General features: G+C 51.0%; 1 protein-coding gene across 2 annotated transcripts; it reads right to left on the minus strand.

Moving 5' to 3' along the window:
• Window positions 1-15,568: 15,568 nt before the first annotated feature.
• COLEC11 (collectin subfamily member 11) lies at window positions 15,569-45,815 on the minus strand. 2 transcript variants are annotated; one of them, XM_058551864.1, is made up of 6 exons: window positions 45,307-45,815; window positions 35,399-35,470; window positions 22,686-22,757; window positions 19,989-20,042; window positions 16,595-16,690; window positions 15,569-16,394 (listed from the first exon to the last, which is right to left on the minus strand). In XM_058551864.1, exons 1-6 carry the CDS (start codon window positions 45,587-45,589, stop codon window positions 16,003-16,005), a joined length of 969 nt encoding a protein of 322 aa, XP_058407847.1. In that variant the 5' UTR covers window positions 45,590-45,815; the 3' UTR covers window positions 15,569-16,002. The 2 variants fall into 2 exon arrangements, with proteins under 2 accessions (XP_058407847.1, XP_058407848.1); XM_058551865.1 differs by lacking the exon at window positions 45,307-45,815 and adding an exon at window positions 36,612-36,790.
• Window positions 45,816-51,239: the final 5,424 nt, after the last annotated feature.

Genomic DNA, 51,239 nt, shown 5'->3' on the forward strand with positions numbered 1-51,239 from the left:
ACTGTCCTGTATCCGCACACAACCACACAGTGCCAGGCCAGTCTGGACACTCAACAAAGGCTTGCTGAGTATGTAAGGTGCTTAAATAACTACAAAACATTTGATTTACCCAGTCATTCATTTTTTTCCAGTCAGTTGCAGCGAACCTGATATGCACCGGGACCGAGTGTTTGAACATTTTGCCTACGTCAATAATTCAAGGCTCCTCTCTCAGCTGCCCCAACTTGACTGAGAAAGTGAGGTGTCATGTTAACATGGGGCACGGCCCACCCTGGGGCTTATCATTGTGCCCCCCTGCTGGCCAGAGAGCAGGAGGAAGGTGGACGATGCTCTTCTTCATCCTTGCTGTCTTTATCTTTTTCTTTGATATGCCTCAGACGACCTGCACCAAGCAGTCCGTGTTACATGCGTGAACCAGAGGCTGCGAATTCAAGGGAGAAAGAGATCTCGGGGCAGGTAGGTGGGTGGGGGGGACGACATTTTACACTTGTTCTCAAGGTATCCATCTCAACACTTCAGGTTTTTATTCTCCCACTCCCCAAAAACTGACACTCAATTTAGACAATAAAAAAAGAATGCTCTCTTCTGGAAATGAATGTTTCCATTTGGAAAACACATAAATTAAAGCTCCTCTTCAGCAGACATTCCTTAGTGTAGCAGTGCCCTCTGTGGCTAACGCAGCAAAGCAGACAGACCCTTCCCGGCATTCGCCTCCAAGTTACAGCAGCATCCAGGGCCAACACCAGGCTGATTTAACAGAGCCGGTTACTCACACTGGGTGAACACGCTTTCCTCAAGCCGGTGAAATACATACATAGTCCTGAAGAGCACCTCAAAAACAGGTGTTTCCAGGCTAATGTTTGCTTTTCCAAACGAAATCTAGCATTTGGACACATCTGCTTTAATTGGCAGAAATTCAGTTTGGGGCAGAAATATCTCTGTAGGCTCCTCCCTCAGCCCTCCCACGAGTCCACGTCCGCTGGCTTCCCCCTGGCCTGCGAGCTTCACTGGCGACGGGAGTTACAACAGGAACTTTACAGCTGCCTCCAAGAAATAGTCGCGTAAGTGCTTTCTCATTCTCTTGGCAAAGCTCCATTTGCAATTAAGACCTGCTACTCAAGTGCATTTAAAATGTGTCACGTTGAGATAAAAGAAAACCAAACAAACCTGTGCAAAATACTGCAGAGGAGGCTTCCTAGAGAAAAATCTCAAAGGATTATTAAGCCTTTGATACAATGTAATAGAAAAGCAGTGGCTGAGGGGGGCAGGGGTAAAATTCAGCCGCTGTCTTCTCCTGGCCACTCACTCCCTTTTCTGCTACCCTGTCTTTCTTTATTTTTTGTGTGTGAGGAAGATCAACCTTGAGCTAACATCTAATGCCAATCCTCCTCTTTTAGCTGAGGAAGATTGGCCCTGAGCTAACATCTGTGCCCATCTTCCTCTACTTTGTATGGGACGCCGCCACAGCATGGCTTGACAAGCAATGTGTTGGTGCGCGCCCAGGATCAGAACCTGCAAACCCCGGGCCGCCGAAGCTAAGTGCGTGCACTTAATTGCTGCACCACCGGGCCGGGCCCTCTGCTACTCTGTCTTTAGACAAAGAAATCAGACCTGTAAACAGAGAGACACAGTACCAGGTATTGAGCGTGCACACAAGTGTTGACGTTTGCCGTGGGTGTGCAAGTGTTCTATGGCTGCGCTGAGATGGTAACCATTTGCCACATGTGGTAGTTAAGTCTAAATCCAATGGAATTGAAAATTCCATTTCTTAGTTGTACCAGCCACATTTTACATGTCCAGAAGCCAGGTGTGGCTGGTAGCTACTGTACTGAACAGTACAGAAGAGACATTTCCATCGCTGCAGAACATTCTAGTCAGTGGTGCAGGTGTATGGTTTACAAAGCATTTTCATGCTCATTATTGGAGATCATCCTTTGCTTTAACATCCCTTTTTACTGATGACCTTAGACGTAATATCAGTTTTCAGTGATGATCTCAGAAGTCTGTAATATCCTCTTGTCAATGCAGGAAAGCCTCAACAACACTGCAAAGCCATCTATTTGGCTTCCTACTACTGAAGACCTACTATGCACCAGGCATGTTCTGAGTGCCTGACACAGGCTCTCTCTAACTCCCTGACCTCCATACAGGTGTCCTTATGTTCCCACGGAAACCGGAGCTCAGGGTGGTTATGTGACGCTCATCCAGCACCGCTCGGTCCAAAACAGGAAAGTGAGCTCAGATCTTCCCCTGCTGCCCCCAAAGCGAGCGCTCTTCCAGCGCTGGGGGTTGTCAGACTTTCCTGTTAGGGGACAGGTCGGAAACACACAGGCCGTACAGCCTCTCACACAGAAGCAGCCGCAGACAATATGTAAGCAAACCAGTGTGGCCATGTTCCAACGAAACTTATTTATGGACGCTGAAATTTGGATCTCATGTCATTTTTGTGTGTCACAAAATATTCTCCTTCTTTTGATTTTTTTCAGCCACTTCAGTGTAAAAACCATTCTTAGCTGGTGAACCATATAAAAACAGGGGACAGGCTGGATTTGGCCTCGGGCTATGGTGTAGACCCCAGTCTACAACAGTCAAAAACTTTAAAAATCATCAGTAAGATGTCAGCTGGTGCCGGCCTCTCCCCACCTTCCACCTGCTGTGTATTTGTCACCCACCTTCTGCTTCCTGAGAACCCTGCTAGGTGCCAAGGACCAATGGTAGACAAGACCCAGTCCTCACCCTTCAAGAGCCCCATGGAAAGACGTGCAACAAATAAGACAAGACAAGGTCAGTGGCAGAGCGATGCAGGATAGTACAGGAGCCGAGGGAGGACACTGGGGTCACGGACGTCCTCGACCAGGTGAACTGAGTCTTAAAGGGTAACCAGGACTCAGAACCCGGGTGAGGGGCATCCCTGGAGGGGCACGGAGGGAAGACTGCTTGTGCAAGGAGCTTGCAGCTCAGCGTTACCATGTCCCAGGGTAGAGTGGTGAGCGGTGGCAGGGAAGGTAGGCGGCACCAATGAAGGAAGGTCTCCTATATCTTCCTACGGAGCCCCGGCAGTGTTTTATGGGATGAATTTGGGGCCGGGGGAATGGTCAGATTTTCACTGTAGACAGTTCTCTGAGCCACAGTGTGGAGGGTGGCTTAGGCAGAGACCAAGTTAGGAGCAGGAGAACATTGTGGAGAGTTCATAGGAATCCGAGCAAGAAATCGTGGGAGCCAGAGAGGAGCACATTCAAAAATACTTGGAAGTGTCTAGAGAGGAAGGCGGGGGAGATTGATGGGGCTGATAAGGGCAGTGACCAAAACCAGGAGAGAGGTGAGATGGTCCGAGGAGAAGGAGGACTGAGAGGCCACTGGGGCTCAAGTGCGAGACCTGGGAGCACCACACTTAGACTGTCAAGGGGGACACAGGTGGGTGTAGTGGGTCAGCCTTTAGAGCCATCTCTGCAGAGACAGCCCAGGTCTCCACCCTGCCCCACTGGCCCAGCTGTGAGGCCTGGGGTGGGCTAATCTCCTTTAACTGTGCCACGGGGTTTCTTGTGAGGACGCCAAGAAAGATGCATTTCAGTAGATGTTCAGAGAAGGTGGTGACAGGCATCTTGGGTGGCCTGCGGCCAGGTCTGCAGCACAGCACCTGGCCCCCCGCAGGGACGCAGTGAGGTTGGTGGGTGAGAATGAACCAACTCCTGAGCCTCTACGACCCTGACAACTAAGTGCCCCCAAGAACACGGGTACTTGGTAGATGAACGAGTTACCAGCTCCCGAGAGAGAAGTCGCTGACAATGCAGCCCACTCTTCACAGCTCAATGCGGTCGTCTTCACAGCTTCTCGTCCTGGCCTCAGCCTCGCTTTCCCTGTAAACACGCCCTCCCATCGTCTGCTCAGACGCCTTTCTCCTCAAGGCACTGGGTTGTTCTGAATTCTCTCCTGCAGCACAATTACCCCATGTCACCATCTCTTGGGTGCTGCTGATGAGACCCCCTTTTCACTGAGTCCTCAGCCACAATCTAAACGCCTGGACACCAAACACACACCCTTGGTTCATTCCAAATTCTGGAAAGCCAGCCCCTTGGACCTCACGCCTGTGGTCCTGCCTAACTCCGGTCAGCCACTTTCCCCTTCACGGATGCACAAGAGGCTTCTCCCGCCCTGCTTCCTGAGATGGCAGTCAGCATCTAGCCCGACCTCCTCGCCTGGGAAGGTGACTCCACCTCTCCCACCTTTTCCCGGGCTAGGAAGCAGGTGCTGCCTGTAGAGGGTGCGAGAAGACGTTGCTGAAGGGCTTTGTCAGTGCTTTCCAACCGCGGGTGTTATGATGATCCCGTGTCCCGTTTCCGTGCACTGGGCTGTGACCTGGCTCTGGGACGTTCCGAGATACCAGCCCCGGAAGTTTCTCTGCATGGAAAAGAGGCTGGAGAAACTCAGGTGCTTGAGCTAAGCCCGGACCACTCTGCTGCATAGACAACCCCAAAAGTGGGAGGTGCTGTTTGGGAAGAAAGGAGCTTACAGGGCAAAAAGGGCCAATTAAACCCAAGATGTGGACAGGCAGGGCCTAGAGAGCAAGTGCTAGAGACACTGGGTCTGGACGCCCCTCAGCCATGGCCTGGACACCCCATGTTTCCATGTGACAATGAGCCTGGCTTCTTCAGCTCCTGAGACCTCTCCAGGAGGTGGGAGTAACATGACAGCTGTGGACCAGGCCTCCAGCCTTCTTGGTTGCACATCGCTCTTAGTAAGACAGCCTGCACCCCCAAGATAAAAATACTTACTTATAATTATATGTGTGATTAGTCTCCTTCTTATTTATTATTTAAAAAAATTAAAATAGGGCTGGCCTGGTGGGGTAGCAGTTAAGTTGGCGCACTCCGCTTTGGCGGCCCAGGGTTCGCAGGTTCGGATCCCGGGCGTGAAGCTATGCACCGCTTATCGAGCAATGCTGTAGCGGCATCCCACATATAGAGGACGATGGGCACAGATGTTAGCCCAGGGCCAATCTTCCTCAGCAAAAAAGAGGAGAATTGGCAACAGATGTTGGCTCAGGGCTGATCTTCCTCAAAATAAATATAAATAAGTAAATAAATAAATAAAAATCCACGGCTGGGTTCTTTTCTTCCCCTACTCCGCAGATCCCCTTGCACACCCACTTCAGAGACCATCAGCGTGTTTCTGCTGCAGTCTGTCTGCAGCCCCCAGGAGGCCTGCTGTAAGGACCCCATGCTGGCCGGTGGGGCGGGGACGTGGTGTCATCCAATGTGGTTGTTCTCCACTTGGTGATTGTAGGCCCGATCACCTCCTAGGCCTTTAAAGCCTCAGGTCCAGGGCACCACCCCAGACAAATGAATCAGAAGAATTAGAATCTACACGGTGGGGCCAGGGCTGAGAATCCCTAACTTGCTCAACACCCTCATTTTACAGGTGAGAAGATGGAGGTGCCAGGTGCACACTTCTGCAGAGCCAGGCGCAGGGTGCTCTTCATACTGTCTTGCAGCTGGGAACTCAGGCTCCTGGCAGAAGGAAGGCTGTGGAAATTTCTACCAGCAGCTCTGGAGGCAGAAGGCATTGCTATCTGAGAAGCGTTTGCCAAGGAGCCTAAGATTGGGCACAGCCCTCACCCTTGGCACACCAGGGGTCAGCCGCCAAGCGTCTTCAGAGCAGTCACTCCATGCCCACCACCTCCCTCCGTGGACCCGAGCTCAGCCTGAGCCGGAAAGCCGGAGGCAATGCCCCAGGAACTGTAAAGAATATGCTTTCTTTTAATCGTGCATTTGTTTGTTGTGCTTTTTAAGAGTCACACATTTACACAATACTAGAGAAGAAACTGCACCACCTGCTCATGAGCACCCCCAGACACAATCAGGACAGAGTCACCTCCCACAGGAATCTCATCAGCCCTCGTACCCACATCCACAGGGTCTTCTTCAGGTGGTGCCTCGTCATCAGTCTCTATAACTTATTGGTCATCAATTCCCAAAGTACCTACTGATGTCTAGCTCTGTGCAGGACCATGTCTGGGCACAGAGGACGATGCAGAACTCTATTAAACCCACCTGCCTTCAAAGACTGCATGCAGGGCAAAGAGTGGTGGGACGTGGCGGGAGGGGTTGGCGTGTGGGGAGGAGCAGAGGGGACCCGGTGTGGTGGCTGTCGTGTGGGCAGTGAGGAGGGTGCAAAGGTGAGCTCAGCTGGGATTCACCAGAAACAGACAGTGGTGCTGCGTTGTCTCTGGAGATGCAGACGTAGGGGCTGGGGACTGTGTCCTTGTGTCCAATCAGACTTTGTCCCACATACATATTCTCTAGGCCATTGGGTCTGAGTTCAACGAATGGGACCCTAAACACACTTCCCAACTTCAAGGACTTGAGTGCAGGAGAGAGAAGCCAGGCACCCACTGATGATCCTAATGACAAAGGACATGCACGTAGGGCCTTGGCATTGGCACAGTACCTCCACCTCTGGTGGGCAGAAGGGCCCACACAACAAAGTCCGCTCCCTCATCCCTGAAACCTGTGACATGTTACCTCACATGGCAAGGGGAATTTGCAGATGTGATTAAGTTCACGGACCCTGAGATAAGGAGGAAATTCTGGATAATCCCAGCGGGTCCAGTCTAATCACACATGACCTTAAAAGCAGAGAACTTTCTCTGGCGGGAGGCACAGGAACTACACAGCAGAAGGGAAAGTCAGAAAGCCTCAAAGCATGACGTTGAATCACACTTCAAAGGAGAGGACCCTGCATGCCTACTGGCTCTGAGACTGGGGCCCACATGCAAGGCCCAGAAAGAGGCCTCTAGGAGCTAAGGGTGGCCTCCCTGACAGCCAGCAAGAAACTGGGAACTTCAGTCCTACAACCACCGCAACTCCGTTCTGCCACCCCACATCAGTGAGCCCAAAGAGGATCCCCCAGAGCCTCCTGATGAGGCCCAGCCGTCGATAATTTGATTTCAGCCTCATGAGACCCAGAGCAGAGAAATCAGCTGAGCCCCTCTGGACTTCTGACCTACAGAACATGAGATAATGAATTTGTGTTGCTTGAGACACTAAGAATGTGTGACAGCAACAGAAAACTAACACACACCCATATTTCTTCACTCAAACTTCCCAACAAATGAGACGAGCTATCATCACCACAGCAAAGGGCAGCACCAAACTCTCAGCTCATGGTCCCCCATCGTCAATTATTCCCTACAGTTTCTATTGACCAAGTAGCCAAGATCTATTAGGGAAAGGAGAGGGAGCTGCCAGACTCGACCTTCTCTTTTCCCGACAGGCCACCCACTGCTCAGACCACCAGTGGCATCTACTTCTAAATCTGTCACTGGAAACCCCTGTTTAAATTAGCTTTTAAATACATTTTATGCAAATGAGCAAGATCTCCTTTAAGAGAAGCAAACTGTGACTGAGGCCAGGCTCTGATGTTAATTGAATATACTAACGATTTTAATGCAAATTGTGACTTATTCATCAGAAATGAGGAACATTATAATGGGTTATTCCAATGAGGTGAGGCAATTATTCTCATTTGATGGAAAAAGAATAATCTTGAAATTTCACACAGTCAAGCACTGTTCACTTTTTTTTTTTTTCTTTTGGGATTTGCCTTAAAATAAGAAAAGACGAAACAGGGTGCATCTAGTAAATGCAAGAGAGGCCCTTCCTTTGACAAGCCGGCAAGTCAAAGACGGGCTCCAAGGACTTCTGTCGTCACTGTCGACAAGTCCTTAAAAAGCCTTTAGCCAAAAGTCTGAGATTTACAGTGAGATAAAAGAAGTTTATTCAAGTTTGGGACAAAATCAGAGTGAGCTTACGCAGGGAATGGAGGAGCCCAAAATCAGCGTGTGAGATCAGGCTAAACTTACGCGTTGGTATAAATTCAAATTTTGCTCGAACGTGTGGCTCTTTTTTTGGACGTAGGTTTATTTCCCCAATGAGCTTAGTTCTTTCGGTGTTTTTGTAAAGGCCAGAGTCACGTGACTTAAACCCGAGCAGCGTGGGGACCAGAGCCCAGAGCCTTACTCCTCCCCGGGGGTGTTCCCCGCACTGGAAACACTGTTCCTGGTGCTGGGCCACCTGGATACCACACAGTCAACAGCACCCAGGCAGTGTCTGCCGTGACCTGCCCCACCCTCACCTTTCAGAGGAGTCAAATGCTCATTGCGCTATTAAACTCGTCTCTGCTGTCCCCCCCCCCCCCCCGTTCTTTTGGCAATGACGACTTAAAAATAGCAAGTTATTTATAAACTGCACTCCGACCTCACCCAGGAGTCCGAAGTTCAGGGTTTAGGCTTGATTTCTTGCTCCCTGCAAGCCAGCCAAGGTCCCATGGTGCTCGGAGGTCAGCCAGGAGAGAATGTATACTGGGGGTCCTGAGCTAGGAAGACAGAGCCTCCAGAGATTGGCTGCACCTGTGTGATGTCACAAGGGCTGTGGGCGATGGGGATCCGAGGGGGAGCAGCCCACCCCACCCCCCGGAGGAGCCTAGGGAGTCCCCATAGGACCCTTGTGCGAGGCTCACAGCCAGACCTGGTCCTTCCGCTGCTGGCCTGGGCCTGAAGTCCCCCCTCCCCATCCAGCTGTTACTCTGAGTCAGTCTTGTCTCTAGAAGGCTCCTGTTAACACATTTATCTGGCACAGCCAGCAACGGTTCCCAGCAATGTTTTCAGAGAAGACAGCCTGTGGGGGATCTGACAGAGGGGAAGGGCCCTTAGCCCCAGGAAACTGCAGATGCACCCCGAATTTTCATGTGATTGACGGGAGTTCACGGACCTGAGAAAGCACACCTTGCCGAGTGTGGGCTGCCCTGCAGCAAAGACACCTGTCCCCACCCTCGGAGCCCCGGTCTAGGAGACGGGAACTGAGCACCCACCTGACACACATGAGTCATTGTCACACCCCCCCTGCAGGGCAATGTTGGTCCAGTTCACAGATGGAGAAACCCCGGCTCAGCGGGTAGGAGATTTATCCAAGGTCACCTGATTCATGAGTGGCTGGACCGGAGCGGGAACTCAGGACACCCAAGAGGGCTCCGAGCATGTGCCCCCCCAAGGCCAGGGAGAGGTGCCGCCCTCGGCGTGGAGGAGTCTGTCAGGACACCTCCCACTTTCCTTCCTTGGTTCTCTTTCCTGGGGCATGGCACGCCCTCCTCCCCTCCTGCACCCTCACCCTTCCCTCATGAAACCAAAACCCCTGGAAATGCTGGCTCCCATGCCACCTCCAGGGGCCACACCAGCTGTAGGAGCACCAGCTCCCCTCTGACCCCAGGTCCGTGTGGACACGTCCGTCTCCCCTGCCAGATGAAATTCTTAAGAACACAAACTACATCCTGTGCTTCTTTACATAGCAGGTTCTGTTTTAATGAATTAACAGATGTGATTCAATCCTGCTGTGTCCTGTCCCCCGTGATTTCTCCCCATGTTGGCAGCCACAGCGCTCCCTGCTTGCTGCCTCTGAGAAACAATGCAGAGGGCCCGTTTTTATCCCTCAGCTTCACTAATTCTAGGCCCCAGCATAGGGAACAGCCATAGAAGGATGCTCAGGGGCCAGTGAAGGCTGCCCTGACCCTCACGTCCATGCCTGGAACCCGGCTCCTGAAGGCTACTGTGCATCCGAATCGCTGGGGAGCCTGTTAAAGTGTGGATTCCGTGGACCAGAGAGGGCGCCTGAGAGTCTAGATCCTATAAGCTCCAGGGCGGTGCTGGAGGGCTGGTCGTGGACCACAAGTGGAGAACCAGGTTCTCCCAGCCACACTGCCCAATATGGCAGCCACTAACTACTTAAAAGTACGTCTATAATTTAATTAATTTAATTAAAGCTAAATGAAACTAATGATTTAGATCTCTATCTCACTAGCTGAATTTCTCGTGCTCTGTGGCCTCACACAGCAGCACAGACACAGAGCCTTGCCATCGCTGCAGAACATTCTCCTGGACGGCTCTCGGGGGCGAGGAATAGACGAGCCAGCAGTGATGGTCCTGGAGCAGTGGCCGGAGCCCGAGATGAGGCCATTCCTGGAGCTCCATAAGGGGCTGAAATGCCCCCATCACAGACCTGCCGGATACGGAGGGTTTCTCGTGAGGAGGCCGGGGCACACGGTGCAGCTACAGAATATGTTTAGTGCCGCCGTGCACGTGTCCCCTGGTGTCCCAGGAGGCGCAAGAGAGGAGACGCAGCCTGCATTCACGGGAGGTGTTGGCTACACTGGGTGGGCTCGTCTGGAGAGCCATACTGCCCCTAGCTGGAGAAGGCGCCCCTTCCCTAGGCGGGGGACCTGATGTTGGGAAATGGCCGGCTCCTCAGGGACAACCTTCTGCCTGCTCTTCCCCCTGCAGGTGGGAACTCTGCGGCTTGGCGGGCAGCAGGCCACCAGCTGATCCCCCACCAGAGTGGGCTGCGGGCTTCGTGTGCACCAACGAAGGCACAGCATCCCATGCACAGGGGGTGACATCCGTCTCTTTTCCTCTGTTTCCAGCTGTGAGGGGTCAGTGCTTTCTGGGACCCTGTTCCTTTGATCAGGCCACTGCTGGATGTTACCTTGATGTTCTTGTAAGTTTCAAATTTTTGCGTGGTACCTACCCTCACACAACACTCTTCTGGGATGCACGTACCAAACACAAGGTAGGCAGACTCTAAGAGACCCCAATGACCTTGTGTAACCCCTTCTCCTTGTGTGTGAGTAGAACCTAGTGCCCCTTCTAATGAAGAGAGTACAGCAAAAGTGATGGGCTGTCACTTCCAAGATTCAGAACTACAGACGGCCTCTGACCAACAGCCCAGGAGGAACCAAATCCTGCCGAAGACCGTGGGAGTGAGCGTGATGGCAGATCCTTTACCCAGAGACTTGAGTTGAGAGCCACCCAATGGAAGCTTGACTGTGGCCTATGAGGGGCCCTGGGCCAGAACGACCCACCTAAACTGCTCCCAAATTCCTGAGTTACAGAAACTACGTAAGATAATATACGGGAGTTGTTTTGAGCTGCTGAATTGTGGGATAGTTTGTTACACAGCAGTGGACAGCTGATAAGGGCAGAGAAGTCTGATGGGGGATGAGGGATGAGGAAAGTTTAGAACTGGACTGACGACTGTGGCCCAGAGCTCTCGAGAGTGGGGAAAGGAGAACTAGGACATACTGAAAATAGGCTTGACCTCATCAGAGTGCTACCTCAGCACCATCATCACCAGTGGAATGAAAGGAAGTGAGGTGTCCCTCGGGGTCACCAAGGCCAGGCACAGCCCCACAAGCATGGCTTAATGGCAGAGGTGTGCCAGGGCAGGGCTGAGCCTCGTCACCAGGAGCACCCCATCCTACCTGAGCCCAAGGGCAATGCTAGAAACTTTTGTCTTCGATACTCACCCTGTGCCTCAACCTCCTCCCAGGCCCTGATGAGATTTTTGAGCAAAAGGACCCATCCCAGCTCAAAGTGCTGGCCGTACCTGCAGGGAAAGAGGCAAGGAATGGATTCAGCTGCCAGCACACCGGTCCACTCAGGCACTCTCCCTTCTGCTTACACCTGCCGAGTCCCACACTGACCACCCGGAGTGCCCTTCCCTCCTCTCCCACAATCCTGCCGTGATGGACATCTGTCCTTATTTTTGGCCACATGTGAACTTCCTTCCCGAGTGTGGCAGATGGCAAATGTGTCCACACGTTTTACAATGCCACTCTGCGGCTTCTCCCGCAGAGGTGGGTTTATTCCCCAACCCTTTAAATCCGGGCTCGCCTTCTGGCTGACTTGTCCACAGAAGGTGACAGAGCCATGTTGTTCCAGCTCTGAGCTGAGCCTTCAGGAGGCCTTGTGTGCTCACTCTTGCTTCTTGGAACTTGCTGCCACCTTGGGAACATGCTCAGGCTGGTCACCTGAGGATGAGAACGACAGTTGTAGAACAAGACTTCCAGCCAAGGTGTCCTAGACCAGCCACCCCAGCCTCTACAGCAACTGCCCGGGGCCCTGTGTGAGCCCAGCCACAACCAGAAGAACCCCTCAGCTGGTCTCAGCCTAATTGCTGACGCCTAGAATCACGGTTAATAGGTAAATATGTGGTTATTGTTTAAAGTCACTAAGTTTTGGCATGGTTTGTTACACAGCAAAAGCTAACTGATGCCCTATGTTTGGAATATCGCCATCCTTGGGAAGCAGAGTTTTCCTCCACCATGGACACTGAAAACTGTGTGCTTCCCCAGCCTCCTTTATATCCAGGACACAGACACACACAAAGCCACCATGTGCGGTATGTTCTATGTGTGGTGCTTCTGGATTTGTGCGGTGCACAACCTGTGCAGACACATAAAACGGCCCTGGAAACATAGGTACCCAAACAGACTCGCCCCTCAGTCTCTGACCCGGGAGCTGGTAAGCTGAGAGACAGCAGCTACAGACACCTTCCACGGAGGTGGCGGCGGCAGCAGCAACAGCAGCAGCAGCCGCCAGCAGCAGAGGGACCCACAGGCCCATCTGAATCAGGATTTATGGGCTTTGTTCCCTTCCACATAGTACCAAGAGGGTTCTCCAGTCTTTCCAAAATCCCTGTGAACTCCTGAAAAGCATTCAACAAATTCCCTTTCTGCTTAAATTGTCCAGACTCAGATTTTCTTGCCTACAGCTAAGAAACACCTCCATCCTCGCTTCAGATCTGCTGAATTGAACCAGTTACACCTGGTGATCGCCCCTCGGCCCTCACCTGCCACCCACCCCCCTCAAGGAAGCAAGATGGGCCCACTGTCCAAACCAGGCCCCAGAGGTGGCCGTGCCACCTGGGCAGGCGATGAGAGCCATTGTTCAGGTCTGGGTGAGGCAGGTGGTCCAGACGATGGTTGCCCCAGGAACAAGAGTGATGGAGAGTCATGTGACATCTTTCAGGTGCTCAGCTGCCCCTGAAGAAACACCCTCCTGTCATCTTCCCTGCACCTCAGTCTCCACCGAGCCCCGTGACCAGTGCTGCAGGGACGCTGGGCGAGGTAAATAACTGCATCCCCTCCGAGAGCTCATCTTTCAGCCAACACTCAGAACGATCGATTCTCTTCCTGACTAGTCTTTTGTTTGTGGCTCTAGACGGCCGCTGCCACCCTGGGGACACACTAAGACTGAGGGTGAGAAATCACATGGAGCGTGCATGAGTGTTTTTGAAGGATGTGGCACCACTGGGTCTGGGGGCCAGAGTCGCTGGTCCCCTCCCTGCCTGCCCTTTGTTCTTTCCACATGACTCCGCCCCCTGGGTCTCTAACTGACCTCTCCCCTCCCCTCCCTTCATCTCTCTCTCTCTGTCTCTCTCTCAAACACGCACATGCACACCATCCCAAAGAATTCCCTGGAGCATCTGTGTAGCTGGCAGCTTAGCTGGTCTCAGAATCCACAGCGCTGCAAACTCCATGTGGTTTTGTTGGGGGGGGGGCTCTGTCCCCTCCGACCGCTGGATGGCAGTGTGGACATACAGATCTGCAGTCACCTGTCGCGCGGCCCTGGGCTGTGTCTTCATGCTCATCCATCGCAGCCCACGCTTCACGGAGGGCTCTGGAAAAATACGGACACCAGCTCTTTGGCCAGGGCTCCTTGCTGCTCCTAATAAACCCCAGCTCTCTCCTCAACCAGCCCGCCTCCCTCCTACTCTGCAAAGCAGCTCCTACAGTCCACACAACGGTCCCTTCCCGAAAAGCTAGGGGAGTTAAATTAGGGGCAACGGTTCTGACTTCAGGCCCACTTGTTTATATCCGATTGAGTTTACCTTAAAACGCTCATAATCTGACAGAGGCGTACGACCCAGGTACGGGCAAAGGCCTGGGTGCCTTTACCATGTTAAATGTTAGCAGAGTCCTCCGAGCAAAGCCTAGTGGTGGAAGCGACAGGAGTGGACGTGGATCAGCTGATGTCCCTCCCATTTCACGTGGATTTGGAGGCAATACCAGAGCGCAGAGGTGTTTCCATCAGACCTCCTCACCTACAGGGGAGGAAGCAAGACCAGAGAGGCTCACGGTAGGCACATGAGCCAGGTGAACTCACTTCTGGCCCACCCAGAATAAAGCAGCGGGAGCTCTGTTCCCGGTGACTGAGAGCAGTCACATGCACAGAGGCGACGTCCATGAGGCTGTTGGAGCTGAGCCTTCGGGACCGTGCCGCCTAGGCTCCTCCCAGGCCCCCTGCCTAAACACGGTCACCATGCTGCCTCAGTTTTCTTGCACAGGCCCCCACGTGCCATAAGCCTTGGGGCCCCCATGGACTGGATCTGCCCCTGGGCACAAGGGAGGCGTCTGTCCTGTGAGAGGTGGGGCACCTGGGCCAGCTCAGGGCCAGTTGGCCAGTAGGCTGTGGATGGGGAATGCCAGGAGGCCCAGAGGCCTGTCGATGCCAGTCCTCCTGCTCCCGTGGGTGGCTGCGGGGCCTCTGCTGCTTTGACCCCTCTGGTACCTACAGTAATCGCGGTAGCCAGGGTGGGCATTCTGCCGGGTCCTGAGCTCCCGTCCCTGCAGGGTGCACGGAGAGGACCAGATAACACCCACACGTGCAGGGGTCAGTTACAGCAGAGGCCACTGAGCTTAGGGAACCCGAGCCTTTCCCAGTGACAGGAAGCATGCGGCCCTTCCCTCTGGAGGGAGACAGCGTCTTCAACATGCTGGACAGTCCCTGCGCCTGCCCGTCGCCCTAGAAGCTCTCAGCAGACCTGCCCTTTTCTCCAGCTGGGGCCGGGGGAGGAGCCACCGTCTTGTCCTCCCAGGAAGTCCATGATACAAACATCCTTGGAAGATGGTCTGGAACAGCAGGCAGTCAAGGTCTCACTCGAAAGACTCGCACGAACAAGGGAAGCCTCTGGAGAATCATCTTCCCACAGTCCCTACTAGTTTTCCTTTGTATGTGCATGTTTGTGTTTTCTTTGAAAAATGAAGATGTCTATTATTTTTTACTGGGGATTCTGATGTACAAAAAGGAAAAGAATTATGGTCACCGTGGTAGGCAGCTCCTGGATGTCCCCAGGGATCTCACCTCCTGGTGCCAGCCTCCTTGTGAAGTCCCCTCCCAAGCCTGCAGGCTGGACCTGGGGACTGGCTCCTAACGAAGAGAATGCAGTGACAGTGAGTGACGGACGTCACTTCCCAGATGCGGTTACAACAGACCGTGACTGTCTCACTTGCTCTCTGGCTCCCCTTTGCTGCTCTGACGCAGCCAGGGGTGGTATGGGGAGCTGCCCATGGAGAGGTCCACGTGGCTAGGAACTGAGGCCGTCAGTCCAGCAGCCCAGGAGGGCTGACTCCTGCCCACACCACACGGCTGATTGTAGCTCGTGAAGCAGAGGCCCAGCTAAGCCCTGAGGAAAGTCCAGAGCCACAGGAACTCTGAGATCACTAATACTTTTGTTGTAAGCCACTAAGTTTGGGGGTAATTTATGATACAGCAATAGACAACCACTACAGCTATTGAAGAAATTAAGAGAACCAAACAAAAGCACACATTCAGTTGTCGAGTTTGGAGAATTTATTTTTCTTTTTCCTGAAATCTGAGTTTGCAGCAAAGCAAAATTGTTTCTACTTGGATAATAGTGAAAAGGAACATATATTTTAATATAATTTATAGAAACCTTGGTCAAAATTGAGTGAGTTCTTTTCCATACAGAAATTAAAGGAAGATGGTAATTTAAGACCCCACTACCATTGTTTGTACTTAACTATTGTAATGTTCAAAGATTTTATTTTATAGTTTGGACAAAGGCAAGAGCAATTCTGAGTAATAATTACAAAATGAACATTTATGTAATTTTGGCTACAATACAAGTAATAAACTTTACTTCCTCAGAAATCACACCACTTTTTTTCTCCTAAGCATACACCACTCTCTAAGGTTCAGAAAAAACAGCTCTTTACTCAAGGAACCCCTGCACTTCTGGACAGGACGATGCCATTGGGAAGAACTCTGCTGCCTACAGTCGGGCAGCCGCCAGCCGCCGTCACCGTCACCGTCGTGGAGGAGCCCTGCCAACAAAGCCATGAAAAGCAAGGGTTCAGAGGCTGGCCTCCCGCTCACACGTGCTCCTTGTCAAACTCGCACATGAAGTGCATGGTGATGTGGCAGGCCACGTCGTTCCAGCCCCCGGAGGCCACCATCTCCACGCAGTCCTCCTCATCGTAGGCGTTGTTGGGCTCACCACTGCGCCACTTGTTGAAGGTCTGCATGGGGGAGCGGTCTGAGTAGACGAAGGTGCCCTCTCTCTCCAGGTCGTTGATCCCGATGAAGACGCGGGCGAGGCCCGCCTGCGCGATGTAGGCGGCCATCAGGCCGTTGGCGGTCTCGTCCTTGGGCATGCTCAGCGTGCCTCCACGCCCCTGGCAGGACAGCTGGGCATCCACGTACCTCTTCTCCTCCTTCACCAGCAGGTAGATCTTATTCTCTGTCTCGCGCACGCCGGCAACAGCTGCGGGGGAGGGCAGTGCTGAAAAGTGAGCACTTGCATTTCTGTAAACAAACTCAGTACACTCCACACACACAAGACAGACACAGACAGCAGGCGGCGGGACGTGGAAACGGTAACGCGGAGCCACTCCATCTCTGGGACCAGGAGGCGGGGGTGGGGGTGGGAGGCAGGGGAGCGGGGAAGCACTGAGAAGAACATACCATTTTTTATGAATTTTAACTCAGTTGTCAGCTGGGTGACCTGGTTGTCCATCTCCCCAATGGCCTTCCTTAGCTGGCTGCACTCGCACGGGATGCCTGCAGAGACCAGGTCGGTTACATGTTGAAGAACAGTCAAGGGGTTGGGCTCAGAAAAGAAGTACCCCTCCCCCAAATATAAATGTTATTCCACAAACAGACCATGCTGGCCTCCAAGGCTGGGACGGAGATTTCAGACTTTATCCTAAAGGCAAGGAGCAGCGGGGGAAGGACTTTAACGGGGGGGGGGGGGGGGGGGGGGGGCGGCAAGACCCGATTTGTTTTACTACATCGCTCTCGTTGCCGTTGCCGTGGGAAGGAGGAAAGGGAGGTGCAGGGGCAAGAGAGGAAGCAGAGAGCACAGCAGGGGGTTATGACAGCAATTGAGAGGATTGCGCTGGCTTGGCTCAGGGTAGTGACAGTGAAGACGGAGAGAACACAAAACATTTGAGAAAAATGGTGGGGAAAACCAACAAGACTCAGTGACTGTCTGGATAGCGGGGTGAACTGGGGGAAGGAGCTGCAGGAGACACCCAGGTAGTTCTCTGAGCGACTCAGTGGGAGGTGGTGCGATTGTGGAGCTGGGCTCGGGAAGAGGAATGCACCTGTGAGACATCCGGGTGGAGAATGGGTGCTGGCGTCTGGGCCTGGGCATAGATCTGGGCATTGTGGGCATGTGTGTGGAGGAGGGGAGGGGCTGGGAGGGACCCTGCGTGGCCCACAGCGGGAAGTGCGGCCAGAGGTCCAGCAGGGGGAGGCCTGAGAGTGCCCTGGATCCAACCACAAGGAGGTCCAGGGACTTCTCAGCAGAAGCAGTGTCGGGGGTGTTGGGGCAGAAACGGGAGGGAGGAAATGGAAGTCCTGAATAAAGAGAGTGCTCCAGAGATGGGGCTGTGGCACAGCTAGAGGGGCCAGGAGTCAGGGTGGGCTTCTGGGGGCTTCTAAACACTGTTTTGTTTGAAGGTAGGAAAAACTTGAGCATATTTAATGATGATGCAAGGGAGATGATGACTGCATTCTGGAGTTACCTCTGTCTTACATGTGAGGACGTTGAGGCCCATAAAATGCTGGTCACCTTGGCTGACATCACAGGGCTGGCGAGCCCCAGCAGTCTCGGTGAGTCTAGCTCCAACATCCAGTGTTTGTGTCACCCTGGCTGGACCAGAAACCCCTGGAGGAAATTGATCCCTCTGGGGCAGAGCGTCCAGGACACGTGGCCCCTCAACAAGTCCCACCGGCTGATTGATACTCTGCTTGAATTAAATCATCCTAGCGTTGCCAACCTCGCCTCAGATTAGGTGGTTTTTCCTGGCCCCTGTGAGAAGATCCCAATCTTCCTCCTGCGAAGAGCTCCACTTTGTCAAGAGCCTTCTCAGAACATCGCTCGCCTTCACAGCGTGTGGGGATCCGTCCCGGCATTGCTGGCTTCCATCTTCTCCACAAAACTGGAGCGGTGTCGGCCCAGCTCCCACCTGCCCTCTACTCTGACTGCTGTGAGCCTAAGTGCAGGACGTGTCATCTTTCCCTGCAAAATTCCCTCGTGCTAAGTGTTCAGCCCACCCCTCCAGTCTGCACATATCTTTTAGAAGTTTGAACCGATCTTCCAAAGTCTCAGCCATCCTCCAACACTTCGAGTCCAAAACGCCCCCTCAGTTCCCACACACAAGGGTCCTTTTCACACTTGGGCATTTGAAATGATGTTTGTTGGGCTTGGGTTTGGGTTTTTTAATGGAGGTTTCACCTAAGATAAATTTCCTAAGATAAATGTTATCTTCAAGTTCGCTGAGGTGTGAGGTATTGAGGCTTTCTGCAATATCTCTCCAGCGAGAAGGGGGGATTCATTTCTTCGTTTTCCTTTCGAAGCTTCTGACCTGTACAGGCCTGACAAGTTCCCTCGTCTCACAGTAAAGGCCCATCTGAGGGACGTGCTCCCTGTCTTGCCCCTCACGTGCTGCCGGGTCCTCTTCTCCCGACTCAGGTTTCCCGCGTGTCCGGAGGTGGCTGTGAGAGCTGCTGCTGTCACCTCCAGGGACTGAACTCACATGGCAAAGCCATTCCTCCCAGGCCATTACTCCTCTTCCTCTCTGGCGGTTTGGGGCCTTTTATTCTGAAATGTAATGCCTCTCTTTTCCCCCTTGTTTCTGAGAGTCAGACCTTTCTCAGAGACTACTTTCTGAATGGTACTGTCAAGGTGAATGAGATCTGATGGAGACACGACATGTGTGAGTGCGAGAAAGACAGGCTGATTCAGCAAGTGGACACCAGGACGTCCCCACAGACACACCAGTCTGGAAGGGGCAGTCACGACCCAACCACTGGGAACCACGTTGGGTTCCACTGGTTTTCCTCCTGGGTCCTGACTGGCACGCTTATCCGTTGGAGGCGGAAAGGAGGGTTGGGGTCTGACTGGGAGAATATCCTAGTTACTCAAACACCGGGTCTTCCACCTAAATCTAGTATCTGTTAAGCGTCTTTCATGGGCAACATCTGGCGGGAAAGAAGACTGGAAAGTACAGACCAGTTAGGCTGGTGTTTCAGTAACCCAGCTGGAAGTCACGCGAGACTGAGCGAGGTGGTAGCAGCAGGAATAAGAAAAGGGACGGACGTGCAGTACAGTCTGGCGGGCGACACTGTGGCTGGGGAAGGAGAGGCTGTGCGGAGGATGGCGGGCCCATGTAGCCACGTGGGGAGAGGGGTTGAGGGAAGGTGCAGGCAGCAGGACCGGAGGAGAGACACACAGGCAAGTGGGCCGGTGGGACTGGACTGTGAGGGCCACCATGGAGGTGACGGCCACGTGCAGGAAGAGGAGAGGGCAGCAGATGGCTCCGCAAAGAAGGGAGGAGGAAGTAGCAGTGCCGGGAAGGGAGGTGGAGAGGACAGGGCGGTTGCCTGCAGCCAGGTCTCAGGGGCACCAGGGAGGGATGGTCAGCAGGGGAGCCGGCTAAGTCCACTGAGCCGGGCGGGGGCCCCGGGGACCCCTGGAGGAGCCTCAGCAGAGGGTGGTGGGGAGTGGCTGCAAGGACGACTGTTCTGAGCGGTTTGGTGGCAGAGGAAGGGGCAGACCCCATGGCACCAGAGAGGTATGAAGAAATGGGGACCTCAAGCTCAGTGTGTCTGAGCCGAATTGTGTACGAGGCACGATCACATGTAGTCGGCAAGCAGACTACAATCCTAGGAAGGACATAAAAATACTCAGGTGGAAGGAAATGGAACGCTGACATCATCTACAAGAGGGTATGACAGACAGGGGAGGACACGGCAGTTATGTGTACTCCCTTCCAGCCTAGTGCAGTTTTATGTCACAATTTACACTTTTTAAATACATGTTTTAAAAATCCTTGGACCCTTGATGCCATACCTGGTTCTCCATTAGGGCCAGGGGGTCCTATGTCGCCAGAATCTCCCTTTTCTCCTGAAAGAGAAAAGCAAAGTCAAAGTCACCAAGCAGAGGTGGGACGTGTTTCATGAGTTCAAAAGGTTCTAGGTCGACAATGTTATTTCTTCTGTGTGTAATACCCTGGGATTTCTCCCAGACTCTCTTTTTGCTGTGAACTTAGGGAGTGATGTTCTATACATAATTAATTCTTCAGGTTCCATTTATGTGACATGGAACATACACACATCACGGGATTTTAGAGACTATCAGACAATCATTCTTTAAGCCAATTCTGGGCAATCCCGGATGTCTCATAGAACACTTTGCAGAAATCATGTCATTAATCCATAACACCACGAGTAAGTAGCAACTAAATCTGATGCCAGTTCTTTCCATGTTCCTCATCACAGCAGGAAAATTCAGATAAAACGTGTGGTCTTAGAGCTGGAGTGGACCTTAGAGACGATCTAGTCCAAATAGAGTAAAGAGTACTCAGGACTATGCTGAGATCAGAGTCCTCCTGACCCCTCTCCGAGAGGCCGGTGGTGTCCTAGGAAGGTACAGCCACTGGGAAACCTGGGCTCCACCTCCTGTTATATAGGACTCTGCCCTCCATGTCTCCCAACTTATAAAACAAGGGATTGAACAAAATCCTGCAACAAAGCTTTCTAGCTATTCCAAAATTAGACAGTGAATATATTCAAGTCACAGGAATATTCTTAAAGTGTTCTTTCTTCTCCCCGAGGGAACCCAAGTGTCTCAGCTGCCATGGGGGAATGCAGGGCAGCGACTCCTCCATCCGGAAACTCGCAATCCATTTGCCTAGGGAGAGAGAGTGCTTGGCAATCTCCCTCCAACTGATGCCTCTGTGGTCTATCAAAATCGGGGGCTTGAAAACCACTGAAACATTAGTGGATGAGGACTCGGGATGATAATCTCAGAGATAAGCAAATCAAGTAAGCCGAATAAAGGTCTTTCTGGCAAGCTGTCCCTTGGTGAGACATGACATTTATCCAGAGCTCATGCTGTATATTAAAAGCGTACACAACCCTACTTGTACACCAATATCCATTGCATTCTTCACAATAGCTAAAAGGTGTAAACAACCCAAATGTCCACCAACAGATGTGTGGATAAATGAAATGTGGTCCATCCATGCAATAGAATATTATTCAGCCTTAAAAAGGAAGGAAATTCTGACATATGTTACAACATAGATGAACTTTGAAAACATTATACTGGTTGAAATAAGTCAGATACAAAATCTAGTATGATTCCATTTAGATGAAATATCTAGAATAAGCACATTCATCAAGACAGAAAGCAGATTAGAGGTTTCCGGGGGCTGGAGGGAGGGGAATGAGAAGCAATTGCTTCATGAGTACAGGGTTTCTCTTGGGATGATGAAAACGTTTTGGAAGTGGATAGTGGTGATGGTTGTACAACATGGCAAATATACTTAATGACACTGAATTACACACTTAAAATAGTTAAAATGGCAAATTTTATGTTACAAATATTGTACCACAGCGTTTTTAAAGTTTTGTAAAGCATCCATATCCCCCTTTACACCATGCCTATCTGTGTGCTCTTTACTAAGCTGGCCATCCACAGGGCAGGTGCCTCCCAGCTTTGCCAGGAGCAGAGATCAGCTCAGCTGAGCTGGCCACACTCTCCATCACACTTCTGGCCAAAGGCCCCTTCCTGCCAGGGAAAGACTGGGCTTCGGGGAGGTCCATGGCCACTCATCAAAATAAACCACCTGAACCCATTCACAGCTCAAACCCCCAGGCAGGTTATGAGGCACAAGAACTCAGGCACCAGCACTGGGCAGACCTCAGCCAACTCCCTCCCTGCCTCCGGTTCTCAGCAGCTTTGCACCAAGCACTGGCCCTCCCAGTCCCAGTCTCCTCATTTCTAGCACCCACACAGGACCCATCGGGAGACCTTCTGGGGACCACTCACTGAGAGCTCAGGGACTGGGGGCTCCTTGCCTTCACTCAGCTGTGCCCTCCAGAGCCCAGCACAGGCAAGGGACCAACGAGGAGCTCAGAAAACATCTGCTGCTTGAGTGAGGATGGAGGGCGGAAGAGCTGTGCAATTCTGAGCCAACCCTTAACTGCCCCGGGCCTCAGTCCCCTGATCTGCTCTCCTCTCCAGGATCGTGCAAGTCAAACGAAGTCTCAAGATGGACACGATTTGGAAACCACAGGCGTATTGTCACTAGAACTGCTGTTGCCCTCCTGTGCCTCGCTCTCAGGGAGAACCACCCCATGGTCTCAGAGTCTACAACACCGAAGCCGGAGGTGGGTGGACAGCGTTTCCAGAGCGCTGTCCTTCTGTTACTCAGATGGGGCTCTCGGGGTTTTATGAAATCGATTAAGGAAGTGGAAGCTGAAAAGTCAGTCTTGCCGGGCGCACCGGCTCCTGAATCTCCGCCCCGGGCGGCGTGGGAATCCTGCGGGTGGGGAAGCACTCGCCCCGCCCTGGTGGGCACAAACCCAGCAGTTAACTCTGACCACGCCCAAAAGGCAAACATGGGGACAGACTTCATCATGTAAAAAGGACACAAAAACAAACAAGGCCACCAGGCAAGACCGTTGAGTCTGCGATTGTTCTGAGTGCCCAGGTGCGGTGAGCCTGCGAGGGAGCATGAGGCAAGAAGGGCATCGGAAATACCTTTAGAACCAATGGGACCAATTTTTCCATGGCGACCCACACTGCCTTTCTGTCCTTTGTCACCCATGTCTCCTGTAGAAAACAATAAGATCAAATTGGTTGATGCACAGGTAATCCAATATACCTCCCGTTTAACATTACACACACACACACACACACACACACACACACACGTAAGAGGAGACTAAAAAAATTATAGGTCTTAATCTCTTCAAGGTCATGTCTGTGATTGATACCAGAAGGTTCTTCACAGGTCACCTGTTGATATAGTTTCCAAAGGAGCACACACTTCCCCTAAAAGACACACGCTACAGAAGGGAAGAGGCCAAACGGTACATCCGTCAGTCCTGAACTCAACCAAGGGCCATTCTCCTCTGCAATTATGAAGAGAAGGAGGGGTTGCCTCTCCTCCCTTCCAGCAGGACGGTACTTCCTTGCTCTGATTCTTGCCCCCAAACCCAATCAAGCAGGCCATGCTCCTGTAAACACAGCCATAACCGGCGCTCTTGGGATCTGGGCTACCTGTGCCCACAGGGGGACGTGTGTCCAATGGCAGAGCCGCCATTTGAAGGAGGACCCTCCGAGGAGAGGTGGGGAGCATTTCAGACAGATCCTGCCTCCTTCAACTACAAAGCTGGAGGAGAAGGAAGAAAAGGAAGCAGCAGTGGAGGGTCCCAGGAATGCTTCATCACATACCTCACAGTGTGACCCACCCTAGAGCGGAACGCCTGGCTCCACGTGGCCAGCCGGAGCCTGTCAGCAAGGTCTGGTGGGCCAACACTCCTCCTCTGCCCCTCACCTCTGCCCCTCTCCCTCATCACAAGACGGCACAGTGGGTGGTCCCCACAGGGATCCCACAGGATCATCTGCTCTGATCATTGGACTAAGACGAAGAACAGCCGTCTTCACCCATTTCCAGAACAAACCAAGTCAGTGGAGAGAATGTTCTCAATGCTAAGGTTTCCTCCCACAAAGTGTTCTTAAACCCTTGGCAGCCGCTCCTGCCTGTCCGCTGGTGATCCACAGACCACAAGCCAAGCCGGCAAATAGCAAACCAACACACAGCGAAACTGGGAAAAAGAAGACGACAATCCGATATAATTTTATAATTTTTTTCATAGATGTGTCTATGTGTGATTGTGATTTTATAATCACTTATAACCCACACTGTTGTTGAAACTAAATGAAATTCAGTGTAAGCAATGCTGCCAGAGAGGGGTGATAGGAAGGACTTTATGCTGCACACAGACAACGTGTCCCACTGGGACACCACCTCGCTCCTTAAAACTGAGGACTTCCCGGCCAGGAACTCCAAGTTTTGTGATATTCCCTGAATTCAGAATAGAAAGAGATCAGAGGACAGATATAGGCTGGGGGGTTAGCTATAGCTAAATGGAAACACATCCCCCAGAAATGGCCTCCATTCACATAAAAATGACATGTTTCTCCACAAATTTCTTCACATGCCCATCTGTTCTCTCATTGGGTTATAGAGGGATTCATCACACAGACAAGGCTCAGAGGGCCCAGTGGCTCGCCCAGATCAAGCACCTAGTCCAGCAGGGATGGAGGTGATTCTTGCCACAGACACAGCGGGCTGCATGCCGGGGACGCACAAGTAACAAGGTGAGAGTCTGCTGGGGAACAACCAGACAGTGGTAACACATGTAAGAAGTGTTGTTATGGGAGAGGCAAAGGACTCTGAGGGAGCCCAGGCCAGGGCCCCAAACCCAACCAGGGAGCTGGAGGAGGGCATCCGAGAGGGTGCAGTGCATATACCACACAGGGGGGAGGTCGGAAGAAGGCGGTAACAAGATAGGATTCACGTTTAACATGCACCTGGTTGCACTTGTAGAGGGATTGGAAGGGGGCAAAATCGGTTAGGGAGGACAGGCCGGGGAGAGAGTCCTCGCCAGAACCCGACCATACGGGCACCCTGATCTCTCACGTCCAGCCTCCAGAATTGTGAGACATTAATGTCTACTGTTTGAGCCCCCCCGTCTGTGGTTTTGTTATGCAGCCCAAGCTGACTGAGGCACCTCCCTTGTCTGGACCCCCACGTCCATTAATGTGCTCTGAAGCTCAAAGATGATTACAGTATGTCTGCTCAGCCTCTTGCAAAGCATGTTCTGCAGAAGAATCCATGTTCCCTGGAATGCATCTTCTGCTATTAGTGTTGGTCCAAGACCGTCTGCGGCTGTGGGGACAGCCTTCTTCCTTAGCCTCTTTTCTAAAGGCTGACTTTCTTGTCCCGAACTCTTGAGTGTGGCCTTCCTGAGGTCCTGGAGTCGACTGTGAGTGCTGGAAAAGCTGGGCTGAGCCACGGATAAACATCAGGATGAACTTTTCTTATGTGGACATCTCCCTGAATCTTGGGGAGGTTTGCTTGTTCTCACTCTTTTCCTCAGTGGTCAGCAGTAGTCATTGGGACACTCAGTACCATGTCCTCTCCCACCCTCCTGGGGAAGTTCAGACTCACTACATTAGATGAAACGCAGACTCCATAGGGCACTCGGATGAAGACAGTGCCTAGAGCAGGAGGCCTCGGAGACCACCCAACCGAACCCTGTCTTCAGATGGGAAGCAGAGGCCCAGAGAGATCTAGGGATTTGTACCTGTAGTATGAGCCAGGGGGCAGCTCCCAGCACACGGGAGCCCCACCTGAATTCCCACTGGGGAGGGGCAGGGTTTGCCAGAGCCCCGAGAATAAAGTTCCTGCTGAGGAATGTGCCTTCTCCTTCAAAATGTAAGAGTGGGGGGCCGGCCCGGTGGCGCAAGCGGTTAAGTGCGCGCGTTCCGCTGCGGCGGCCCGGGGTTCGCTGGTTCGGATCCCGGGCGCGCACCGACGCACTGCTTGGCAAGCCATGCTGTGGCGGCGTCCCATATAAAGTGGAGGAAGATGGGCACAGATGTTAGCCCAGGGCCGTCTTCCTCAGCAAAAAAAAAGAGGAGGATTGGCGGATGTTAGCACAGGGCTGATCTCCTCACAAAAAAAAAAAAAAAAATCTAAGAGTGGGACTATCACTTGAATGAAGAGTCTGCTGTTTGCTAAGGTGATTCCACCTAGAAAAGGTGGGAAGGGGGGTTTTGGAGTTACCTCCTCCCTGAGAGCCCTGCAGAGAGGAATCTAACCAGACCTGCCCTCCCGCTGCCCCACCCAGATGCTCCTGCCCGCCCCAAGCAGACAAGGAGAAGGTGAGGGGGTCAGGGAGAGCTGGAGGGGAGACACCTGGGATCAGAAACGTAATTGGTACAGAGCTTCCCCCTACATAGACTTTCCCACCTTAACAGATGACTAATTAGTGATTCATTTCATCAGCTGAAGGATGCAGGATAGTCTAGCACACATCCTGCTGTCATAAATAAGTCATAACCTGAGGATGATTTGCAAGCACTGGGCTTTCGGCCCATCTCTGAATTGCAGAGCGGAAGGTTATGCTAATTCAAGGGTGTTACTGACACGAGGCGCTGCCCCCAGCGGGTAGTGAGCCCAGCTCCCCGCCCTTGGAGAAGTGGGACTCTGCCGTAGGGCGTTCTGAGAAACCAGCCCAAATGCAGAAAATCGGATGCCAGGTGGACACCCAGCAGCTCAGCTCGAGGAGGTGGACACAGAGCCCAAGCCCGAGGGAGGAGCAACTGAGGGCCGCATTCGAGACCCTCTGGGCTTGAGTCCCTGGGGCTTGTCAACACAGGTGGCTGGGCCCACCCCAGAGGGGACTCTGCAGGTCTGGGGTGGAGCGTTTCCAGCAAGTTCCCAGGTGATGCTGATGTCACTGGTCCAAGAGCCATGCTTGAGACTCTGAGGTATGGAATTCGAGAAGGCTGGAGGAGCGGAAAGGCCCTGTGTGCAGGCCACGCCCAGGCTGGGAGTGAGGCAGCCCCAGGTCTGCACCCAGCTCTGCCCTCCAAGGCTGAATCTCTCTGTGCCTCAGTTTCCTCATCTGCAAAGTGGTGTCCTAAAGCAAAGGCTTGCACGAGGTAATGTCCCACCGGCTCCTCCTCTCATGATTTGCTCTGGGACACCAGGATGCAGCTCTGCCCGCCCAGCCCACGCAGGGAGCAGTCTGCACAGTGCTTAGAGCACGGCCCTGGAGCCTGGCTCGGTCCTCCCTCTGTGACTCGGCCGTGCGATCTCTGTGCTTGTTTCCTGACCTACAAAACGGGGATAATAATAGTGATAACGGTGCCATCTCGTTGGGTGTTGTGGGAAGCACGAGCCCCATCCAGAACAGCGTCTGCACGTGGCGGGTGGACATAGTGTCGGCTGCTGTGACTGTCAGTCGGAGGCAGAAACTTTCCAGGTTGGGAAGTTGCTTTCTCAAGAGTGGTCCACAGCTGGCCCAGCAACACGACCTCACCTGGAGCTGCACAGACATGCAGAGGCTCAGGTCCTGCCCCAGATCCAGCACCAGGCTCCGCATCTTAACACGTCCCCAGGTGACTCTCAGGGGGCCACAAGCTGGAGCAGCCCCGGCCCAGACCCTACCGGCAGCCCTCTTTGAATGCAGGTTGCAATTCACCATAACCCACTCCTTGCGGGCTCCAGGTGCAAACGAGAGTTACAGAGGCAGTGCTTGCAATCCTGGGCGGTTCTGCTCATTTTCCCATCTTTCAGAGAGAAATTAGAATACTTCTGGGTACATCGGGTGCCAGGAAAACACGTTCACACGTATTGATGGGTTTCAACCTCACAATATTATCGTTACCAGCTGTTGTGGGCTGAATTGTGTCCCCCGAAATTCCTATGTTGAAGTCCCAATCCCCACTATGACCGTATTTGGAGATGGGGCCTTTAAGGAGGTAATTAAGATTAAATGGGCTCTTAAGGGTGGGGCCCTGATCCCATAGGACTGTTGTCCTTATAAGCAGAAGAAGAGATGCTGGGGGAGATGCACACAGAGGAAAGGCCACGTGAGGACAAAGTGAGAAGGTGACTCTCGACAAGCCAGGAAGAAATGTCCCAGGAGAAAACAACCCTGCCAGCACCTTGATCTCGGACTTCCAGCCTCCAGGACTGTGAGAGAATAAATGTCTGTTGTTTGAGACGCCCAGTCTCTGGCATTTGTTATGGCAGCACTAGCAGACTAATGCACTTTCCCTCTGCCCCACAAGAGAAACTGGAATTCAGAGAGGTGAAGCCACCCACCACCGGTCACACAGTGAGCTAGTAAAAGCGATCATTGCCCAATGATCCAGAGCACAGACTCTGCAATCGGGCGGACCTGGATCCTGATCCTCCACCCACAAAACTTGGCCAAGTTATGATCCTCTGTGAGCCTCAGTTTCCCCATCTGTTCAGCAGCTCGGGTCACTGACCACACGATGATGTAGGTTTCATTCAGACTGAGGTCTCCTGACTCCATGTCCAGGTTCCACATCCCGCGCCTCAGCTGTGGGGCAGTGGCCTGGTCTTCCCACACCAGAGCAGGTCTCCACAGATCCAGTCACAGCTGGCAGGTTGCACTTCCAAGAGCCGGGGCTGAAGGCACGCTGCAGGCCTGTGGGAAGACAGACGCCTCTCCCGGAGCCCAGAAGGTAGGAAATCGGAGAGTGAGACACCAGAGAGGGCAAAGCAGACACACCAGCGCCTCCTATGTAGGAAAGGGGAGACCGAGACACCAGAGAAGGCAAAGCAGCCACACCAGCACCTCCCACGGAGCCCGCTCACCATGTCGGCCACGGCCCAGGGCACTTGGGGAGTCAGGACGGCTGCCAGGTGCCCCGCCTCGCCTGTCCCTGCTCAGTCCTTCTGCCCTGAACCATGGCCTCCCCCATGAGGCCCCACTCTGCAGGCCCTCAGACAAGAGAGGACCTGGTCACATAACACGCCCTGATGCACTCATAGGAGGGCCTTTGCGGGGAAGGGTTGGGCACTGGAGACAGCTGGGCCTGGGGGTGGTTGGAGACCCCACAGCCGGTGGAGCCAGAGCCTCTCCATGCACAGCTCCCACCCCATCACAGACCTGCTCTGATCAAGCAGAACGAGAACAGCCACCATTTGCTGGTGCTGGGCAATGCACACACACAGACATATACACATACATGCATACACACATACATGTGCATGCATACATACACGTGCACACATAATACACAGTATACACATGTATGCACACATACACGTTAACATACATGTATGTGCCACGTGTGTGCACACAGGCATGCAAAGATACATATACCTGCACCTATTCAAACACATACATACACAAACACAAAACATACACACATACTATATACATGCATGCATGCACAAGCACATGTACACAAGCATACCTTTATCCTTACACCACCCGAAGTTGTCAAGCTGGTAAGCATGAGCTGGGTGTGAACCCAGACCACCAGAGCACCCTGGGGAAGAAGACCCTCCCATGGCACACTTGTCTATGCCACAACCCCTACGCACACTGAGAACTATCGCTGGCGTGCGCTATTGTATCTAATAGGAATATTCTATCTTTTGGGTATGTTGGAGAAGAAAAAGGTGAGAGCTATTAAAATCCCATGAAACTGTCAACACATCCTCTACTTTATAGCAATCCAAGGGTTTATGTACCGGGCTTGTTTTAATTTGTAGACATTTCTTGGAAACTAGCCCTTGGGCAGAAAACCCAGAGGTTCCAAAGTGTGGTTACAAACCCAGAGGTTCTCAAGGAGAGTGGATGAGAACAAGAGCTCTACTGCCTTCTTCCTGCTTCCAAGAAGGTCTTGCTGCTCCTCCAAATGACAAGAAGCTTTTTGCAAAAAGCAAACAAATCTCCCTCCCCTGTCGTGTGAGCAGATTGGAAATGCACTAGACACACTGAGATTCTGTCCCTTTAAGTCTCAACAGCTTCTGGCGGAGGCACCCCAGAGCGCTGCGAGCTGATGGAATGCCCCTTCTCAGTCTCGTTCCACTAATGAGGAGTGTAGAGCGCACATTTGTCCTCAAGACACGCACGAGGAGCGGGAGCAGCTCTCAGCAGGCAGGTAATTCTTATTAATTTTAATGAAGACATCACACAGTCCTTTGAAGTGGAGTCAGGGCAAAAAGAGTACTTGGAATTCAGCTTCCTCAGCTATTTTTAACGAAGGATAATGTGCACATTACAGAGCCCAGGAAGCCCATCACTGACACGGGGTCGCCCTCCACCTTCGGGTGCCACGGGGGTCCCCAGCTTCTGAGACGTGGGGTCCAGGGCCTCCCTGCTCGTCTTAGCTGCATGTCTGGGGACTAGACACCTTGAAAGCTGAGATGACACACTTTTAGGAGGTCATGTCAGCAAAGCCAACTCTGTACTATTCCCACACAGCTGTGTAGGCCACAAATGTGGAAATTATTCTTATTTCAATAAAGGACAAAGGACAGCAGGAGGTTTCTGCCTGACCCATTGGCTCATCTTTGTTATTTCAGGAAAGACAAGCCGTCAGCTTGCATGCACTTTCTCCCGCAGCTGTTGAGCTCCCCGGCAGGGGGGCTGCTCAGTGTGCAATGAAACCCTTCAACACAGGGGCAAACCAGCCAAAGAGGCGGTCCCCCTGCAGCCAGGCCCCACGTGGACCCAGCTCCAGATCCTGGAGACCAACCTGCAGCAGGCCCCGCGGCAGTATCGCATGATCAGCACCACCTGGGCGCTTGCTGATGAGCGCGCAGCATCTCGGGCCACCCTCCCCAAACCAAGGCTGCATTGTAACGAGCGCCCCAGCTGGCTCCTGTGCATGCCATGGTTTGAGAAGCATTGGTGGAGCAGAGCCTTCTGCCCAGTAGACAGTAGGGAAGGAACGCAGCTTGGCGTGGCCGGAAGCCTTGGCCCGCAGACCTGCTCTCCAGAACCTGGAGGGGAGGCGGAGCAGATGCACGCACAGCTGGAGCCCTCGGCCATAGACCGGCTCACCCACAGATCTCCAAGATTTGAAGATATTGAATTTCAAGATATTTTTCAAACGATTGAGGGCCTTGCAAGTGCCAGGTCCCATACGAGGCCCTGGACACACCAAGATGGAAGCGAGTGGGTCTGCCCCCAGTGGCCCAGGTCTTGCATGGGAGTCAAATGCATAGAGAGGGCCGGCCCCGTGGCTTAGCGGTTAAGTGCGCGTGCTCCGCTGCTGGCGGCCCGGGTTGGGATCCCGGGCGCGCACCGACGCGCTGCTTGTCAGGCCACGCTGTGGCAGCGTCCCATATAAAGTGGAGGAAAACGGTCACGGATGTTAGCCCAGGGCCAGTCTTCCTCAGCAAAAAAAAAAGAGGAGGATTGGTAGATGTTAGCTCAGGGCTGATCTTCCTCACAATAAAAAAAAAAAAAAAAAAACACATCGCTGAGCAGGAGGGAATGCAAGGGGAGGGGCGGGAAGGTGGACAGGAGAATTCCAAAACCCTGCAAAGCGCCCGTCCCATGCTGGAGAGAGTGGTTCCAGTGAGGGTCTTGGGGAGGCCATGGCAGCTGAGGTTGTCTCTCCCCACCCATCTGAGGCCCCGATCACCGCCTGCCTCAAGCCTGGCCACCTGGAAGCTGGGTCTAGCGCTTCTGAGGTGACCACAGCTCTCGAGGTCTGTGCACAGACAAGCCGAAGCACACCCACGCTGACTGTGAGCACGGCCATCAGCATATGGGATGTCCGAGGGAGACGGCCGGTGGTCACAACGAACACCTGGTTTTACCTCCAGGTAAATCTGCATTGCCAACTGGCCTGGGCCATAGTTACAGCCACCTTTAAAGAAACGTGCTAACCCCAAAAGTACAGTACGTGCTCATTGTCGGGAATACCAAAAATACAGAAAGGAACAAAGAAAATTTCAATGTCCATAACCTATAATCCAGAAATAACTACGACTAATATTTTTGTTTATTTCTTTCCCACCCTTTTTCTATGTCTTTCGTAAACATTTTACTCATATGTCTGCTCTTGTATCCTGTTTTTATTCTCTTACATTATATCAAGTCAGAGCCAATCTTCTCCATAAAGACCACCTTAAAAAGGATATTTCCTAGATTTCTATGTAACTATTTCTACCATTCAATAATCCAAATAAATGCCACTTGCACTAACTTGTTCTCTGTATTCCGCAAAGTAGCAAAGACCCCAAACCGAAGCTGCGTATTTTGTCAGTGGTGATGCCAGACCCCTAGGAAACCTGACAATCACTCACTGACTCCTGGACTGCTGTGTTCACATGGGAACCGTCGTTGTCAAGGGGCTGGCGCTGAGATGGGACTGTAAACAGCCGGGTCCAGGCTCCTCTCTCCTGCCCTAACCCCACGCAGAACTCCATTCTAGAACACACCGCCCCAGGGTGGAATTTTAAGTTACTCATGGATATTAGGCATCCATTCAAATGACTTTATAGCATGGAAAATGCTTACACTAAAATTTGACATTAAATTTAAGAACTAGGACTGCATATATATATATATGCAAACTTATATATACAACATAATCACAGCAAAGCGAAAGAAGGCACCAATAAAAGAAATATACCAAAATAAGTGGTTATCTCTGGATGATTTTATTATGGATGATTTTTCTCACCACTTTTAGATATACAGTCATGCATCACTTAACGACAGGGATATGTTCTGAGAAATGCATTGTTAGGGGATTCCATCGTTGTGTAACATCATAGAGTGTACTTACACAAACCTAGAGATCACAGCCTACTACACACCTAGGTTCTATGGTTCTAATCTTATGGGACCACAGTTGTATATGCAGTCCGACATTGACCAAAATGTCGTTATGTGGCACAACACTGCATACAAACTTTCTATCATGAGCATATGTTACTGTTATACGTTAGAAAAATCTGAAACAAGGCAGTTTCTTGATCCAGCCCAAATTCACCTCCACATTGCCCTGTGGCTTTCTGCCTCAATTTACCCTCATGTGTCTACACATCTGTCTCCCCCACTGGGCTCTGGGGCTCTAGGTTGATTCCCTGAAACACCTAACAGCGCTAAATTTAGTAGTTAAAGGATAGGAAAAACGCTGCTTTTGTGCCCAGCAATGTCCATTCACATCAGGAGATTTAGAAGGTATGATAAAAGCATTTATAGTCGCTGTGTGCTTGCATTGCGTTTTCGAGAGTGGGAATACGAGAGAATGATGATGATGAGAAAGCCAATGCAGACAATAAGAGATGACAGAGATGAGACAGCAGATAAGAGTCCACGTTAACATGAAATTAGGCATTTACTGCCACTGGTCCTTTGAGCTCAAACATTGTTACTTTGAAAAAACATCAATGAAATGGCATCATGAAAATGAATTTGCGACCATGTAGAATACGGGAGATATTCACTTCCTACTTGTGAAATATGAAATCGTCCATACAGGAAAATGGAGGAACATGCATTTTATCACTGTAAATTTCATAATTTATAGCTCAAAATAAAATAACACAGTACAGCTCTAGCACTTTCAACTTTTATAAGAAGCATAGTAATAAGGTAAAAATAATAAGCACTTTAGTTCTAAGATATTTTTAACTTATTGTAACCCAAGAACTTTATGAAGCAGCTAAGTCACTGCCCCCCCTTTATAGATAAGAAAACAAGCTCAGAGCTGACCTCAGCACCCACCGCCGGCCCTCTGGGTCAACTCTCCTCATCCTGGTCAGCTGTACCAGCCTCTGTCCTGGCACTGCACACCTTGTGGTCCCTGCCTCACTCCCGTATTTTCTCAGCAAACATGGATGCAACACGGAAATGCAGGAAGACTGCTCATCTACAGCGGGCAGCACACACGCCAGCAAAAGAACATATGTATCGATAGCCTTTTTAAAGTTCATAATTCCACTTCTGGCAACTTAGTCTAGGGAAATATTCAGAAATATGTACTGAAAATACAAGCACAAAAGTATCTCACATATCAAGAAGAAAAAGAACCCAAAAAAGGGTTTAAAAAAGGACAGAAAAATACAACCTCCTCAAAAGAAAAAAAAGAAAAGAAATACAAATGACTTCCAAACACATGAAGAAATGACCCTACTTCATTCAGAATAAGAGAGGCAAAGTAAACCACCACACTGATGCGGCATTTCACTGCTGTCAGACCACGGCTTTCTAAGTCGGGCAGGGCGTCAGGGGACCGCATTCTTGCACACTGCCTGTGAGAGAGTAAATCCACTCAATCCTTTTGGAGGGAAACATCTACCAAAATTTCAAATGCATGTGCATTTTGATCTAGCAATTACACTGCTAGGAATTTATCTTCGAGCTATGCTCATACATTAAAAAATGACATGTACAAGATTATTCACTGCAGCAAACCCCCAGGAAAATGTAAATCTCCAGTAATAGGAGGGCAGTTACATAAAGCCTGATAGATTCACACCATAGAACACCACGACACCACACAAGAGGATGAGGAAAACTTATGTGTCCTCATCCAGAATGAGCTCCAAGATACAGTGTTACGTGAAAAAAGCAAAATGCACAACAATAATGTATATCGTGCAACTCTTTGTACAAAAGCTGGGAGGAACAGAGTATAAATTTACTTGCCAATTCATAAAATATCTCTGTAAAGATAAATACACCTAACAGTGGTGTCGGTGGGGAGGGTACCTGGGAGGGTGGGGACAGGAAGGAGACTATTCACCGTGAATAATTTCTGTACACTTCGAACTTTCAGAATAATTAGTTTATTTAATTAATTTTTTATGAGTAAAGGAAAAAATAAGAAATAAAAATCAGTGCCTGGGGTTGACGGAGGATGGTGACAGAAATGCTCTGGGTCCTGGCTGTGACGAGGCCCAGGTGCAGGCAGCTGTCAGACTCATTGAACCGTACACTGAGACGAAGAACCTACACCACACCTCACCAAAGTGAAGAAACAGTGCATGGCTTAAAAACAGATACTCAACGCCCTTTATCCATGTTGTGATAGTAGCTTTAACAACTGGAAACAGCCCAACTCTCCAAGGTTACGAGGTTGGTTGGAGACTGGCCAGATAAACTGCAGTGTACGTTCTCATGGAATAAATAGTGAATAAATAGTGACAAGACATTTCTACAGACAGTTTATAATGACTTGATTAAAAAGTTTGGAGCAGTAAAAGTAAGTCTATCCTAATGATAATAACACCACTTATTGAACATCCACCCTTCACTGTGAAGCGACTTGGTGTGTCTGATCTATTTCCTGTACGCCTCAGCACAACCCAGGAGGCAGGTAGAATCACACTATTTCACTAACGAAGAAACAGATTCAAAGTGATTGGTGTCTGTTAGACAGAAGTGGGGGAGCCACTGTATCCCCGAATGCTCCAGCCAAGTCTGTGCAGGCTCTCCTTTGCACACCTCCATATTGTTTGCACGCCTCCATAACTGTTTGCACACCTCCATAACTGCACACCTCTATAATTGTTTATATAGCTCCATAGTTGTTTGCACACCCTCACAATTGCACATATACACATAACACTCACAAATGATCCCCATTTTGCAGATGAGGCTGGTGAGGGGCCGAGCCAGCACTGAGTTTCCACTTATGTACTCACCCCATTACACGCCCCTCCCAGAACGGGCAGGCAGGAACCAAGGAGCACTGTTTAAGGAGCCCTCTCCATGCCCTGCTTCACTAACAGGCCTCCTGCCTTCCTGAGACCTCAAATCCCCCACCCCGCTTCCCCCACACCAGCTCCTGCAGGAGCGGTGCACCAGCTGTGCCCTGGAGTGCAGAGCCCTGAGGGGCTCAGAAGGGCCAGCCCTGGGCGGGGCCTGAGGGGTGGCAGGTACCTTTTTCTCCCGTGGGGCCCACTCTTCCAGGCCGTCCTGGTGCGCCTTTGTCTCCCTTCTCTCCAGCATCCCCTGTGGAAGAAGTCACAGGCATTTAGGACCTCGTTCTGAGCACAGGCTTCCACTGTGGCATGTGGAGAAATACCAAGGAGAAAGCTTCTCACCCTGTCTGTGCGACAGCCAGGCCCTTGGCCCTCCTCTACCCTCCCCAGTCCCCAGGGCATTTTACCCCTTCCTCCCTACCCTCTCCCACCCCTTGACCTCTGTCGCGGAAGGCGCTCAGGTCTCCCCGCCCCAAGTCTTTCTCGGGACTCCGCTTCCTTACCCTACTTCCTCCCTCCGGGAATGTATTTGTCCCTCTTTCCAACTATCCTCCGACGCCAGTGCTCCCCAAGACCCACTCTAACTGCTCTGCTGCCCCTCACTGCCCAGACGTCACTATGAAGAGAGGGAGTATCTCGAGTCCCCTCCCGTGGTCAAGCGCCCCTCCCCGCCCCTCCCTGCCCTTGGTCTGGCTGACACACTTGGCAAGAATAAACGTGGGTGCTCCTACCAGTGTCTCCTTGCCCCTTCAGCGCGAGCCCCCACCCAGGGGGCACACTCCTGCTCGGGGCCAACCTAACGGCTTTTCCCCAGAAATGAGTCTCTTCTGCAGACTTTCCCGGGTCTGGTGTTGATCCCAGATTCCAAGCCCTCATGGGATACATTCAAGCATCTGCCCAACTCTGTGAAACCCAGCCGGCCGCCTCCTCCCCATCCATGTCCCTGCCCCCAGGTGGGCCAGCACTCAGGGCATGCTCCTCTGCTTCTCTGCAGCCTTGGAGCCCCATGGACCACAGAGCCGGGCCTCCAACTGCTCACTGCAGGAGACAGAGATGGAAAGGAACAGTGGAGACACCCTATGAGAAGGGATACAGGGTGTGTGGTGGAGGCACAGAGGATGGAGACCTGAGGGGGGACATGAAGGCCCCTCCCTGCTCCCTCTACTCTAATCCACACCAAAATGATCTTCCTAAAACACAGATCCGATTATGTTTTTTCCCTTCTCAAAAGACATTCCAAACCACCAATGGGCTAAATGTAGTTACAAGTAATGTCCTGTTATTAAGCTTCTCCTCAATAGGTCTTCTCCTGGAACCCAGGTCTTGTCTCACACTGTCCCTTCTGCATCACCTGCCCTGACCATCAGCCTGTCCACGTTCCACCTTCTCACCTGACGGTCCAGGAAGCTTTTCCTGACTCTCTCACTGGATCTCTCATTTCTCTGGTGACTGGGACCCTGTTCCCTATCGCAGTCATTTTTATATGGCCTCTTCTGCTTAACTGTCGTGCTGTTCCTCTACAAGCGTGTGTGGATGTGACCTGCGGCCAACACACCTTCCTGGTTGTGCACAACGCAGGCCAACATTCAAGTCAACTTCAGGTCTCTATAATTCTCCATCACACCTTCAGCTGTTAAGAGGCTTGCCTGAAGTTACAGGTTCCCCAAACTGATAACCTGGCCTAACGGAGGGACATTCCATTTAGACTTAAGTAAACAAAGACAAAAGCAAAGTGCCAACAAAAACTAGAAGACAGAGCTGGCATGTCCCTGTCATCCCCAAGCCATAGCTGTGACGGCTCCATTGAGAGACCTGCTGAAGGGTGGGTGGGTGGGTTCCTGTGGGTGGACACATGCTCAACACACACATGTGGCCCTTGAATCTCTGGGCAGTTCTCAATTTTCTTCTTATCTTTTAAAAAGAAAGGAAATTTGGGCTGGCCCAGTGGTGTAGTGATTAAGTTCGCACGCTCCACTTTGGCGGCCCAGAATTCACAAGTTCAGATCCCAGGCGCGGACATACACATCACTTGTCAAGCCATGCTGAGGCAGGGGTTCCAAGTATAAAGTAGAGGAAGATGGGCACAGATGTTAGCTCAGGGCTAATCTTCCTCACAAAAAAAAGAACTTTAAAAAAAAAAAGGAAATTATTAAAATTGCAATAATTGGAGAAGCATTGATAGTCTAGCAAGAAATACCAACTAACAGAATGAGCTCACCATCAAGAATCAGCAGACACTTGAGGAGCAACAACATCATGAAAGAGAAATAACAGCTGAGGACACAGAACTCACGGGGCAGCCAGGATGTGAGCCTGAAATAACAGACTGAATACCCTGACAAAGACAAGAGAGAAAACAAGAGGAAACAGCAATGAAGAAGAACCAACTAGAAATCCCATACACAAAATTATTTTTGAAATAAATTACTCTATAGATAGGCTGAGTAACAGAATGGCCAATGCTAAAAGCTAATTCATGAAACAAAAGACTAGGATGAAGATTTTTTTCGCAATGCAGCACTAAGAGATAAGGAACAGGAAAGTTTTGTTTGGTTTGAAGTCACCAAGTTGAGACTGAAGAAAAACCCCACAAATTCCAATATCTGTCTTATAAGAATTCCACAAAGGGAGACTAGCCATTTGAAGCCTTAATTGCTGTGAAGATTCAGTAGCTGTGGTTTCCTGGTCCTAAGGAAAGGCATGAAAGAACACAACGAAAGTGCCCACAGAGCACCACACCGGAAAAATGAGGGGAAATAACTTAGACACGTCAGAGTGACACTGCAGAACATCAAGAATAAAGAGAAAATTCACAAGCTACCCAAGAGGAATAAGAGCTTTTAAAGATTGCAAGCATATGAATGAGAATCAGATTGACATAAGAATTCTCACTAGCAACACGGGATATAGAATAAAATGAGACAATAACTTCAACAAAAGAGCCATAATTTAGATTGAGAGATCAGAAAGGTCCTCTCTGACGGACTAGCTTTTAACTGAGACCTGCTGAACAAGTCAGAAGTAGCCAGGCAAAGAGTAAGGAGGAATTGCTCTGAGAAAAGGGAACACCACCTGCCCAGGTGAGGTGGAGAGAGACAGGAGGTGGCTGTTGTGAGCGAGCCCCCGGGGGCTGGGAGAAGGCAGCACTCAGACCTCATGCTTCAGGACCACAGGAAGCCATTGACACACTTTACATAGGGAAATAACAAGGCCCGATCCACACGTGGGGGAGAACACTAAGTATACTATTGCAATAGTCCAGGCCACGGGCGAGCACTTATTCCTGCCTACATACAGCAGTCTGCTCCCACGGCCCATCTGCCCCACTGGACTGTAAGCTCCTTGAAGACAGGATTAACACCTTGCCCAGTTCTGGGTCTCCCAGCACACCTGGGAGAGGCCTTGACCACGCAGGTGCTCTGTCAATATTGGTAGAACATTAACACTAAGCATACCCGCTGGCTTTTCTTTTGTTGGTTAAGATAATTCCTTGAGTTTACACACGGCATTCACTTATTTCCATAACTGAACCTCGCCCCGCCGTGTGAGGTGGGGATCATGTCCACTCTGCAGACGGAGACCCAGGCCTGGAGAAGTAACAACGTGCCCAACCTCGGAGGAGCCAGCACTCCAACTCCGGTTTTGACCCCACCACCCTAGGGCATCAAAACCTTAATTACAGTCTGACTAGGATGACCAGACCATCAGTCAACCTGCACTACCTACCCTACTTCACCACCCTCTCAAAAGAGGAAGCATAGGACAGCAGCTGTCATTACAACTCCTGCAGGATCGCCACCTGCTTCCATGGGCTGCCTCTACGCTGATCAAACAACTGTCCGTAGTTAGGATCCGAGGCACAGGAGGACCCTGAGCAGCACCAAACATCACCTTGTGTCCCAAACTCTCCTTACTGAAGCAGGAAAGAGGAAGAAGACGTGACTAAGAACAATCAGACTTTGAAGAGTGGGACCCATGGGTTTTCCTTACATCTCTCAGCTAATCAAAAATCCACGTACACACGGTTCTCCCCAAGGATTCTGCTAAATGGACGTTTGACCTATCAGCACCAGGCCAATTGCGTTCCAGCCAGCATTGGGCAGCAGGCCCCCTGAACTCCTCATTGTTCCTGTGGTGGGTGTCTAGAGCCACAGTCAGAAAGCCTCCTGACCACTTGGGCTACGTAAACTCCAGCCTCCCGTTCCTCACCTTTGATGAGGATGGAGTGACCCGTGTCCTGGAAAACACCAAGTTGTCTGTTGTTATGAAAAGTTAGGAGCTCTCCCTATCATTCATCCTAATTTTGGAGAGGCAGCACCAAAGAAGACAGAGACCCTCTGTGGCAGGATTGCCTCCTGGCCCCATTCTTTCCCAACGACCTTGACCTTCTGCTTGGAGACCAGCCCCAGACGTGCTTCTTCAGAACAAAGGCGGTTTTCAAGCATTGTTCATATTTGGCAGGGTTTGAAATGTTCGTTGTCTGCTACTCCCAGGGGACATAAAGATCTATGCCCCCGCTGGTAATCACTCCCAGGCAGTATTTCTATAAACCTCTCCACTCAAAAATTACACGCATTCCGTAATGTACGCCCAGGGAGCACAACAGCCTTTCCCACGTCCTTGTATTTATCCGGTATTGATTTGGGGCAGATTTACTACATAAAGTTCTAAATGACAAGTTATTTCTCTACCAGAAGAGGCTAGCATTTCAATGTCTAGCTCATTAATGAACCGCTCTCTCCTCTCTCAAGAAAATAAAGAACATATGGCTGGTATTGACTTCTTGCTTGCCTCCCTGCAAATCACAGCAAAGTCTATGAGCAAAATGCTTCCACCTAGATTGCATTTGGGGTGATTCTCGACCCATGTCAGTTAGTGCAGAGCGAGAGGTGCTCTGATGACTTGCAGCGGCTAAGAAAGGGCCGTGGAGGTTCCTCGACTCTCGTGACACCTGCTCCCACAGATGAACAAAGAAGTCTGCGAGCAGACGTCACCCCTGCCAAGCACCTGGATGCAAACGCCACTCTTCTGTGCTGCGGGTGCTAGAGAAGGAAGAGACAGAGAGGCCGACAGCTCGTTCCGCAGAGGAGGAAACAGGCCCAGCAAGGCACGTTTACAAGAGTGAAATTCCCAAATGCATGAGTCACTCAGGTCACATTACTGGCTTTACCAATGTTGTTTGTTTTGTCTTTGTTTTTGTTTTTTATATTGAAGACAATGTTTATTACTTATTATGCAAAGCAACATCAACCTCACCACCCCACAACCATTTCTTTTTTTCTTTTCCCCCAAAGCCCCAATAGATAGTTGTATGTCATAGTTGCACATCTTTATAGTTGCTGTATGTGGGACGCGGCCTTAGCATGGCCAGAGAAGCGGTGCATCGGTGCACGCCCGGGATCCAAACCCAGGCCGCCAGTAGCGGAGCACGCGCACTTAACCACTAAGCCACGGGGCCGGCCCACCAATGTTGTTTTAAATTAATTTGATAAGACCTATAAGAATAACCAGGCCCTTTCAAAATTTCTGAGCAGCTGGCTTGCTAACATACATAAATTTTTTCCTACCTACAACCAATTTTTTCAGCCACTAAGGAAGGACTGTTATTCCCATCAAAATGAGTTGTTATGCTCTCCAAATGCAAAGATAATGTGTCATTATTAGGCCTGTAATAGCAAATAAATTTCATCTCAAGCACCAACACCAGTCAGTGGATAAAGGCTTCCTGGAGTGGTGTTCAGAAAGACTCTGAAGCCCAGTCTGGACTCATTAGAGGAAGTACCAGGATCTGAAGAGCGGAGGAGGAGGCCCCTGTGCTGTGTTCCCGCAGACCACATACCACCTCCACGTTCAGGTCTTAAAGGAAAGGGACAATGGCTTCTTCCTCCCGGGCTGAGCCTGGCCCTACTCAGATCTCAATAATGTTTGTCTAACGAATGAATGGAGACCACTGACACGCCTCTTTCATCTTAAGAGCTGAGCCAGTATTGTCTATTTTATCTCCCTGACTAATGCAATTCCTGACACATCGGATGTAATAAATCCTTTCACAGACCATTCTGGCCCATTCTGGTCAAGTGTGTGCCAGGTGAAGACCTCGTCCCCTCCCTGGTTCTGTGCGAGGCCAGCACAAGCTTAGTGGGTGGTGAGCCACCGTCAAGAAGAGGGAAGCTGGAAGGGAAGCCCATTGTCACCACGTGCCCTGAAGCTGGAGGTGAGGGGTAGAGCCCACTCCACATACCATCTGATGAAAAGCCACAACTCCCCGACGCTTACTGAAAGAATGTGGAACAACCTGAGGATGGAAAAGGTCCTCGCGTTCTGCACTGCAGGTTCCCCTTCTCTCTGCTGTCCGGGCGTTATATCCTATGAGAGTCACAGGACCTCTGCAAGGTCAGAGACCGATCTGTGAGCCCTGTTCTACAGGTAAAGACGATTCCAGAGAAGCGAGGTGGCATTCATTCACTCCCCCCACAAGGACGAGCTGAGAGGGACCAGGCGCTGAGCAGACACCTCTCAGGCTGAGCACAGAGGGTGCAGACCGAGCAGAGCCTCACGGCAGCCACCGCCCCACTGTCCCACGCTGCACACGGGCACAGGAGTGCAGAGCCAAAGGGAGGGGCTCCTCCCTTGATACCAATCTCTTCACTTTGCAGTGGACAAAAATCTGGATCCTCCTGAATTGCTATTGTCTGGAAGCCCCAGACTCGCTTTTTTGCAATAAATTTCTCTCCTCGACCCTCCTCCTGCTGCCCAGTCTAAACAGAGGAACAATAAAATTCCTCCTCCTCAGCATGCTCACATCACGAAGAAGGAACTCACATTGTCACGTGTTTCTACGTCACGACAAGACATGCAGTTCTCGCCACACACACAGAATGGTAGCTGCGTGAGGTGACGGATGCGTAATCATTTCACAATGTATCTGTAGTCAATTATCACGTTGTACACCTTAAATATAAATATATGACAACTTGTATTTGTCAGTTATATCTCAATAAAGCTGGAGATAAAAAAGAACAAGACATCTAGATTTTAAGGGCTTTAATAAATATATTAAGAAGTTTCTCTACTAGAATTGTCCCTTTGGTATTGACAGACTAGAGTGAAACTAGTCTTATAAACAACGCTGCCGTTTAAATCCAGGGATCTAGAACGCACGCTCCATCTCGCCCACAGCGCCCGAGCATGCCACACAGCCTCTGCACTCCTTGGGATCAGCCCTTGGAGAGCACGGTCCAGTCGGATTCGCTGCAGGCCCTCTCCTCTAAAGCACGTCCACCCTCTCCTGCTCGGTCAGTCTGTGTGAAGGGACAAACGAGAGTCACACCAAGTCAGCTCCCTGTGGACCGTGCTTTCTCCTGCAGCTTTAGTGGCTCGTCTCTGACTGCACGTGGTGTTCAGAGTTGAGAAATCCCTGATGAGAAGAGATGCCGTGTCCCTGGGAGCGGGCCACACCGCTGAGAGGAGAGAACCCATGGGGCCTCTGCTGAACGTGCGAACCAGAACAAGCTTGAGGTCTGGCTTCGGCAGAAACAGTCATAGATGCAGATTTTGAAAAGCATCTTCTCAGAAGTGCCCTCAAGATGTGCTTGACAACCCTGGGATATCTGAATATCGATACTGTCCTAATTTTATATTTAAACTGTGAATATGCTAAACTGTTGAAAACCGGAACGGTTGCCTCCATGAGCTTTTTTAGACACTCTCAACTCCACACTCAAAGATACCACCATTGTTAACATTTCAGTATACTTCCTTCTAGTTTTTTTCTCTATTTCTATGTATTTATATATTTTAAATGGAATCACGAAGGGACTACTTAAAGTATCGTATTAGCTTTAGGACACACTGAATCTTTCTGTAACAATAAATACACATTTAAATCAGTCTCTAAAATCTCCTCCTTTGGCGTGTTTCCCAGGTTATTGGAGATTTGCTCTAGAGTCAGAGCTGTGTGCTTAGGACGCCTAAGTGATTTCGGGAGCAGAAAACCAACAACCGTCCAGACTGAACGACTAACCTCCTTAACCTGCAAGCCTGTGCTCCGCAAATATCGCCACCATTTAATCCTCACAGAACCTTGAGGCGGTACCATTTTCCCACTTCGACGGATAGAGAGACCGAGGGAGGACAGGCGACTGTCACACCATGTGGCTTGTACATGGTAAACTCAGACCGTTGTATCTCAAAGCCTGTGTCCTTCCCCCTACCTGCATCACCTTAGAAAGAGGGGCCGCACAAGCACATGAAGTCAGAACAGGACCCACGGGACCCAGGATAGATGGGTGGTTGCAAAGGCTCCCCATTCAGCACCTCTGAAAAGCATCTAGAGAGCTTTTCACCAACGGAATAGACATGAACTATGCACTGAAGCCTGGCCGCCCCCTCGCCCGAGCCATAGACACTTCAGGCCCCCCTCCTGGATGCCAGAGTGGAAGGGAACGTTCAGGACCCTGGGGAGCCCACCCAGGTCCGCGTGGGGAAGTGACTTCCACAGAGGAAAGTCCTGCTCTCTCTCCCACAGCCACATTTTCAAACTCAAAACTGAAGCTTCCACTTACAAACCCACACCAGACTACTACAAAGTCCAAGGCCAAAATCCCTCTTCCATCAAAACTTTTGAGTGAGTGGCACAAGTTAGACGGTTTGAGTTTCTTCCAACATAATCAAAAATTTTTAGAGGGGGTCAGTACACTTATTGTAAGTAAAAACACAAAGCCAGGAGGCTTGTTTGGGTTGCAGGGTTGTGTTCTTGGTTTCCGCACAGTGGAGTGAAAGCAGCCAAAAAAGACCTTCCCCAACAGGGCCGTCCTCTGGGAGAACCTCCTGGCCATCGTCGCTGACTTTCCTGATGACCGTCCTAACGCTGGCCACCCTGATCACCCCTAGAGAGGGCCTGCAAGGACCAGAGTGCCCCTGACAACAGCGCTGATGGCCCTGTGCTCCTGGTCACCAGAGACACTGGCCTCGGCTGCCCTCGGCTGCAGCCTGCTGCCTCTGTGCCCACAAGGGCCTGATCTCCAGATGACCGGCTCTGCCTTTGGCAACAGTCATGCTTATCGTGGTCAACAGCGCCTAATTGTGAGTCCACTTTTCTCCAACATCATCACCATACGGAGAGCCTGCCACCTTCTCACAAAAGGCCCATTTGGCAGAGTCTAGGCTGGAGCAGCAGCCCAAGTGAGGAGGGGAGGGGCAGATGGAATTTGAGGATGTGGGAGGCAATGTGTGCTGAGTCCTGGGCCGCCCCTCCGCAACCCTGCCTTCCTGCTCTTAGGAGTATGCAGCCCAAGCTCACTCCACATGGTGGAGGTCCCCTGTCCCTGTCTTGAAATTCTTTATAACTTTGAACAAGGGGCCCACGTTTTCATTTTGCACTGGACCCCTGGAATTATGGGGCTGCTCCTGCTTGGAAATCACAAGGTTTGGAATCTCTTGCCTGTACTTTGTAAGACTCAATGACTTTCTCATATGAAGATGCCCCTCTGAGGGCTCAGATATTTCCCCTGTGCTGGTGTCCACCCCACCTCTTGTCTGCAGAGGAGCTGTTCCCGGCAGTAAACTATAGACAAAGCAATAAGAGAACAGGTGTTCTGGTTTCTAAAAGAAGGAATAAAGAGCTCTCAGGAACCAGCGTAGGAGCACAGTCTTCTGAGCTGTGTGACCTAATGTGGCAAACTGCTAAGTTTCCCTGAGCCTCAAATATCCTTATCTGCAAATGGACCAATGAGATGGCCTCATTCTGTGGGTCACTTGAGGTAACGTGGGCAGTGCCTGGAACAAACGTCAGTTGCCTTAGCAGGGTCCCTGCAGAAAGCTGAGCCATAAATGAACAGCTAGCTTCAGAATACAGGATTCCTCGGCCTAAGGGAGTGTACACACCATGTAGTCCAACCTTTGATTTTACAGGGTTGGGGAAACTGAGGCTCATGGAGGCAGCAGATTTGCCCCAGATCAGACCCGGAGCTAGAACTGGGACTCAGGACTCTGAACAACCCCTGTGTCAGCCACACATGGGCTCCCCGCCCGCCTGCCGGCCACTGCTGGGGAGACTCTGCCGAGAAGGCCCAACTTGGAGGTTACCTTTGAGGCCTGGAACAAGAATCTGCACGGAGCAGGCGTCGTCCGCTGTCTGCTGAGGATATCCAGACAGGAGCAGCGACAGGAAGGCCAGGCTAATCAGAGCCAGATCCCTCTTCATAATGAGCGCCTGCAGGACATTGACTCCTGAACGAAGGAAGGAATAAACAGTGACCGGAATTCTAAAAACCAGCGACAGCCATGACAGTGTGCAGGCCACGGCCGGGCTCGCGGCCACCCCCGCTGAGGGGCCAGGGTGCTCGGCAGATTGTGGGACCTCTCCCATTGATTCTCCCAGTGTCTCTCTCACTGTCTCTCTCACTCACTCGGGGCCGATTTAAACCTGCCCGGAGAAGTTTCCGTCGCCCCGCTGAGAAAATGATACCACCTCATGAGGTGTTAATCCAGGTTCCCCTCTCTACTTCATCACTAACATTAACACACACAAAGGCATGTTCACAGTTACAGGAGACTGTGATATTAGCCATAACACACGTTGGCGAGCCGGCCAGCTTCACAAGTCAGGTCTTGCCAAGTGCTCAAGTCCCTGGGGGCCATTCCCACCCAACACCCCTCCCCAGGAGGAACCATCCGCCTGCACTGTGAACTTACCATTCTCTCGCTGTTTCTGAAATCGCATCACAACGCATGTTTGTGTTCTTAAACCTTATACTGTCCGGTTTTGCTTGGTTTTGAGCTTCACAAGAGAGCGTGTCACACTGTGTATAGTCTTCTGTGACTTACCTTTTTCACTCAACATTCTGCTCCAGGATTCACCCGTGCTGCTACATGCAACTGCAGCTCATTGATTATCTAATTATATTAATTCAGAGGGCAACAGTGTGGGACGGGGTGGGAGTTGGAAGGGACAGCAGGACACAGCTGCGTCACTGTGGGGAACAGGCATGCCGACTCTCCCCTGTGGGTTGGCAGCAGCACACAGAGTCCCGCCACATGGGACTTGGATGGCTGTCTAAGGCAGACTGGATGGCACAGAGTTTGGGGACAGCTGGGCATCTGGCTGTACCAGTGCTGTGGCCAAATTGCATCTCCTTTGTCAGCCTGTTTCCTCATCTTAAAGTGGAGGTAAGACCCCCAGCGTTGTTCTGAGCAAGAGCGGTGGTGATGCAAGTGCTCACTCAATGACAGCTTTCGTGTTACTGTTATCACACGTTGCGGGGCAGGCCCATGGCCAGCAACAGCCCCCAGCCAAAAGAAAAAGCAGGAAGCCAGAGTTTCTAAACTGAGGATGCTCTGTGCTCCCTGTAAAGTGCCCGTGCTTTAGCCAAGTTGGCCATGAAATGAGCACAGGTGAAAACCGTTTGCATTCTGTGACATCCTGTAGTGAGGACATAGCTTCCCTACGTGTGGTCACAGAATGGACACTGTAAAGGCCAGGAGGTGAGGTGAACGTCTACTGGACTGGGGAAAATATAAGGCCATATGCTACCCCACAGAGATTAGCACATCTCCCACTGCACAGGTCAGGAAACCAAAGGTAAGGGAAATTAAGTAACTCGTCCAGCACCGAACAACTAGTAAGTGGTGAAGATGGGATTGAAACCTGCGTCTTCCCACTGCTGCTGACTTCTTTCTTCATTCTGCCCAACTGTCAGCTTCCCAGGCATCCAAGTAAGGGCCCGTCCTCCTCCTTAAAACATGACGGTAATTGGCTTTTATTTTATTTTGTATTATTTTATGTTTGGTGGAGAGAAAAGGAGCCAACATTTACTGCGTACCAAACACGGACCCTTATGTGTTATTTAATCCCCAAAACCCCTTGTGAAGTGTACAGTTCCTCGTGTAAAGATGACGAGACGAAGCAGTGAGAGGTTGAACACTCAGCCACACGTCACAACTGGGCTGTGAAGCTGGCGCTCTGGCGCCAACCCGCCTCTCCCCACCGCCTGCTTGCCTGTGCTCACACCAACATTAGAACTACAAGGAAAAGTAAAAGAAGGAGCAAATTCGCCCGCCATCTAGGACCCCAGGGATGAGCTCTGCCCCCTTCATTCTCCTTTGTCAGCTCGGCCCTGGGTCCACGTGCAAGTAATTTGTGCTGGAAGCAGGCGGACGCATGCACCACAGTTCGTACCTTGTCCAGAGCCCCAAGCACTCCGCCTGGAGTGTGGCAGGCAGCAAACCGAGTGAACAAAAGAATGAGTGACTGAATGAACGAACAGAGGTTCACAACTGCGCTGCAGGTAGAATTTGAGGCTCCTCTCGGGCTAGTTGTTCTTCCACAGTCCTAGAGTGTTTATCACCCTGATGTCCACATGGCATTGCCAGGGCCAGCTCCCTGGACACACGACCTGTGCAGCCCCATGGGGGAGGTCCACACACAGAGGGCCCAGCAACGGGATTATCGTGCTGCTGTCACTGTCCTGGAATTCCTAATAGTTTTGGAACAAAGGGGCACCTCAAAGTTTGCAGCCAGTAAACTGATCATTGCATTGTGTTCCTAACCATAATGAACTTAGCTGCTGCTTTAGCAGCAAATATTTTTGTTCTTTCCAGGATGCAGCTCTTAAAAGTAATGATAATGTTATCCATCAATGATATCTCAACAAAAAGTCATGATAAACACCGGATCCACCTACTTTTGTGCTCAGGCCAATGGATACTTGCTCCTTGGTATCTGCTGAAGGCAAACTGACTTGAGACTTTTTTAAATGTCTTTGGTATCGAAAGCTAACATGGGAAATTCCTCTCTAGGGTCAGGAGACAACCACGGCATTTAGCAAGACTTACTGCTCTCCCACTGCAGACATCTCAAGAGCGGCTCCCAGGAAGATCAGTTTTAAAAGGAGGAGACAGTGAGGGGAAAACCCAGAATAAGCTGAAGTTAGGACTCCTCATTCACCCTTCACTCGTTCACCGACTCCGCTGCTCATTCATGTGTCTCTGTCCGCTCTGCCCAGTCCCCTCCAGACCTGCCCTGAGGTGCCCAGCTCCGGGTCCAGCTCCCTGGGTCCTGGCAGCAGAAATCAGGGAGGGCAGGCCCTGGGTGAGATCCTCTCCCCCAGAGCTCTGGCTCTTCCCCACCCTCTTAGAAGAGGAATGTCCTCTTATAAACAGAGAAGCCACAGCTCCCCAGACCTCTCCAAGAACAACATCCTTATCTCCGGGCCAGGGCCCAGGATGCTCGGACCCCCTTCAGTGAAAGAGGTTGGCTTTTCAGAGAGGAAAGATGGTTCAATGTGGAATTCTTAGTAGAGATATGTTATAAGAATAAAACAGAAAATGAAAAAAAATGTGGCTTAATTTGCCAGGTACAATTGTACATTTTCATTAAATATCTACAGCAGGGCCCAGCATCTTCCAGATACTATAAACACCTGTGGAGAACTGCACCCCCAGAAGCAGTGGGGAGCTCGAGTCTTACTGGCAAACACACCCCACCCCTGCCCCGCTGTTTTGCTTCCTATAGTGACAGTGGGCCTCCCCAGTGGCTAGTGCTGACAGATTCCCACCCCAATGGCATCTATTTCTTTCTTTTTACCAAGACCACAAAATAAGAGGACGCCTTTTCCCTGTTATTTTTTCCTAGCTTGATGCAAATCATCTGTTTAGCATATAGATTTTTCTTAATTGTAAATAAAATCGAATAGCTGTGAAAGTTTGGGGCACTGCTCTGCCTACCACCAGACAAAGTGTTTCCCATCAAATCGGAAGTCCAGTTACGACATGCAATGGTTTGAACACTTTATCTTTTAAATTCAGAACTCCTACCTAACTTCAGCCTAGCACGGTGGCAGCTCTAAGGGCCAGGTGTCAAGGCAGGAAGGGCCACCCCGTGATACTGTGTCTCATCCAGGTTTGGAGGCTAGATGGCCCCACTCTGTGTAAGAGGACCGTATTTGCCCTTGAAAGTTGCCTTCTCAAGTCCTGCCTTTCCTGCACGTCTGGGATTCCCAGTACTGAGCCCAAAACAGAGCCACTGGTCACGGAGCACAGATTATTGCTGCCGTCCATGTGGGCCCACCCAAAGGAGGTCAACAAGCAGACCTGAACCCTGCACTGGCTGCTCAGTTGGTTGGTTCTATGGCCACTTTCTACACTGGGGCTTGGAATTAGGGAAAAAATGGCTTCACCTCTTTGAATCTATGTAAACCGGAGAGGGCCTGACTCAATCGCCTAGTAACTGATAGAACTAAATCCTGCTCCTCAACTGGCTCCAGGAAGATTCCACCATGAACTACTGACTTAACCAAACCTTGGAATTCTAGTGCCTGATTTACTTGACGGACTCAATCCTGTACCCGGATCTAGGAAGATTCCCATCTCCCCCTTCACCCCAGCTCCTACCTCTGGCTCTGTGTGGAATCTTGCCGTCCTATCTCAGCGTCTTCCCACTGGTGAACCCCCGTCCTGCTCTCCAGGGCTGCAGAGTCGCCGGGCAGAGCGTCCCCCACCTGAGGCGCACACTAGGCGGAGGGGGCGTCCTGATCGTCGGGGGCCCGCAGGGACACTGCGCCTGGGAACCTCATGGCTGCTATTTACAGAGACAGCTGCAGTCTACACACGAGGCACTAGCCGGCCTGGGCTGTCAGAGTGCCCAACAAATCAGGCCGGGCTGCTGCAGTGTTATCTGCAAACCACTTCCTGTTTGAAATACATCAGCTGTCCTGCCGAGGGTGGTGAGCGGGAGTGTGGGAACTCCGGAAACATCCATGATGTCAGGGCTGTCCCAGGAGGGGAGGTGTGTGGGACCCTCCTGGAGAAGCCCCTTCTGACTCTTCACCCCAATCACCCCAATTCCGTCTCCTTTTTATCCTGTCTCTTTTTTATATCTTTTCTGTTCTTCTCTTTCTTTTCTTTTTTTGAAAAAACAAGCATGAGTATTATTGTGGAAAGTCAGGAAAGTATCAAGAAGAGTGATAATTATCATCTGGAATCACACCAGTCAGAACTAAATGCACCTGACACGGCCTTTCATTTCTTCCGCCTGGGGTTTCACTTCAAAAGCGTTGTCTGTGTCCACTGCCTGCGGAGACCTAACCCACGGTGAGACCCCAAACTAACTCCACTCACTGAAGTTTCATTTAAAGATAATACACGGGGGCCAGCCCAGCGGCACAAGTGGTTAAGTGTGCGCACTCCGCTTCAGCGGCCCAGGGTTTGTGGGTTCAAATCCCAGGCGCGCAGGGAAGCACCACTTGTCACACCATGCTGTGGCGGCGTACCATATAAAGTAGAGCAAGATGGGCACAGATGTTAGCTCAGGGCCAATCTTCCTCCGCAAAAAAGAGGAGGATCGGCATCGCAAGTTAGCCCAGGGCTGATCTTCCTTACAAAAAAAAAAAAAAGCCTAAAGATAATACACGCCAAAATGCATCTTTGTGGTGGGCTGGGCAGATCCAGCCTCTGTGGAGCCTAACTCTGATATGATTTGAGGTGGGGGCGGAGGGGGGGCTTCTTTAAGGAAAGGAGATATACAAAATTATGATCATAAAAAGTTAGGTTCAAAAGTGACTATTTATTTAGACTGAAAAGAGAACTCATAACAAATTACAAGTGTAAAACCTGACAAATTCCACACACATCACAAAGTCCAGGAAAAAGAACAGATTGTTTATTAAAACTGCCTGACAGCATAAATAAATTTGACAACTTAGAAGAAATGGACCACTTCCTGGGAAAATACAAACCACCACAATGGACCCAACATGAAATAGAGAATTGAACAGTCCCATAACAATTAAGGGAACTGAATTTGTGATTTAAAAAATCCCAAGAAGGAAATCTCTAGGCCAGTTTCACAGAATTCTACCAAACATTTAAAGAAAAACTAATATCAATTCTAACACCCCTCTCCCAGAAAACAGGAAGGAGCACTTACCAATTCATTTTACGAAGTCAGTGTTACCCTGATACCAAAACCAGACAAAGACAGTACAAAAAAGGGAAAACTATAGACCAATAACCCTCATGAA

The sequence above is a fragment of the Diceros bicornis genome, chromosome 12 (assembly GCF_020826845.1).
Source record: "Diceros bicornis minor isolate mBicDic1 chromosome 12, mDicBic1.mat.cur, whole genome shotgun sequence".
NCBI classification, from domain to species: Eukaryota; Metazoa; Chordata; class Mammalia; order Perissodactyla; family Rhinocerotidae; genus Diceros; species Diceros bicornis.

Bases quoted from the DNA above. Each gene is read 5' to 3' on its own strand.
- COLEC11 (XM_058551864.1), bottom strand. From the start codon at position 45,589: ATGGGAGAGGTCCCACAATCTGCCGAGCACCCTGGCCCCTCAGCGGGG. The intron at 20,043-22,685 runs GTATTTCCGATG...TTTCTCTTTCAG, and splicing joins TGGTCCCATTGGTTCTAAAG to GAGAAAAGGGAGATTCTGGC. The intron at 16,395-16,594 runs GTATGTTCTTCT...CCTCCCCCGCAG, and splicing joins GTTAAAATTCATAAAAAATG to CTGTTGCCGGCGTGCGCGAG.